This window comes from Cupressus sempervirens, chromosome 8, assembly GCF_028749045.1.
Source record: "Cupressus sempervirens isolate cs-2001-9-10 chromosome 8, ASM2874904v1, whole genome shotgun sequence".
Taxonomy (NCBI): domain Eukaryota; kingdom Viridiplantae; phylum Streptophyta; class Pinopsida; order Cupressales; family Cupressaceae; genus Cupressus; species Cupressus sempervirens.
This window is the reverse complement of record NC_143125.1, coordinates 635,116,194-635,188,282: the sequence shown is the minus strand read 5'-3', so window position 1 is coordinate 635,188,282 and position 72,089 is coordinate 635,116,194. Positions and strand designations below refer to the sequence as shown.

The following is a 72,089-nucleotide window of genomic DNA, read 5'->3' as shown; positions in this document are numbered from 1 at the left end:
GAAGAAGAGGAAGAACAACCTCAACCTCAGCCCTTGAGGAGATCCACGAGAGAAAGAAAGCAACCAAGAAGGTTTGGTTATTCTATGTTAGATTCCAGTTGTGCTTTTGCTTTGATTACTAACATTGATGAGCCTAGATCTGTGCAAGAGGCTTTGGGCATGGAAGATGTAGGTTCTTGGATTGAGGCTATGGATGATGAGATGGCTTCATTAGAGAAAAATAAAACATGGGACCTTGTACCTTTTCCTAAAGGGAGAAAACCTGTTGGCTATAAATGGGTGTTCAAGAAGAAATTATGTTCACATGGTAGTGTTGAAAGGTACAAAGCTAGATTGGTTACAAAGGGGTATTCACAGGTAGAGGGAATAGATTATGGTGAAATATTCTCTCTTGTTGCAAAGTTGACATCCATTAGATTTTTGTTATCTCTTGCTACATCATATGATTTAGAGATAGAACATATGGATGTGAAGACAACTTTCCTTCATGGTGATTTAGAGGAAGAGATTTATATGTCACAACCTAAGCACTACATTGTTAAAGGTAAAGAATCCTTTGTTTGCAGATTGAAGAAATCTCTATATGGTTTGAAACAATCTCCTAGGATGTGGTACCTTAAGTTTGATGCCTTTGTGTTGTCAATTGGATTTGTAAGATTGAAATCAGATCATTGTGTTTATTTCAGAGTTGAAAATGATCGCCTTCTTATTGTTGCATTATATGTTGATGATATGTTGCTGTTCGGGAAGGGTAAGCGTATGATTTCTAATTTTAAATCTTAGTTGTCAGCACAATTTGAGATGAAAGATCTTGGGGCAGCGAGGTACATCTTGGGTATGAAAATTAGTAGAGACAAGTCTAACAGAAAACTTTGGTTAAGTCAAAGCAAGTATGTGAAGTCTGTGTTGGACAGGTTCAATATGGAAGATTGTAGACCACTATGTATTCCTATTCCTGTGGGAACAAAGTTATCTGTAGATGATTGTCCAAAATTTTCTAGTGAGGTGGAGGATATGAGTAGAGTACCTTATGCTAGTGCAGTTGGCAGTCTTATGTATGCTGAAGTAGTGGGAGTCCTAAGTTAGTTTATGGCTAATCCTGGACGGATACATTGGGATTCAGTTAAGCGAGTATTCAGATATTTGAGGGGTACATCAGATTACTCCATATGTTATCATGGTAACTCTTCTAGATCTCCACATTCAGTTTGTATTCATGGGTTTGTGGATTCAGATTAGGCAAGTGACATTGATCGCAAGAGATCCACCAGTGGTTATGTGTTCACTATGTTTGGTGGTGCCATCAGTTGGATGAGTAAGCAACCACTTGTGGTTACTTTATCCACTATAGAAGCTGAGTACATGGTTGCTACTCATGCTTGTAAGGAAGCCATTTGGCTTAAGAGATTGTGTTCTGATGTTGGTGTTAATGCAGAATAGATTACTATTTGGTGTGATAGTTAGAGTGCTATTTGCCTTGCAAAGAATCCAACTTTCCATGCTAGAACGAAGCACATTGATGTGCAGTTTCACTTTGTGAGAGATATGGTGGAAGATGGAAAGGTAAATTTGGAGAAGGTAGATATTCTGAAGAATGTTGCAGATGCATTAATGAAACCAGTGGGCACTGAGAAGTTCAAATGGTGTTTGGAGTCTATGGGCCTTTCGGCCTATAGTGGTTAGTTCCTGTTATGTTCCTAATTCCTCTTACAAGGTGTTCGAAAAGTGGGAGAATGTTAGGAATAAGGTGTCTCAACCTTGTATAATTCCTATTCTTATTATTATTTGTTTTGTAAAATGTATTTTTGCAAATAATATGTAAATGTGAGTGTACATGTCTAGTTGGCATGTTGATCACTTACATGTGTCGGCATCTTGAAGTGTGTGAAGGAGATCATGGCTGAAATGGTTATGACGGATTTCTATGACGCGTAAGAGCTATTTAAGGAATGAGCTATGATAGGTGTAAGAGCATCTTATGACATGAGGCATATTTGGGCGCCCAAGAATGAGTGGTTGGTGTGTGTAAGAGAATATGCCAAAAATAGGTTGGTATGACGGATTCCCTTACACTTCTCTTGTGACCGCTATTTTTAGCGGATTCTAAGACAAGCTGTCATTGCCTATTCAAGGGATGGACGCCCTTTTCTTGGTATTAGATGTACATGTGGCATTGTGCATGTTTCTTGGTGGTTGAGCCATGAAAAATGCCCAACTCCATTATGGGCATTTTGTTGAGTCGTAAGATGTTCATAAAATGGATATTGCATGTTGTAATGCAATAGTGTGATAGATGAAAGTTTGCAGGTACTGAGGTGTTGCTAGAGTCTTCTATTGTTGATGTTGAACTTGCATTGCAAGTGTATTGTAATCTTGTGTTGAAGATAATACATTGTGCAGGTTCTGGAGGGGTGGGGTTGTTTTACCGAAAGGTTTTTCCCCATCAGCAAATCTTTGTGTTATGTGTTATTTCTCTATCTAATTTTTGTATGCATGGTTGGCTACAATAATGTTGTTTACATGATATTGAATCTGTAAGTGTAGAAGATTTTAAAAGGATTTGCACCATACTTTCCTTATGAGATTAGTGTAGGAAGCTGTTTTTGCACCTAAGTTTCTTTACAAAAATAGAATTTTTTAAATCTGAGCAGTAGCTAGCAGACATTTTCACAAAGTTATTAGGCATAAGAACTTTTGTACACCTAAGAGAGTGTCTTGGTGTAGTTGATGTGGATCAGCAATGATCCTTGCTTGTTTGGCTCGGGACAAAGGAGGAGTGTTGTAATATTAATTGCAGTTGACATTTGCCTCTGGAGCCAAACGCCCACCTACCACCTCTAATAGATTGTAGAATAGAGAGAAAACATGAATGCAGTAGGTGAGTTTTTTTAAATTTTGAAAAGAGGGGGAAATTTTTTTGGCAAAGACAAAAAAGAAATGTTCAATTCCATTCGACCTGTAGAAGTAGTTGAAGTTGAAGAGATGAGAAGTTGCAAAGAGAAGAGAAGTGATCAGTAGATCCAATCATCAGAATGCAGAGATAGAAGGAAGTTCATTTTGTGCCTACAGATGCACGTGTTTCTTCTCTGGTCATTCTATAAGTTTATTGTTTGTTGAGTTCGTTCTATTGAAGCAGTGGTTGCTCCAGACATTATTGTATGAAGCCATTAGAGCTGTAAGTTTAAAGTTTTTGAAGTATTCAAGTTGCTTAAACTTTTAGGGTTATTTTAAGTTTTTTTAGTTGTAGCCGATTGCTCCCAAATTTTGTAATAGTTTCAATCAAAGTTGAATAGCAAGCAAGCAGACATGCATGAATCCATTGCTCCTTCTTATTCGTTGCATTTGTGAAGTTTATTTTTGAATATTTTAAACCTTGGGTTCTCTGGTTTTAATGGTAGTAACATTCACTTAGTTTGGTCTTTATTTGAGTTTTAACTTTACAGTTATTACCGAGTTCACTCGGCATCTACTTCTATCGAGCTCCACCCTCCAGTGATGACTAAGCTCACTCGGCACTCTCCTACCACTCAGTTTATTAAGATGCCGAGTAAATCTGACACTCGGCAACAGTTAGTGCCAAGTGAAAATTATTAAAAGTTGTGAATTTATTTTGATATTTCTCACAGATTTGGTCCTAATCTAAAGAATCTCCTTTTGAAATGTTTTTCAGTTGCAATAAATAACACACCAGACACAAGTGTAAGTGTTTTTAAATTACTATATTAAGAATGGATTTTGAAAGATATTCCATTGGTGATTCCAAGAGCTATAGTGCTAACCGAGAAGTGAGAAAAGATAATCCGCCTGATTGATAATTATTATAGGAGGAGACAATTAAAGTTTGACACCCGAATCAAATGATTGCTGCATATGAATAGAACTTCTGACTCCTAAGCAAAGAACAATGCCGTACTATGGAACAAATGAATAACGTTGAGTGAACTGGCAGGAAGAAATGGTTGTTTCAGAGAACTTGGAGAATCATAAGATAGATGTAGCTCATGAATATAAACGATGCTATTTCGACGCGGTTGATTGTAGGGAATTATTAGCTTTAGGTGAAGCTATATCTCATTAGTATGAAGCCTATTGGTATAAGGAACTCAATTTTAGATAAAAAGACTAGGGCACAGAATGTTTTATAAAGAATGTGACAATGTCTTTCTACTGTAGCTTTCACAGTGGAAGATTTAAGGTTACACAATAATAAGCTCACATTTAACTTATCTTGTACATATCTGGTGATGATTAGAGTCTAGGAGAGTACATTTCTTTCAGGCATTCTATCAAACTATTCATAAATAAAAATATAGAAACGTTCGACCACGAAAATTTATAGTCAACATACATGTAGCAATCCAGTTTCTCTAATACTCTTGATTGCATAATAATGGTAATCTCAAGGTCATTGGCAGTGGAATCTATTTCTAATTAGAATAGGTAGAGTTTACAAGAGAAGCTCCGAAAATTCGATCCGATTCAATAGATTATGGACTTGATTTGGAGTTTCAATTGAACAAGCACTGTCAAAACCACTTGCACTGAAATTTTTTAACACTGGCTTGAGAGTGCAAAATAAGTTGGGATTTCGTAGCATCAGAGAATGCAAATTATCGGATTTTATTACAGAATGGACAAAGGACTGAAATGGATTTATCTCAAATCTACCCACAAACTATTCGAACCAACCAAGCTCAAAAACATTTATTCACAAATAAAATGGTGACAGTAAAAAACACACAAGTGAATCTAGAAAAATAACTTGTTTTAATTCTTGTACTATTTTGCATAGTTATAGTTCCATTTTGCAAGTAGGAAATAAAAAATAATAGAAGAATTTAAAAACAACTACAAGATTTTGGAATTCAGCATGGCACCTTTTTAAAGTTTTTTAACAAGCATACATATTTTTTTAATATGTTCAGTTTTTGCCATTTGTTAAATCCAAATCAAACTTTAGATACTGAGTATTTGCCAAATCTAAGATTTTAAAATATGATTTGCACATTTCATTGCCATCCTTTTGGCATTTTCAATGTTTTGTTTCATCTTTCATTCACATTTTGTACATTTTAAATTCATGTTGTTCAGGAATTGGCATCTCAAAACCTTCACAATCTTCGTCAAAGGGTTACCAGATAAGAGAAAGAGCACCCAATTGACTTTCCTCCTCATCAAGTGCACATTTCCCTTAGTTAATATGGGTATGTTTGGTTAGATCTCTACCCGTGTGAGGAATGTGGATTTTTTCAGGTGGGAAAATCAAAATTGACTATAAATTATGTTGGGGATTAATAATTTTAGTAGATACAGATTTCAGGTTATCGCTACTGATAGCTAGGACATATTAAAGAGACTCAACCAGGCCAATGCCTCTACATAGAGCCTACTGGATGATGAAATAGAGGAAATTGAAATAGCTATGCAACGACTTGACATAGCATATCAGGCACTAGAAAAATATTGCCTCGTCAAACAGGAAATAAGATATGACAAACACTTCACCATGAGAAATTCTAGTGCACTCCGGCGTCCATTCCAAATTTTTTTAGAACTTGCATAGTACATCTTTGCATAGATTAACCAAACAGTTGTATAAATTTAAAAACTACAAAATCTTTTTTGTCTCTGCTCTTGTAAAAAAATCAGGCATTATGCACTGCTTAGCACTACTTTCTCCTTATTTAGACATTGAAAGATATTATGTAATCGAATGTTTTTTTTTTTTAAAATGTATTAAATTACCAACTTAGAATATATCTTTTGCTAAAATAAGTGCTTCTACATTTTTGTATATATTTTTGGATTAAACAAAGCCTACTTTGTTTCTATTATTTTCTCTTTGCTATGAATAAATAGAAATGTTCTTGAAACATTCTTATGTCTTTGTTAAGATTATTGCCTATAAAGAATATACATACATGAAAATAAATTATTTACTTAAGCTTCAATAAGTTGTAAATTAAGAACATATTTAATTATAAAATTAGAATAGAGATTGTGACATCAAGAATTGGCATGACTCTTGAACCTCCAAGGTACAAGTGCTAGTTATATAATGTGTATGTTTTTATTTAATAGGCTCAAAGATGAGCCACATGTGAAATCCAAATCCATGTTCAACGATTGCCACCAATCTTTTGAGGGGAGGATACAAAAGTTCATCTATTAAGGGTTAAATGTTTTCTTTAGTTCTATGATATAAGTTATTATACTAAAATGTTTGAATGTAAAAATAATGATATTGTAAGAGACATTAAGTAAGAAAATTGGTTTTCAATTGCAGATATTCCTTTTAAAAGAATTGCTTTTAAAAGAATTATTTTATTCTTTATTACTAGACAAATGTTTCTTATCGAATTATATATCAATAGAAAAATATGAAACATGTGGAAGAAATTTTTACAATAAGAATATAAGATCATTATATGATTCTAAAATGTAAACCTGAGTATTGGTCCTAAGAAAAAGGCATGTAAAAATGTCACAGAAAAAGGATAGGCATGAAGACAATCACAATAGTTTTTAATCCAAACTTTATCAATGAATTTTGGTGTATAAACTGGCCCTCAATTACCACTTCTTTTTCACTAAAGCCCACTTAATCAATGTAGCATCTTCTAACTAATCTAGAAGTTCTAGTTTCATAACTTGTCCAATCATTATTATGAAAAGAACTCAATGTGACCACTCAAAACCTTATACTAAAAATTGTTTCCCTCTTGATGTCAGGCTCATCCCTAGAACCAAATCTAAACATATCCCAATAATGTTTATAGGATTATAGTTAATACATTTGAGTTACAAAGGCCACATTTTTGTCCATTCGATAAGACATTTAATCTCATTTAAGACCACCAAGACAAAATCACTAATAGAATAGTGTACGTCATTATCTAAAGTTCCAACGCATTCATTACCTCAAATATAAATCAATAATGCACTAGTGACTACCTCATATAAACATCATATCATGAGTATAATATTTATCAGCTTATATGCCTATGAATACAAAAATGACCAGCTTAACACACATCACATCATCTCCACAATAAATGATACAAATACATGTCACATGTTTACATAAAGAATATATCCTAAAGTGATAACACATGTCACATTTTGTAAAGACTATCGTTGCAAAAGCCATGCCGCATCAACAATCCCCATAGTATGCAAAAACCAAGTAGAGTCAAAGTCATTTGACTATTGACCAGTCAATATTAGTTGATTAATTCATTAAATTTAATTAAAATGATACATATACATAGATGCTCAAGTCTAACAGAAACCATAATTTTGGTACTAGAATGCAAAGATGAAGTCAATTATGTTGACCATTTGACATAAGATTCAAAATTTATCGAAGAACACAAGGGAAAGACTATTGTAGGAGTTCTTTACCACCCTACCATGGAGCTATTAAGCTTTCTTAGAATCTTTCTTGATATAAAACATACTTAGCTCAGCATTGATGAAGACTAAACAAGAAAAACTAAGAGAAAAGCAATGGAATTGTGTCCACATTTTAATACAATCAAAAAATTTCATTCATAGTTTAGCAAGTAACACAACCATTTGGAGCCAATGAAAGATATCACATTTCTATCAATTACATAAGAAAATAATTTTTGACTCAATAATTTTCTTCTTATGTGTCCATCAGGAAGCATATAATAGGATAAGATAAACTTGTTCCAATATTAGAACTTCATTAGTTAGTTCAATCTTCATTTCATAATAATCAGGTAGTTCATTCACTCTCATAATGACCCACAACTCAATTCAATGTATGTCACAAAATACCTAACTAATGACCACACTATCAATAATCTTTACAAGGCTAAATTTGTGTGCATTATTTCCAATTATCTTATCTTAAAAAAAAGGAACAATGCCGCTATTGGTGCAAACAATAGCATCTATTAATCATAACTACACAATCATGTTCTTATAAATTGGACCTTTACTTAAAAAGTTATACTACAATGTCTCTTGAATGCATATAAAACATACTTTAGGAATAAATCAACTCATAAAACACCACTCTATAAGGTAGTAGGAAAGTTCTTAATTTCTCCATTCCAAATGAACTAATTGAAAGAAAATCACGTACTCATGCACGTGTCACAAAGGTCATATTCCAGCAATTCATTTTCAAGTTAAGTAAGAATAATAACACAAAATGATGAGATTTCAAATAATTCCATGACTCCTAGTGTACTCATTTGAGGAATATTACACAAAGATGTTAAATTTTCAAACACACTCTCTCCCTCTTTAACATAATCATTACTTTGACAACCCTTACAATAACATCTCGCATTACAATGACTAATCAACCCATGTACTCTTAATAAAATACCATTTCACAAATATGCTAAAGCAATTAATTATGGAAAGATTTAGCCCTTATTAGTACCTTTCATTAGGTAGGATACTATAGTTTTTAGTTGCTTTTGTAACATTACTTTGTTTTTGAAATTGTGTAGAATATGCAAAACATTATGTCTTAAACAATATTTCTATTAAATTGAAATTTTCTATAATTAATTTTGATTTCCTCGTTGGCTATTTTAATTTATCCCCATAGTCTTTTTCCTTTTTAATGAAAAAATTGCACATTTAATTCACTGTTCAAAAAAGGCTAACATTTAATGATTTAGAAACAATAAATTCTTATGAGATTTTTAAAGAACCTGGAGAAGTGGCTACATTTATTCAACGTCATCTGTGTTTCCACCTATCTTATGAGTATTTCCACATTATGCATGCATTCCACAGAGCAACACATCATCTAGTAGAAGCAACACATCATCTAGCAAAAGAATGCCTAGATACTTGGCATGTCATATGGTGAAGGCCATCATTGTACATGTCTCATTTTTATTTCCAAATTCATGCATGTTTAATTTTTAAAGCCTAATTTTGTAAGAGCTTAGCATAACTAGTGTGAAACAAACAATGAAGATGGCAAGAAGTAGTAGTGCTCTTTTAAATGCAAAACCTCTTTCAGGCATACAACTTCATCATCCTCTCCTCTCTTTTCTCTCTTCATTTTTATGCCCTACCATCTGGACTTCTATTAGCTTTGGGCAACAAGAATATGAATATAAAGATTTTTTAATTTATTTTTACAACTTTTTTGTTTCCATTATTTTGAATATAGTTGTTTGATTTGTGGATTGTATTTTATATACAATTTATTAGTCCCTTCCCCCTATAGGGGGGACTAATGTTTTCGCCTAAATTTTAGTATTAATCTTTTTGTCTAACTTTTACTATTAAATCCCATCTTGAGAATAGTAAAAATAGGAAAGAAATCCCATAAATATATGATGAGTTCTCATTTCTTATTAAACACTATTTTTATTTATGCCCTCTCATTGGCTCCTTGCCATTTTGCCAGTAGTCTTTATATCTTTTTCACACAAAATTGAGAGGAAATTCATATTTACCAATGGAGTGTGGCAAGAGGTTTCATCAACAAATGGAATTATGCATGAATGCATAATGACAAATAGAGGTGTGTGAGTCATGGAGCATCGCTATGCATGAATGTTGTTTATTACATTGCAGTTTAGTCAGTACTAGCAATTTACTAAGCAAGTGATTCCTCTATTCAACCATTACCTATAGCAAGACAACATCAGTACATAAGAAACAATTTATTAAGTACTAATAACATTGGGCCCAACATCTGATCGAGCAATGGAAGACTTAGCAGAAGCAAGGTTTCTTACTATAGCGTTAGTACCAGATCAATATGCAGTTTTTTGATCCACTTGCATCCTTTGCATGATAAGAAGCTTGCCAACAATGATTAAGTCTATTTACTCTAAGTCAACATATGATCAAGTCATATGAAGATGAAGTATAGTTTTTATTCATCTATCTCAATAATGTTGAGAGAACGGATTGATTTCTATCTGAATCAAGACATTACCCATGCAGCTGGCTTGCTCAGACTACATTTCCATGTCTATTTAAAACAGGTACACTCATTTGACAAATACCCTGGTTACATGTATTTTTAGGTATTTCATGTGTTAATCAACTTTTTTGGGTATGAATTTGATAGGGATGAGACGTTTGAGTGCTACTTAAATTACATCAAATAAGTGGGTGACTCGCCATGAAATGTATCATTACGAGTGATGGCCTTCAAAATTATTAATGACATAAAAGTAAGATTGGAAGAAGCTTTTAGTGGAATCATGTCCTATGCAAACACCTTGGATGGATGTGGTTTCTCGTCAATCAATCAACAAGATCTTGAACTTTTAAACTGCAACCATAGTTTTCATCTTATTGATTAAGTTTTTCATATGTTTTTTTTTTTAAATGGAATTTTAGTGTGTATTTTGAAGGCTAGAGGAACATTCTATCCGTTGTCACTAGGGGGATATTCTTGGCAATTTAGAGAAATCCTTGGCTTCACAAATTTAAGAATTATTCTTGATAATTTACGTGTGCTTAGTTTGAATGTAACTGAACATATGAGCATCTTGTCTCTTGAAAACTTAACATTCATAGATTCAATGGCTCTTTCAAGAAAACATTTATATATTTGTTTATTTGTTACTATTGATCTTATCAATAGGCATTCCCATTTATTTTGTTCCTTGTAGTATTTGATTTTCAGGTCGGTACACAATGAGCAAAGCGAGCTGCTTCTTGTTCGATAATAGACTGCACAACAACACGACCAGTGAACAACGACAAGATCCAACTCATGACTAGACATTTGCTAATCAACTTAACCTCATTTGTCCAACAATTACAATTATAAATAATTAAAAAAGGCTATTCGCAATCCAAATGTGTTGGACAATAAATATTAGGTGGACCTTCTCAATAGACATGAGATGCTTTTCATGTTGAATAGTTCATTTTGAGCATGTTGAAGATGGGTCAGCTAGATATCCTTATGGGTGCTATAGTTGCCTAGGTGGTTTAACCTAAGTGGAAGCAAGAAAGACACAATTGAAGCTAGCTACAAAAGCTAAGCCATAAGCATAGGCAAGACACATGTAGGGAATTTTTATATGTTGATTGGGTTTAAGGTTTTTGTGTTTTAATATTCTCGTAATAAATTTAATTTAATTTTTTACAATTGGATGTAAAGGTTGATTCTCACTGTATGCTCCTAAGAATTTCATAAATAACTTTTTCCTTTTTCAATTTCAACCAATATATCAAAACTTGAGTCTTCCTTACCAAGTTTTCTATAATTGTATTTTAGTTGTACGAGTTTGTAAACTATATGAGTTTTGTGTCAATTCTTAGATTTTCACACATTTATCATAGTCAAATTTTGTGATAAAATTTAATGTAACAATTTCTCTTAAGTTTTTTATTCTTGGTTTGCCAATGCTTAGATCTTTGTACCTTCAAATATTCATTAGAGTAGACATCAGTTTTATATATATTTTAGTGTAAGGACCAGTTATGTGTAACAACATAATGGCTATGGTAGATATGTTAGGTTTCATAGTCTTTATCCATGAGATATTCCATCCTAATGTGTCTTTCTTGTCTTTTTTGTAAAATTAGATGTCTACCTTCCAGAATAAAAGTATTAAAAAGAAAAAGAAACAGTTTCAATGATAGTAGAAATGTCTTAACATTTGCAATGTCCTATCCATTGGTATTAGCATCTATAGAAGTATTAGTTTTAGGGCTTCCCTTTTCCATTAAAATATTTAAAATTTGACCAAAGTACTCCCTTCAACAAAGGAAAGAATACAAAATTGTACAAAACCTTAAGTTGAAAGTTCAAACAAAATGCAAGATGAGAGAATTTGAATGAATTTGATTATAGATTAAAGTGTGGATGCTTCTTGTCCTATCCATGAAATGTTTTCAATGGATTTTGGAATAGATTAAAGCATGGGTGCTTCTTATCCTATCCATCTAATATTTTCAATGAACTTGTTAAGGCTTGAATCATAACTACATTTTGTGGTCTACAGATATTTTCAATGAACTTGTTAAGGCTTGAATCATAACTACATTTTGTGGTCTACAGAGTGTACCAAAGGGATAGGGTCAATCTTTTCTCTACTATTTTTATTTTAGATTTCAGAATTTTTTCTAATATCTACCCATCTTTGCTCCATTTTGTTCTCTTTTGATATTGACTTGCTATTGTTATTTACACAAAGTTTCATTTATTTTTGTTTCTTAAACCATTCTAGTCCTATGCTACATTCATAATTATGAGGATCATTCCAGTTGCTACTATTGCAACATGCTATCACCATTGCCCTACTACCATACCATTTAGCCCCACCACCTTTCAATATCCATGAGGATGTATTATCATTAGGAATCCTACCAATACTGTTGGTATGTCAGCATCACTTTCATAATGTGGAACTAGGTACTAGCAACTCTAGATGGAAATCAAAATAGAATACCATTTGTTTTGATAGCTTGATGGAAGATAAGTTGCATCATTGTCACCCAAAGTTGTATTAGAAAGACTACCATAGATAATTTGTTGGCCACATATATCTAGGTATTTAAATTTTGAAAATTGATTTTCCTCTAGATATTGTCTAGTCTTTCACTTGCTAAAGCCATCTCCAAATACCTTCCTCCTACCCCAGTATAGGCAGGGACTACAGCCACACATAGCCCTTGTTTATATAAGAACATACAAGAAATAAGGGATTTTTTTTTTCCTTAGTATCTATATTTTATCTATTGGTATCTATATTTCGCCTCTTAACAACATGTGTGTATCATAAATGATATTGTAGATATTTTTCTACTATTAACACCCTAGAGTTTCTAGGGTTCTTGTGAATATTAAAGCTTTGTATTTAGTATTAAGGACCGCTCCAAGTGTATTTAAAAGATAACACACAATTACAAGGATATATGGATGAAGTAAGGTAATAGAAGAATATTCTAATCTTAATGTAATTGATAACAAGTTATTCTAATTCTATAAAATAGCAATAATGTAGCTCAAAATATGTACAAGAAACAACCACCATCTTAGGAAAGAATCTAATCCTTCTTCCCACAAATTGAAGACAATTGTTTTGAATAATCTAGCAAGGATTTGTATCAACAAGAATAAGATATCTATAGGTCTTATACACATATATAATAAGACATAATGAATCATATTCAATAAATCTTATAGCTACAGGTCATACATGTTGGCAACTTTCCTCCAACTATCACATGTGGCTATACCATTATCTATATGTGAGGTGTTTCATGATATATATATCACATTGTGCATTGTTCAGATACCTTGATAATGTTCAAAGAATATTATTGATTATAAACATAGGAATTTATATTTAAAGTCTGTTTGAAGTCATTAAATTTTGGTGTCTCAAGCAGTGGAATTCTATCAAATAAGGAAAAAAAATATAGTGATCATGTACTAGAAGCTTAATGGTTTATAAGATAGATGTAGAAAATCTGTCAATCTGTGAGTTCCAGCCAAAAATTGGAAGGAATGGTGCTTGGAAATTTTAGTCTTTCATTCTAGAATCTCTTACATATTTTTCTTTCAATCTATGATGACCATCTAACCATACTAGAATTAGACTAAGAGCTCTATTATAACCAATTGGAGACATGGACATTAACTAGGATAGGAGAGACAAGAAGGCAACAGCTTTGACAAAATTAACACTTTTTTAAGAAGTGATTTTAGAAGTTTGAAATGAAATAAGTTGAGTGCAAGTATGGAAGATATTGAAAAATCTATATCAAAATTCAGATGATGTATGGATTATATCTCTCACCATTGAGTTGTATAATATGAAATTAACAAGCTCACAAGAAATAGTATCTCATCCAAGTAAATTGAAGGAAAAGAAAAATGAGTTGGCTTCACTTGGAAAGAACATAGAAGATAAGGATATTGTTAAATTCATATTACAAAGTCTTTTAGTTTCTTATCAATCTTTTATAAGGGGACCAGATACTGTAGATAAACTAAAAGCTATTAAATTTGATGAGTTGTGTGGTAATTTAATTCAAGAAAAATTTCAAATAAAAGAAAGATAATGTTGTACTATTGAGTGCAAATTTCAAGCATTTGTAATTAAAAGTAAACCATATCATCAAAAGGTAAAAGATAATAAATCAAATGGAAGGAATTGTAAGTATGATGATAAAATTAGTTCATCTAAGAATTGAAATAGAAGCAAGTGGAAATGCCACAATAGTCACTATTGTGGTAAACAAGGACATAAAGCTAATGAATGCTACAAAATAATTAATAATATAGAAAAGAATATGTTTACAAAATAATTTGATTCTAAGAGAAATGCCTTTTTTGTAGAACTTAAAGAAAATAGTTCTTTAAAAGATGAATGGATAATTGATTTTGGTTGCACACAACATATGTCACATAATCAAGAGAAATCTGAGTTACTAAATGAATGAAATGGTGAAGATATATACTTGGGAGATAATAGTCCTTTAGAAGTTAAAGAAAATAGAACTATTGAAGTGAGTAATGGAATCTTTAAGAATGTGAAGCTTGACCCTCAATTATCAACAAATCTTCTCTTTGTATTTCAAATTGCCAATCAAGCATATAAAATAGAATTTTATAATGATAAATGCTTAGTCAAGGATGTAACCAATAATTATAAAGTGGTTGCAATTGGTAGAGTGGAGAATGGATTATATAAATTTTAAGAATTCATTGAAAATAAAGATGTATGTGCTACTGCCAAGTATGATGATGTGAGTAGGTTGTGGCATGACTATATGGGTCACATTAACTATCAAGGCCTCACGCTTATGGAGAAGCTAAATATGGTGCATGGGCTCCCAAAAAGCTCACCTAAGGAAATGGTATGTGAAGGATGTACAATGGGTAAACAACATATAGAAAGATTCCCACAAGGAAGATCGTGGAGGGAAAAAACATATTTACATTTGGTCCATAGTGATGTCATGGGTCCTTTTAAAATACCCTCACATAGAGGTGCAAGGTATATTCATACATTCATAGATGACTACACTAGAAAAATACTATTCCATAAGTTTTAAGAGTTCAATGTTCTAACTGAAAAACAAAGTGGGAAATCTTGAAGAATCATAAGAACAGATAGAGGAATTGAATATATGAATAAAGAATTCTTGGGATTTCATAAACAAAATAACACAACAAAAGAATTTTCTTACTCACCATAAAAAAATGTGGTTGCAGAAAAAAGAAGAAGAAGGAAAGTTATAATGGAAATGGCTAGGTGCATGCTTCATTTTAGAAATATAGAAGTCAATCTTTCAGCTGAAGCAATTCATATTGTAGTTTACATTCTCAATAGAACTCCTACAGAGGTTGTTATGAACACAAAACCTAAAGAGGCTTGGAGTGGAAGAAAGCCTACTATGTCTCATTTCCTTATTTTTAGTTGTACTACTTATGCTCACATTCCTGATGAAAGGTGGAGTAAATTAGAAAGAAAAAGTGAGAAGTACATAATGGAGGGATATAGTGAAGAGTCAAAAGGGTATATGCTATATAATCCCAGTACAAGGGAGATTCATTGTAAAAGAAATGTTTGGTTTGATGAAGATATTGAAAGTAGTAATTTTCCCACATTTTCTCATTTTGGTATTTTTCTTGAAGAGGATAAATCTATTGGCACTAATGATTTAGATCAAAATACGACATCTCTTATGGAGGGAGAAGACATATAGGCTAAAGATTCAAGTAGCAATGATGATGAGGACACAAGGAAAACAAGAAAGACTCAAAGTATTTGAGAATTCTATCAAGACACCCCTAAGAACTTTGCTAACTATTCTTTTATGGTTAAGGTGATGCAAGTTGAGACCCCATGTACATTTAAGGAAGCTAAAGAAAAAGATGAATAGAAAGAAGGTATGAAAGAAGAGTACAACTCCTTGATGAAGAATTACACTTGGAAATTGACAAAACTTCTAGAAGGAAAGAATTTGGTTAGTTGCAAATGGACCTAAAAAAAAAGTTCACATCAAATGGAACCATTAAGAAATATAAGGAAAGGTTAGTGGCTTGTGGTTTCTCACAAGAAGAAGGTATTGACTATATTGAGACATTTACCCTAGTTGCTAAAATGGCTTTAATTTGTACCATTATTTCTTTGGTTGCAAAGTGTGGATGGAAAATGTTTCAAATAAATGTAAAAAGTTTTTTTTTGTATGGTGACTTAAAATAAAAGATTTACATGCAACAACCACCAGGATTTATTAAAGATGGTGAAGAACATCTAGTTTGTAGATTGAGAAAATCACTATATGCTCTTAAATAGGCTCCAAGGGTGTGGTACTCCAAAATAAATGAATTCTTTTGTAAAATATGGATATGAAAGAAGGAAAGCTGACCTAGATGTATATGTAAAGCATCTTGACAATGAAATGGTTATTATTGTCTTGTATGTGGATGATCTAATCATTTAAGGAGATTTAGAACAGCAGCAAACAACTCAAGCAAACTTGTGAGACAATGGATCTAGGATAAATGCACTATTTCTTGGGTATGAAAGTTTAGCAAGGTGAATAAAGGATCATGATTTCTCAAAATAAGTATGCTCTTGATGTAATGAAAAATTTCAATATGAGTGATTATAAATCAGTCATTATTCCATATGAAGTAGGATTAAAATTAAGATCGCATTCTACTCAAAAGAAGGTTGATAAAAAATTGTATAGGTAGCTTGTCAGCAGTCTCTTATATCTTACCATAAATAGATCAGATATTGCATGTGTTGTTGGTGTTGTATCCAGGTACATGACAAATTCAAATTATAATCAGTGGAAAGCTACTAAGAGGAACTCAAGGTACATGAAAGGCACTTCCAAGCTTGGCATTGAGTACAAACATTAAGGAGAACCTACTTTAGTAGGTTATATAGATTCTAATTATTCATGAGATATTGATGATAGAAAATCAACTTTAGGATACATCTTCCATCTTGGATCTGGACCAATTTCTTGGAGCATAAAGAAGCAATCAATAGTATCACTTTCATCAATAGAGGCAGAATATATTGGCACATCAAAGGCATCTCAAGAAGCTCTATGGATCAGAGTACTACTTGAAGACACACATCATCAATAAGCTCATCCAACCACCATATTCTATGACAACCAAAGCACCATCAAGCTTGTGAAAAATCATGTACAACATGTCATGTTCAAACACAATGAAATTCATCATCACTTTATTTGTGACTTAATGGAGAGTGAAGTAGTGGACCTACACTTATGTGGCACTAAAGATAAAATTACAAATATATTTACCAAAACATTATCTATTGTCAAATTTCTCAAGTTTAGAACCTTGCTATATCTCAAAGAGGTTGATGTTTGAATTCATTCTTGTAATAATTTATCCAACTTAAAGATGCATTAGTGGTAGAAATTAAGGGACTGTATTGGAATAATTACACAATTGAAAGAGTAGTTATCATTGTCTGCCACAACTAAACAACAGATTGTTATTGACCTCTTTTAGTCCATCAATCAGTGACAGAGTAAACTTGCAGTTCTGCAATCTTTTACCTCTTCCAAACATGAAGTCAGTTAAGATTTTCTTGGTTTTAGAAAATGCAAATGTCTCTATATAGAGAGAGAGGTAACTGCATTGCAATCTATCAATCAATAAAAATATTTTCTCTTCCAATATGTTTTGCGCTTCTACTCTTTGCTCTTAGTTTTATTTTTATTTTTTCTACACCGTTGTCCATATTAGTATAAAGAGTTGCAGTTCTATAATGAAAATGCATCCATGCACACTTAACTAGAAAAGTAATTAATATACAGAGATGTGAATGAAAGAACCTATGATTATTTTAGTTTCTCTGCAAAAGAACCAACCCACACAAAGTCCTTCAATTCACTCTTGTATCTAATTTCTGAGAAAGTTTGTATGTGTCCAAGAGATGCCTCTCATCGTGGTTTTTTCAATTTTCTAATACCTAAGGGTCTATTTGGCTATAGGAATATAAATATGGGAATATGAATACTTATTCTTGAATTCAAAATGGGGGTACATATTCCTATTCTTATTTGGTTTAGCTAGAAGTTGATGGGGAATTCATAGACTCAAAAATTTACGTTTTCTAAAATAAATAAAATTGAAATAGGAAGATCAGATAAAAGATGTGCTCTCCTAGGGTTTGTATGGCTTCCACCTGAATCCTTGCTGGTTAATGTTTTCTATCAGACCACATTTACTGCAAGACTATTTTTAGTTTTTAATGGCCGCGACCTTCTCTAGCCCAACAATGGATGCTAGTGCTAGAGTTTTTTCTAGTATTGGAGGGAATGGCTCCATTGAACAAACATTCATGCAAGTTTGTTCCACAAGGTAACTCATCTCTTGATATTTTTTTGAATGTGAAGGATTTTGATAGTAAAAATGTCTATTCATCAAAAAATTGAAATAGTAATACATATTCCAATTTCATCTATTTAGGTGGAATAACAAATGGAAAGAGTTCAAACCAAACCATGCAAGAGGAGGCTAGAAGGAATTTGGCTAATGGGAGCCAAAGAACCATTTTGGAGTGCTCCGTTAAAAAGAATGGAAGATAATATCCTACAATATAAGGGGGCTAAATGGAGCCCATAAAATAAAGGTTATAAGAAAATTATTGTTGCGAGTTATAAGAGTGCATGCATAGGAAGCTAAAGAAGAATCATCATGTTGTGAAGGATTAAGACAATTGAGTTATGTAGTGAGGAGTTACTGGAGATCAATAAAAGTGAGATGATTATAATTTAGATATAAATGATATGTTATTAACATATTAGTGCAAACTAAAAGATCAAGGTGTGTTATATTCTAACTAGAGTATCAAGTAAATTTCTTAATAAAGTGGTCCTAACAGTCCTATTGTAAATGTCTTAACAAAGTAACCACTTCAGTGATGTTGAAATCATTTTTACAAGTAGACTTAACAATCACACATGATTTTGGTAGAGTAGGCCCCTCATACGATAGATCATCAAAAGTGATTAAAATTGTAGCTACAATAGACACTTTATTTGTGTTGTACTAAAATTTTTGTGGGTGTCATCTCCATCCCAATTTTACTTTCACCTTGGAGGGTTTCTACATTATCAAATCTTGTGTCATGTTGATTACTTGTTTATGTGATTTTAGATGTTAAATTTTATATTACATTTTATTACATGATGATGCATGACTAAGGTTAAGGTTAATGTGGTGTGTGTACATTTAGTTAAATACGGTTTATATTTGAAGTGGTATAAGTGTTAAAGATCTTGATTCACACCTTTTAGTTTAGCCCACCCTCCCCCCCATCCTGCACCATAAGTAGAAAACCATATGTTATAATATTAATAAAATTTACATTCATAAAATGATATTTAACAATCTATATATAAAATAATAATATTTAAATTATTATTATTTTTCAATTTCTAATTCTAAATTATTATTTTCTATAATTATATATATTTAACACTAATGGTTCTTCCAGAGGGAATCCAGAGCTTGTTGGTATTGGGGGAGTGGCTCATTGCAGTTATGGTGACGTTAAATTCTTTTTCTTAATACATAAGAGTGATTACACTATCAATCTCATAGAGGCTCAGGCTATTTTATATAATGTGGAACAATGTTGCTTGTGGGGATGGAGCAAGATTATTTGTGAGTCTCATCCCAACTGGTGGTGAATTTGTTTTCCTCACAGAAGCTTGAGGATGTTAGTTGGCAGCTGGCCACTATTGTTAATCAAATTATTCCCTTTTGTACCTCTTTTGAGTTCATTAGGTTTACTTATATTCCTCGTGAATGGAACAGAGCTGTTGATTATTTAGCCAAATGGGCTTCTAGTCATGCTACAGGCTCGAATATTATGGATAGGGAACAAATTCCCTTTGAGATAGTGCAAGAATTTGATGAACTTGTTGCTCAAGATAGAGCTCCTTGTTGAGCTCTCCTTCTTGTATTTCTTTCTGTTTTAATAATTTTTTACCCCTCTTTTTCCAAATTATATATATTTAAAAATTATATAATTATATGAATAAAAACATATAATTAAGCCGATAGGCTTCATTTCTTGGAAAACAATGATCAGTTTGTAAGGATTTTCCCAAAAAAATGGAATGATCCCAAGAAATGGTGGAAACTAAGCATCGAAACTCTATTAGTAGTGGATAACTGGCATACTTGGTAGTGATATTTTGGAAGGATTTGTCTGCTTTACACGAAACTAATATAAGACTAATTTATTCGTTCTATTCAGGGTGCTAAATATACACATATCTCAGTTTCTGCACAGCGCATCCAAAATTATTGTGCAAACTATTCCATTTTATTTTGAGGCATTTAATGGAGAATTTAAAGGTAACTTTGATGAAGTGGGAAAAAAGATATTTGTGATAAGAGTCCTAATCATTCACTTTACTTATTGCTAATAGGCTTTCACCTTGGTGATAGCCCACCGGCATTTCCTCACGCAACTACTTCCCTAGGGTTGTCAGGATTTCCTGAACTTCGCCGGTGGCACCGGCTTGCCACTGTCGTGCTCCACGGCTGACTAAACACCAGAGGGGAGCTTAAGATGCTACGCAGTTGCTACGGAGCCAACCAAAAGACCATTAATCAGTTGATGGGATAACCGCTGTAGGGCACCGTTTCTCCAACCACAGCAGTTCGAGTGCCCACGTCTCCTATAAATTCGGTTGCTGAGGGGTTTGTGTAAGGTATGACTCATATGCTACAGATTAAACAGGTATTGTTCCTCTGCTGGTTGCTTTCCATTCTGTTTACATGCTTACTACTTCTCAACAGCCTTGCTTAGATCATTTTCTTTTGCTTCCTATAGGAGCTAGGTATAGAGTATAAGAGGCCGACAACAACGGCTTGGAGTTCTCCTGAACAATTGTGGTAAGATGACGTTATGCAATTCCATGTTTGTGTATTTTCTTGTCTTATTGAAAGCAATTTTAATTGATTCCCTATAAATGGCAACGATGATAACACTGGTATTTCACTTTATGAACTATGAAATAGATTTTGTGATTGTCATGGGTAAATAGCTCGAGACGCGTACACATTTCTTCTGAATTAGTATGAAAGATTTCTACAGTATAAGAGTCGAGATTTCTATATTGCAGGGGAAAGCTACACTGGTATGTGAAACAATAATTCTATTGATATATGTACACAGAGTATAGCAAAAAGTAGAGAAATTGTGCAACAGTTATTTTTTCCGATAAATGATTAGATAAAGTCTAAGTGATCCGGCACAGGTTTCTATGCCGTAAAAGTATACTGTAATCATAGCTTCCTAGAGTAATATATGACTTGGTTTTTTGAGCAAAAGGTGTTTTCTTGAGTATGGCAGCCAAGATGTTTTTCAAACTTGATATTTTCCCTTACTGAAGGCAGAAATTTACCTTATAACAAATGATTTATCAGAGTACTCTCAATAAAAATGTCTGTTCAATAAATCATAACTATATATTAGCATTAATGTTTGGAAGAATGGAGAATTTAAAATATTACTAGATGCCATGTAAGAAATGGCAGTTTGTAAGCCCATTTTTGGCTTGCCAGGCAAGCTGAAAAAGAACATAAAGGCATAGAAATTTGATTACAATGAGGGGATCTAGGAATGGAGACCAGCGTCAAGAGCTTAGACAACTCAAATTGTCATTATTAAATGCCAATTGTAATATCATGCTATCAAATGTACGTAGTTTTGCAACAACTACCATCGTCTATTTATAGTTATATTGATGGAAATATTCAAAAAATTAACCATTGGATACTGCTGCTAACAAAAGTATTAACCATTGGATACTGCTGCTAACAAAAGTATTATTAATATATATAGGTCATTTTAATATAGCTAAGTACTGCCAATGGGGCAGCTCGCATGATATATAATCCAAAAAAAGGAAAAATGCATACTCTATACACCAGCGGTGCAACACAAAAGTAGGACAAAGTTGTGCTGTCAATTTATCCTACTCAACTGGCATTGAAAATAAAGCATTAACAGACAACAGAACCATCAACAACCCTCAAAGGTCAGAGATTTAGATTTAAAATAGGAGAGATTAACTTGTTATAATGTCCATGCCAAAAGACTGAACAAATAGGCTGATTCTGTGGCTTTGATATTATTCAAAAACCCTGTTTTTGGTCCCAGAACCTATGGATAGTAGTGACTTCTTCGATGCTCTGACGTTGATGCTGGAATGATAAGCTAATCTATGAACTGAGCTTGTTTAATTACTGCACTGTGACTGATGGGGTTATAGTCAAATCCTAGTAGCATTTTGTTCGTCATATCTCTATATATGGATTATATGGATTATCAGCTCCAAACCCTAGTGATTCACCCCTTTGATGGAATGATTATTGTTAGCTGATCGGCCACCATGCACCTGCATAAATGAATTCTAATTCATTGACTTATCAATCCAAACACCCTCTTGCCTCCTTCTAAGGTGCCCAGGTTGAGTGATTGAATTCTAACTAAAGATCATTGCTCTATCTTCTACAAGGGGAGTTCATCCACATCAATTTCCACCATCATTTGTCCTAGCTAGTGAGAATGTAAATTATATTGGTTTATTTTCATGCTAGGCTCCAAAAGCGGCACCCAAAAATTGAGTGTCTAGATGAGCCACCAGAAAAACTATTATTATTTTAAAATTAATTAACAATAATACTCTTACACATATATATTATTTTTATTATTATTTGTTAGTTTTTAAAACATCTATGTTTTATAATGAATAATTATTAATTCTATATAAATGATGATGCCATCCAAGAATTGACCAATATTAATAAAAAGATCATTCCATCTCAAGAAATTCAGAGATCAGCCGTCACAAGTTGGACAACGTTCTTTCTCAGCTGAGCAAGTCTGGTTTGAATGATCTCTTGAGCCATTAAAAATCTCAACACATTGCTTGATTCTAAAACCCATTATAGAATATCTGTCGTTTATAGGCATGGTTGCAGAACAGTGCTCTCCATTGGGTGAACAAATTTGTTTTATGCTTTGTATCTCCTAGACGAATTTGGAAGATTGAGTTTGTTCTTTTTAAAACTTAATTCTGCTTCTTGATTCCTTCTGCCTGAATATCATTAGAAGAGGATTTTATCTTCTGGATGTCAGTATTTTCAAGCCTTAGTAAGTGGTAATTGAACCATAACAAGTTAAGGCCAGAGATTTAGATTTAAAATAGGATAGATTAACCTGTTATAATGTCCATGCCAAAAGACTGAACAAATAAATAGGTTGGTTTTGACGCTTTGATATTAATCAAAAACCCTATTTTTGGTCTCAGAATCTATGGATACTAGTGACTTCTTCGATGCTCTGGCGTTGATGTTGGAATGATAAGATAATCTATGAACTGAGCTTGTTTAATTAACTGCACTGTGACTGATGGGGCATAGTCAAATCCCAGTAGCATTTTGTTGGCCATATATCTATATATAGATTATATGGATTATCAGCTCCAAACCATAGTGATTCAGACCTTTGAAGGAATGATCGTTGTTCACTGATTGGCCACCATGCACCTACATAAATGAATTCTAATTCATTGACTTATTAATCCAAAGCGCCCTCTTGCCTCCTTCTAAGGTGCCTAGGTTGAGCAATTGAGTTCTAACTAAAGATCATTGCTCTATCTTCTGCAAGGGGAGTTCATTCGTGATCAGGAATATGCAGATTAGAACTGATTTTGAAAATGATGACCAGGCTTCTGCAATGATTGCCAATGATGGTACAGCCCATAAAAATGATGGGAGTGAAAATATACCTCCTATTGTAGTGGCAAAGAACACAAATGGTAATAGGAATGCCTAGTAAAAATTTACACTTTAAATTACACATATTGTTACATGATTGTGACATTTTAGTTTCTATTGGAAACTTAAATTCATTTTTTAAATACTCTGGTGGATTTTAGCACAACTGGTGGGGCATATATTTTATGAACATTTTGCATTACTTAGTATGAAAAGAAAAAAACCTCATTTGTGGTATGGGCACAGCTACATTCATGAGACCAAGGGATGAAAGGGAATTCATGTTTGCCATGTTGATGTTTTGAATGTTCAACAGTGAAACAATAAGTAATTACAATGATAAACATCATCTGTTGCACAACCTGACTACTTGTTGAAGTTATGCCAAAAGAGTCTAGTCAAGGCCATCATTATGGGTGCCAAGAAAAATATTGAAGGAAGCTCAGTAACATATAATATCCAATATTCCACGTGCCTATGTAGAGGACTAAAATGAACAGAGAGCAAAGTACTCTTAACAGCTGTGAGGAATATAAGTGAATACTAAAAGGTGAATTTTACTATTGAGCCTACTGGTACATATCAAAACTAAGCTCAAATAAGTTTGCAAAAGTATTCGTGGTCAATAGATAGTTAAAATGCTAAAAAGTGATCTTTCCCGCCTAACAACTAAGAAATATGATTGTAAGCCAAACAGAGGAGATGTAAAGCATCCCAATGTGTAGAAGAGAATTCAAAAGATCAGATGTAAAGCATCTCAATGTGTAGAAGAGGATTCAAAAGATCGAATGTTGTCCCATTTGCCATCACTCAATCAAGTTAATCTTTAGCAGTTCACTAATTTAATGGAACAAAATGTTCGTATCCTGAAAAATGACAAGAAACAGAAATAAGCAATTTTTGTTGCCTATAAACAATTGGCAATGAACTTTTCCTAAGGAGTGCTTCCAATTCTAATTTGCTCGCTTTTCTTGCTGATAGATAGTTTTTCAAACTGTTCAAACAATTTCAACATGGTTTTTTTGCTTGTTTGTCTCGTTCTCCATGTTTGCTCAAGAAAATGGTACATAGTTGCTTTGGGTATGAGTATTGTAAATTCTGGGATGGATATTTATGATTTTATCTACGAGATCAATAAAAACTATCATAACTTCATCTTTGTGCGCACATAGGTATTCTGCAATCAACAGAAGACTACAAACTATCATAAATTCAGGTTTGTCCACACTTAGGTATTCTGCAAACAGAAAATGACCAAATTTTTGGCATACGTGATTATCAATCATTTGGATCTTTGTTTATCATGTCATTGCTTATGAGAATATATGTTATGTAAGATGTCAGTATTTTGCTTGCTTTTCCTCTTTGACTATCCTATCTCCATCCTTGCTTGAAAGACATGCCTCTTGGGCATAAAAGATCTCAACAAATATGCTTTTCTCAAACATCCAACTACATTCAGTAGTCTAATCTACTTTTGTACGTTCAACGATCTAGCCATGCAGTGGCATCAGAAGATGCAGATTGATGTCATTACCATCTCCAACACCAGTCCAGAGAGTGACAACAAGGCACATGGAAACAATAACGATGCAGAATCGAAGGTGGGCTCTGCACCCGTACACCAATATGCACAGGGCAACGATGAAATCGATGAAGTTTGTTGCAACATTGTGCGATATTCTGAAGACATTGTGTGGGACATCAGGTGCGTGTCTAGCATAATGGAGACCGCTAGCACCATTACCATCGAAAGAATGCAACATGCTATTGTGCAATGTGGCAGATGCCTTCCAGAAGTCATCGCGTCAAATTGTACATGGAAAGTTCTATGACATGGACATGTTGGGCATATGGAAACAAGCATTTAACTGTTATTTAAATAGAAAATGGCCACCTAAATGATGGCTAGGATAGTATACCCCAAAATGCTGCACCCCCAGATTTGAGTGCCTATAAACATAATTGTCGATAAATGCAAGGATAATTGTACAAATGTAGTCAAGACCAACCCTGCAAATCTCCAAGAAATGTAAAAACAATATTGTCTCATCTTGTACGACTGAATTCTTGAAACAGTGATACCACATCCACGCAAATATGTAAAGCGGTAGCAAGTGTAAGCTAAATATCCATATGACATACCGACAAGTATGTAAATACATAGTAACGTTAGTAAGATGTACAAATAGTAATGTACAACTCTGTTATATATATCAGCTTCTTCTGTCTGTAAATGGTTCTGAAATGATTTTTCTTTGCAAAATGACTCTGTACTAAATTAAGATAAGCTGATTCATAATGATGGTTCTAACTTAATCTCATGGCGAGTACTGCAGACATTTTTTCAACTATCATGCACCAAGAAGATAGAGGATGCAAATGGCTTAGTAAATATGTATTCAAAATGTAGAAGCATAAATAGGGCAGTCAAATAGTGGGTTCAATTTCAATATGAAGCAACTTGAGAGCCACGTAGGGACTTGATATTGTTGCATTTTTTACATTACATGTCTGTACTATGTGAATAGTACAATATGAATGCAAATGAGCATGTCATTTTCTTTTATAGTGATGTCTATTGTGACGGTAGAGCTTGGTGCCATATGGGCTTTAGTTTTGGATGTTATGAGCAGCCTGCTATGTAGGACTGAGCCATGATTTTTTCTTCTTGTATTTCTTGTTGATAAGCTCACTGTTTTTCTGAGTGATGAATTCACTCAGCCTTGTTCTTTCACTTATATTTCTTGGTGAGAAGTATCCCCTACACTGCTTATTTGGGAGTACTCTAAATGAGTTCAACTCTTCTTGTCATAGGACTTGATTGTTTTCAGATGTCCTATTTGTAGTCTTCTTTACTAATAATAAATAATCCTCTCCATGTGACAGAATTTAACCAATTTTCACAACTAAGATTCTAGAAATAATCTCCAGGTAGATAAAATAAGAGCTTCTTCTATTTACCTAAATGTCATGGTATATTTATGTAAAAAATGTAACTTTGCTTCTATTCTGGTCTGCATTTTACACAAAAATGATCAAGCTAACCTTCAAATTTTAGGCAGCCATAAATTATATTATTGGTTACAATAATAAATATTTTGAAATATCCCTCTCCGTGCTTGAATGACAAAAATGTGAAAGTGATCCATCACTGCCTAAACACAAGGTCTGTCCTATAGTCCATTACCGAATCAAGAGTTTTTTCTAAAGAATAAAGGTCTTGAGAAATCATCACCAGGCAGCTTGTTGAGTATAGTATATCAGAGTGAAGAAGAAAGGTCTTAAGAAATCATTACTAGGCAACCTATTGAGTATAGGATAAAGGTCCATGTTTGTATAGTCTAGCTGGTAAACAATGTTAACCTTCAGGGGCCAGTGTTGCATCAGTTCTCCAAACTATTCCTTATATACTAACAAATGCATAAGTTGAACATTATCTTTGGGCCTATAATTCACATAAAATCATATTTAAATGGCATTGATCTATGCGCAATCTAAAGCAGAGTTTTGAGTTAAAAAAACTCATATAGCCCTAGACTACCTCGGTGAGAGCAATGTTCAATTTACAATGGGCAGTGCCAAACAATACAATAACTGATTTCCCTTCCCTTATATTATGCTATCTTGACCATATTTTTACCTCTACTACAAATTTAGAAATATCTACTATACCCTAAAACCAATGTTTTCAAGCTTGATCCTTTTACATTTACAGTGTATGCTAGGAATGCGAAATAAAAGCAATACATACGGTAAATTCCAAATTTTAGATTATCTAACAAAACCCATGATAGACCTCATATAGATCCTTGGCATTGTAGCAGAGATGAACAATTTCCATTCCTCTTATAGGAAGTCTATGGCTTTTAGCTCTCAGTTTTTTAGTTTTAAAGTATGTTATATAACTCTGTGTTTGACATAGTTCCTTTTTTATCTGAACATATGATCTGTCTGTGATCATTCAGTGAGAGTGATTCATTTCAGTTGTGTTAGCATGTGCGATATACAAAGGATTCTGTATGCAAAACATGTGTTGTTCAATTCCTCAAGTTACAACTTTCAATATAGGGTTGAATTCTTCTTGTAGCTGGGTAACATCCCACTACTACATCAGAGACTTCTCACGATTTCTCCAGCATATCTATGCATTTATATCAACATGTAGAATTCTATGTCTAAGACAGTTCCTTTTTTGCTAAACATATAAACTATGTGTGATAATTCAATGAGAGTGATTCATTTCATTTGTGTTAGTATCTGCGATATATGAAGGATTCTGCATGAAAAACATGTGTCGTTCAATTCCTCAAGTTTCAACTCTCAATAGAGTGTTGAATTTTGCTATGTTTCCAAAACATATAATTCAATATTTCATAATTAGAGTGGTTTCTATCATAAGTGTGACTACTTGCTGATATCCACTCCACATTTCAGAACAACCGGGCCAACCAAAGAACAAGGCATTATGGACATGCTGACACCAAATGCCATAGGTTAGCTGAGTGCTGGACACAAAATTGTGTCACCTACCGTGCAAATATTTTCAACCAATAAACTTCAAGAAGACCTAATCGAAATGGAATGCCATATGTTAGACATTTCAAATGGTACACGTGCACCAAGCTTCACTGCCTACAAAGTACAATGAGAAAATTACTCTTGGAGAAATCACAATTGGCTCAATCATACAACTATCAAAATACACCTTGTCAGCAACAAATACATCCCAGTAAGATAAGAAATCATACAAATGGTATTCTTGCCTCCCATACTTAGCTCAATGCAAAATATAATGTTGTTATTCTCATATTGTGTCAATGTGAAGGTGGATAATTATTCTTGCATTGGAAGTGGTACATCGAACTCATGATATAATTGGATCACCATTAAAGCTCCCACTGCAAAAAACAAACAGAAAAGTACAATTGAAGAGCAGCTAGCTACCCATGAACAACGAAAATGTCGCTTTAGCCTCACGCTGCCACGACCACTCGAAGACATGTCAGATGCAATTATACTGATATAGAATATAAATCCATACCAACCATGGTGGAACATCAAGGTCCGTGTAACTATGAAGAAGGAAATGCATCACTACAAGACACAAAGAGGAGCAGGCCAAATGTTCAACGTCGATGTAATAGATAGCGATGGCACCAAAACTCATGTGTGTTGCGTTAACAATTTAGCAAACAACTATTACGAGAAAGTACAAGTTGGTTGCACGTATGTCCCTATCTAGAGGTACAATAAAACCTACAAATAAATTGTACAACGAATTGAAATATGGATTGGAAGTGATACTACAAGAAAACTAAAAACTAATACCATGTGAAGATGACCGCACCATCCCAAGCCATCAATTCTGCTTCAAACCACTTGACCTCATTTCAAGCATGCCCGACAACTCTGTGGTTGATGTCATGGGGAATGTTATATGTGTACAACCAACCTATAAAATAAGAAGAGCTAATGAAATAGAAGTTTCACAACATACTATATAGTTACTTGATATGACTCGTACACCAATTAATGTAACACTCTAGGGACTAGCAGTTGAACGAGTGGGTGGTGAAATGCAAAAAAAGTACTATTTACAGGAAACCACAATTCTAGTAGTCAAAGGTGGTCATGTTACAGAATTCAATGGCAAACTAATCAGCACTACAAGCTATACGCATCTAATGCTCAATGTTCAGACACCATAAATGGAGCAATTAAAATTATGGTTCGATGAAAATGTGAATGATGATGGTCAAACATCAGTCAGATACATGTTAGTACCTCCTCCAGTAATGAAGATGAAAATTAGTGACATACATGAACAGACCAAGAAAACACCTCATGCTATAAGATGCATTTTAAGAGCAACTACTCTAGAGATCAATACAATCAAGCTCTCCTACCCAACTTGCCCCAACCAAGCAAGAGGAAAGCAATGCAAAAAAAATTGACTGAAAATCAGGGCGATGAATGGTACTGTGGGAAATGCGATAAATACTTCACAGAATGCAATTACAGCTACATGGCCCATATACAATTAAAATACCATACTAGAGAGCTATGGGTAACAACATTCAACAAAGGAACAACACAACTGATAGGAATGGCTACAAATGAATTGCTAGAACTGGAAGACTTAGACGTGGAAGATAGACCACAACAAGTTATCAAGGGCATATTAAATAAGTAGTTCATATTTATTGTAACATGTCAGATGCAAACATATGACAACAAAGAACGACTGAAGGCTTGCATCGTTCAAGTAGAGTCCCTAGACTTTGCAGGTAAGAGTAATAGAATCATAGAAGAAATCTGTGAAATCAGTGCCGAACTATGAACTATCCCACTAGCATGAAGAATATCAACTAGATGCCAAAAAAAAGAAAAAAGAAAAGTCCAACTACACTTTGTTCTGATATTCTATGTATAGTGTATAGCATGTCACAACGTTGCAATTGAATCAAGCATTTTGATGAGATTGAATTCACCATCATTACATAGAACTTGAAATATTGCAACTCGTTATATAAATCTTCATGTTGTAATTGAGTTTGTGCTTATGATTGTACATCCTAGAAAAATAAAATAGTGGAATATTCTATTCTATTTTGCAATTACAACCAATATGCTGCAGAAAATTGAAAGTGCTATATGTATAGTTTTTAGAACAGCATAATGAGTTGTAATAAACTACTAAATTCATAATAAAATGTAAATCTTTGTGATCTGTGGTATTATTCCATTAATAAAATGTACAACTTTGAGATTTACAATGTAGAGTACAATAGTTAAAAGAACCAAGGTTGTTGGACCATCTTGTGAAGTTGTTCATTTTCCACGGCCTCTATTGGAGTCAAATGATGCTAGATATAAAACATGATCTCATTAACTCTTCATAAATATGCATTGAACATAGATATACTGATTTATATTAAACTATTCAGGTATTCAGACATTATCATTTGCAAGAGTCTGTTAATAGGAACTGCTTCACCTTTTCTTAAGTGACTATAAGGTTTAATGGAGTTATAATTAAATTTAAACTAATTTTTGGTGTCATGTACATAAGATACATACCCTAGTGAAGAGTTTTTAAATGTAGTGGTCCAACATGGTGTAAATAGACACCCCATACAAACTTCAAGAGGATATATATTTCATAGTTAAAGACAATATCAGAGATATGGTTCCATTGAAAATGTGCTACAGAAAAATACTAGTAAGTTTGTATAAATGGATAATCTTATTTATGATTCAAATGGAATACTTCAGGATGACAACCCTTTTCCACAATCCGTCAATAAATGAACTTGTAACAATTCAATATTTTAAAGCTAGAAATCAATAGTTACCCAATTTTAAAAATTATAGAACTACAGTAAAACCTCCACACAGTCATTAAGAATTCTTTTGAACTCATATTGAACAAGGTAACCTATCACCTTGTACCTACATGTTGCTAATAGCCTCTACAGGCAAAACCCTTGAGCTGAAACTTTCTCTTATATCTGATCAAGCAATCAGCTTTCATACGTTGACATAAACAAGAACATCTAATACCAGTCCTCATTCATCTCATGTCAATAACACAAGCAGAGAAACCCTCAAGGGCTGCGAACGATATGGAAGAATAATCCTTCATTTCAGAGAGGGGTAATGATAATACACATTTTTCCATTTGTAGATTTCTTCCAAACAAACTGTTATCATTGAGGTAATGAACATATTTAATTATAAACAACAATATTAGAAAAAAGAGTTTAATCAAACTCAAAACTACAAATTTGTAAATTTTAAATTGCATTCTCCTATAGATGAAATCCCCATAGGAGTTTGGGCTTCAACAAAATACCTCTGTTTGAATCTAGCCCTTATTGAAAAAGTGAAAAATCCCTAAAAACAAATAAAAGGAAGAAGAGAATTTGTTTTTTTTTCTTGACAAGTTCTTGAAAAATGTTGTTGAAGAAAAGCTCCACACACACCATAGGCTTTAAGATATTAGAAAAATTATATTGTCCAGACAAGCCCCTGGTCTTCTAGGAAATCTGTAATCCTACAAAGGTGCTACACTAATGGATCCTGTTATCTATAAATTAAATTTATGTTTGCTGCTTTCTATGTTTAGAAGTTTGGCCAGTCCTTGAAAATTAGCTTCACTACTTCCACAAAATAAGTTCAATTATATTTTAAGACTATTCATTGGCTTATTGTTCATTGCAAAAAGTGATTACATAAGCTTACTGTATGTGTACATAATATCAAATAAAATGATATTGCTGACCTTGTGCCCAGAAATGTTGCGACGCAGGGCTAATGTGACAATTGAAGTCATTGAACACATAGGTCCATACAGTACTTATAGTGAACAGCAATACATCTCTATACTCGGACAACAAGCATTGGCACAAAGACAATTGATCACATATCAACAGCCATTGCAATGCAATTTAGACCATATATTTACAGACCCGAGTATTTGAGAATTGCTGACTTGTAGTACCTGCAATCTAATGAACATGCATTATGTTCCAACTAAGATATGGTTCGAATCAACATCCATAGAAAATGAATTAGAGCATGGTTACTTACAAGCTAGAATGAAATGTGGATAGAACAAATGTTGTAGAGATCCCAAACAATACTTTAGGATTAGGTAGTTTGCACTACCATGGTGAGATATTTAGGCTACAATTTGCCTTTAGTTTGAACACAATGTGGAATCAATAGCTAGTACAAAGGTGGGGTCCAGAAGGAGTCTACTTGACCCTACCAATAGAAGAGAGGATACAAACAATCACCATTAAGAAAATACCAACATGGACACATATAGATTGTCTCTTTTCCCAAAAATTGCATTCTAATTTGGGCATCTTGGGACTTCAATGTTGTAGATTTGAGCATGTATATTGGTTTGATGAAATATACCCAATGTCAAAAGAATTTGTACAACCCCAAGTTGTGTATGATGCCAACTACCTTGACCCTGTGTTGTAGACTAGTCAACTAACTATGTCCTAGCCAGAAATTATCTTACATATACTACTTTTTTGCCATCTACAATGTAATGTTTGTAATTATTCCACTACCTTAGTCTTGTCGTAGGATAATGCTTACACAGCTACTTTCATGTAACTATATAATCACTCTGCTGTAATAACCTAACTATTGTACTACTCTATCATAAGCTAATGTCTATACAAGTGAGAGCTAAGCTACTGATGATACATTAATACATGTTGTTGTTAAAGAGACTACTGTACAAGTAGTCCATTGAAACAGAACAAAAGAAAATTAAGGAAATAGATGTAACATATGTTACTAACATTGTCGGTGTCATAGTAATAGGTAGTCTTGAAGCTACAGTTAGAGCATATACAACTTTTGATATTTTCACACTCTCACTATTGAATGGGTAATACAATATACGAGTCAAATAGACCTACTATTTTCAAATAGTCAATTTTATACTACTTCATATCATTATGCCTGTTTATAATCATGTATGTCAAAATTAAACAGTATTATTATGCTTGCTTAGAATTATGTATGTTGAAATTAAACAGTACTAATACTGCTACAGTAATAATGCTTCAAGCCAAATTTTGTGTGCAATTGATAGAATGGATCCAAAAGACAATGTTGAGCTCAAGTGACAACAATGCCATGTATGAAGTAGAGCATACTACGCATGACATAAAGAAGACATATGTCCATGTAAAAAGATCAAGCAAAAACAAAGGACCGCATAGCAATATGGACCCCAAACTATACAAAGCCCATCAAACATCTTCACCAACAATCCTAAGTTTAAAGAGGCACTACAAAAATTCTGAAGTAGAATAGATGCCTTGGGCACATTAAAAACATGCACCATCTACAAAGAATCATACCCAGGGATGGCTTACTAGTCTAAAAACTCAATAGTCACATCCAAAAGATGCCAAAGCGAGTGTGCTACACACCAGTTTACATAGCTAAATAACATGTATCCAGGAGAGCAACCAACTATTCTAGCAAGGTTGACTCAAGTAGAATAAATTCTTATTGCTAGGGTCAGCCCAATCTTGTAGGTTACACATGCTATGGGAGGGCAATATAAGTATTGTAGCCATACAATAAGTTTTCCCCTAGATATTAGCAACATAGCAAAATAGCTTCCCCATAAAATTCAATATTTAGATGTCCTCATAGTCTACAGGTCTAATGAAAAAGGGCACTCCTATGAGTGTTATGTAAGTAGGAATCATGTCTGAGAAGAATTGGAATATTAAATTAAAAATGATCCACTATATCGATATGTATATATCAACGCTGACCACCTAGCACAACTTCCAGAGAGAAGAACTGACATCTCAGACACCCTTCATACCATCAGAACAACCGATAACTTAACAAATAATCAAACAGAAGTAGAAAGTGAAGAAGAATCCACAAATAATGCCACAACAAATACATCATCCTTTATTTCAACACTACAGAATAAGTAGTGAGAGCTAGATGTTATCAAAGAAACATTAGATCTCACAAAAAAAATGTTGACACAGTTGATTGGCCTGCCATAGCATCCTCACCGATCAATGAATATGACACAACAAGACTACTCGATATGGTATTCCTAACATTGTTCCCAAATGGTGTTGTGCTCCAAATACAACCACGACTAAAAGAAGTCAAAATACATGAATATATTGTACACCTACTCTAATTTCATGACCAAAAATTTGGAAGACATCCAAGGTTTTGTTACTTTGTCTTAAATCTAATGATGAGACATTGTAGCAAAAACTTAACCTCAATATTTATAAAGAAAAATGCCGAAGAAAATATGCCAACAAACATGTTTGACCTACGAGCCCATATGAACATGCTTCTTGACAACCAATTAGCTTAAGAGCTTATGCACTACAGTGTTACCATGAGGGGCACATGACCATATGGAACACAAGATGTAAAGAACTCTCCAACATGATCCACTAGCTGGGCCCACCTACTCTATTCTTCATACTCAGTACCACTGATACAAAATGGCCAGACCTACAAAAGATTCTCTCAAGTGACAACAGACTGCATCAACAATTGGGGTGACAATGCTTAGAGAATGTGATCAACAACCCCCACCTAACATCATTGTACCTACACTAGTGCTTTACAATATTCCATGAGAAAGTAATTGAAAAATTGTTTCAGTTAAAAGAATACTAGCACAGATATGAATGGCAAGGCCGAGGCACAACACATATTTATGGGTTTATTTGGCTAAGCAATGCCCCAGATATGATAAATATTGACTGGAATAATAATGTTGCCATGTAGAGGAAACACGAAAATTCTTTGATGTATACATCACCACATGGAACCCACGTGAAGCAACAAAAAGGAGTAATACAATACACTGGTCTCCTAATGATGATCCTTGTCTCCTGGACAACACCAACATACTTACAACAAATGGCTTTACAGATTACATAGAAATTCTTAATCAAGTACAAAGACACACTAAATGTAGGGAGGGGACATGCTTATAGAAAAAGGGTCAAACAACTGAGTGCCAATAAAAAGCACCTTGGATAGAACAAGCCTACTCAATGTTGACGCATGATGAAGTAGGTAAAACAAAATATGAACTTGCAAGAAATGATGAGATACTCAATGTACATAACCCTAAAATGCTTTCCATATGGAAGGAAAACATTGATTGCCAAGTAGTAACATCACAAGACCAAGTACTCAAGTATATAGCAAAATATGCAGCAAAAGCAAAAAAAAATCAGAGACCTGCAAAGAAATGTTAACCAGAATATCCACCAACAATCAACTAGTAGAAACAACCATCAAAGCGTATTAGAAATTTATGATGGAACTTGTACTAGAATGGAATATAAGTGCTCAAGAAACTTGTCATATGCTACAAAAATTTCCCTTGGTCATATGCAACAGGACGTTTATGAACCTAAATGTAGGCAGAAAGATGCTACATTGGTTCACACAAGAAGCAAATAGTACACACATACAAAGTAATTACTTACAAACATATATGAGCCAACCTCCAAGAATGGAAGCAATAACATTAATCGAATCAGCTAGGACATTCTCATATGCAACACAATGACATGGTGACAAATGGCAGATAGAAAAAGATACATCTATCATTAATGTATACCCCAAACTCTATAGTATTCTAGATAGAGATTCTCAACATTTTGAAATGTTTTGTTGGAGTGATTTGCTACTATATAAGCACTTTTGCAACATTGAAAATGATATTGGACTTACATCAAATGCAATTATTGTAAACTGGTACCAACTAAATTCAAACGACTACACTATTTGGCATGTACCCCGCAACATAGAACCCACCTCTGCAACATATGACCATGATGACAATGAGAATGAGATAACGTCATTAGACAACATAGAGATGCAAGAATGTGAAGTACTATTGTGAATGGGTCATACAAATTATAATAATCTCAATGATAGCCAAATGCTCGAAAGACGTGACTTTGACAATAATCACTATTGGGTAGAGCATACTATACCACACAATTTAGATGATTCTGCATCAAACTTTGTACTGACCAACAAAGATTGTGAGGCTATATCTATACCAATAGAGCACAATGCACCCAATCATACATTATCAAGTGACCAAGAGAAGGCCCTCAACATTATTATAGAGCATTGTAAAGGTGACTTGCCCCGCCCACTATGCATGGTAATCCAAGGTCCAGTTGGAACTAGAAAATCACACCTAACTAAATGCATTTTCCATTCACTAAATGATAGCATTCAAACGCAATGCCCCTAAATCCTAATACTTGCGCCGATAGGAGTAGCTGCATTTAACATAAATGCAACAATGGTACATTCAACACTCAAAATTTTGATCAAAGACATGCATCCACTTAATGGATAGGCACTAACAACATTTCAAGAAGGCATAAGTATATCAAGTACATCCTTATTGATGAGATGAGCTTCATATGCCCTAAGCTACTTCTAAAGATTGATACAAGGCTATGCAAAGTATTTCCCACTGAATAATCCACTCACTTTGGAGGAAGATCCATCATCCTAACGGGAGACCTTGTACAACTACCTCCAGTAATGGACAAACCCCTATATGCAACACACTCAGACACTCTTGCAATTTGGAGAGAATTCACAACAGTTGTTACGTTGCGCACCATATTTCACCAACAAGGTGAAGTGCCAATAGAATTTCACTTCAAACAAGCACTAAGTAATATACGTAATGCTGAACCCATGTAGCAAGACTGGGATCTACTAATGATGCAATGCAAACATCGCATATCGCATGAAGAAAGCAAATAATTGAACAATTCAATCCATATTCTTGCCACAAATGATACTGCAACTGCACAAAATAGAATAATGTTAAAACAACTCAACAACCAATTGCCATGAGCATCGCAATCAATATCTGCAACAATAAAAAAGGCCGTACTGATGAAGAACAACTTGTGAAAAATGTGCTCTTGCATAAGAGTCAATGCATAATTCTCATAGTCAACATATGGACACAAGCAGGCCTTGTTAATGAAGCACTTGGAAACATCATTGAAATTGTGTACAGTCCTAACTGCAAACCGCTAGACATTCCTATGTACAGTATAGCAAGGGTTGACAACTATACTTGGTCCAGTGTGGAATCCACAAGATCCAAAATGTGTTTCGATAACACCAATTACACTAGGCAACTGAAGGCAAATACTAATCACCATGGTGTGGGCTATCACAATTCACAAATCGCAAGGCCTCACACTCCACAAAGAAACAATTGATATTGGAAAAATAGAACGTTAGGGTCTAACATTCACAGCCATGTCACGAATCAAATCAATAAAAGGACTGCACATTGACCCACCTTTCTCTTTCGATAGATACAAAAAGATGCACAGTAAACCATTTACAAATATTAGAAAGAATGAAACAAATTGCCTCCAACAACTTTGTTGCACAAGTCACTGCAACACATCTTCATAGTGTATCATCGAGCCAAGCAAAGAGAAGTAAATTACATAGGTATTACATACTAATCCTCCTATTTCTAAAACTATGAAACACATATTAGTATTGACTCCATATATTCATGTCTGCAAGTGTAGGTACTTCTGCACATACACAAATTGCATCTCCAATTTTGATCTCAGGGACTTCCATGACTCACTAGAACTTGATGGTAAGCCTGGGTATCCTACTGTGTGTTCAACCGCATTAATGTGAGCTATTGTACTCCAAAAGCATTCAATAAATACTTAGCCACTATTAATTCATGATGAATTTATTGCACTTTCAGGTTACTGTTTCTGATTATTCTATTCCACCCCCAGTTAATACATACTTGCACATCATACTGTAAATACGCTTGCAAATGTAATATGGTCTCTTTCTCAACCTTCTTGGTCCACCTAGGTAAGAGCCACATGGAAGAGAGTTCAACATCCTAGTCCCAATTTATCAAAACTTATATGCTACTTCAATGTCTAATATCATTTAATCATGCAACTTCAATTTGTTTGTGTGATGGTAGTTCAATGATTTTCCAAACACGATTTTCAATTCAGCACCAACAATTGCACTAATAATTGCAGTATTCCTAGACAATACACTACAAGTCTAAAAGCATTCAATAAATACCAAGCCGATGAATTTATTATGCTTTCAGGTTACTGTTTCTGATTATTGTATTCCAGCCCTAGTTAATACATACTTGCACATCATACTGTAAATATTCTTCCTCAACCTTCTTGGTTCACGAAGTTAAGAGCCAGATGGGTGAGTTTAACATCCTAGTCCCAATTCATCAAAACTTGTATGACACTTCAATGTCTGATTTCATTTAATCATGCAACTTGAATTTGTTTGTGTGATGGCAGTTCAACGATTTTCCAAACACAGTTTCCAATTCAGCACCAACAATTGCACTAATAATTGCAGTATTCCTAGACAATACACTACAAGTTCACAAAGCAAAGAAGGATAAGGGAATGCCTTGGTGGTTTAAATTTGGAACATTCAAAGAGGATAGTTGTAGAGGAGTTCTACACACTTTCATTCAATCTCAATATTTCTTCCCTCCTACATGTGAAAATATTTTGTAACCTTTTATATATTTGAGTGTACAGAGTAAACTGGAATGATTTCATCTCAAACATGAGAGTAAATATGAGGTTGATATGAATTCTGGTAGCTCATTGATCACTGCTTGTGCTGTTGGCAATTAAAATGTATCTTTCCTCAATTGCACTTATGAGATGGGCTTAAATTTCCTGTTGATTGTTTTGTTCATCAAACTTACATCCACTTTTAATCAAAATGAGTATCTCATTCAAGCATGGCAAACTTTCTTGGCATGCTTGCTTCACTAATCTACTAAAATGATGAATAGTTTGAAATTTAAATTTGACGATTTAGATTCTTAAGATCACTGTCTAATTTTTAAGTTCCAAAAGATTTCACTCATAGGAAATTGTTGTGTTCTCAGAATTTCTTCATTTGCCTCAAAGGTTTTAGAAGAATTCATCTTCCTCAAGTCTAAGGACCAAGTTGTGTTTCCCAGTCCTTCCCTATTTTATTTCGTTAGCAAAGTGAAATGAGTATACTGTTACACAAGTTGGAGGAGTTCTTTAGTAGGTCTAGGATGAAAATGGTTTCCAATTCTGAGTATGTAGAAGGGGATAGTTTACGTGAATGTGGGATTTTCGCAGTTCAGAAGAACTATGCATTATTTTTAAGGAATCTGCTCTCTGCCAAATCTATAATTTCTCCTACAATGGATGAGAAAATAGTGTTCTCAGAATTTCTTCATTTACCTCATAATGCTTTTGTAGAATTCAATGCCTTCTAAAGAGTAGGGATTGGAGACATGGAATTGAAATTAAGTACTAACCCAAAGGTAAGGAAAATCTTGTGTTTCTCAGTCTTTTCCTTTTATTTTCAAGCATAAGTGAAATGAATATTACTCTCCTCTCTTACACAAGTAGGAAGGGGTGTTTAGAAGGTCCAGGATGAAGTTGGTTGCCAATTCTTATTATGTAGGAGAGGGATAGTGTACATGACTTTGATGTTAACATAGTTCACAAGAATTATCTATTGTCTTTAAGGAATAATTACTACTAAATCTAGATTTTGTTCTACAGTTTATGGGATTTTTTTCTAGTGTATGAACAATAAGGAAAAAATCCCACCTCTAAAGAAGAAATCTTTATCCCTTCTGAAAAAGGAATTGCTTATGCAGACATCAAAAGGGCTCATAAAAAAATAGTTTTTACAGTTATCAATTAGATTAAAAACCAGACTACAACTGTATTCTGATCTTGTTAAATCTTGCTGCTCTTTTCTATGCATATTGATGGAACTAACATGAGTGGAGGAATTACATTAATCTTTGTTTGGCGTTAGATTGTGCACACTGCTTGCATACTGCAGAGGAGAATTATAAGCTTGTGCAAAGTAAATCAAGCAATTATCTTGCGTCCTTAGTTCCTCTCGAAGTCATTTTACTCAATTAAACACAGTGCTTGCCACTCAGAATTTATTGAAACCATCCAGCCAAAATGCAAGAGTGGGTGTATGATTAGATCGTGGGGGTCGAGTTGTTACTGGTTAATAAATGTTCAATAGTTGTGAAAAAATGTCTCAATCCCCCATATAGAGAGAGGGGGGTCAAGGCCGAGGATATGTTTATTACAAGAACTCGAACAACAGGGTTGTTGATGTGCTGACAGAGATGGAGGAGTGCTCCAGCTGATTTCTACAAAACAAAATTGCCTCAAAGTTGCTACAATATATTTTTTCCCTTTTGCCAATTTTCAATTCTATGTTGCAATTCATCTTGATTTAGATGCTAGATATGGACACCTATCGACTGTACTCTTGGACCGTCTTGGGGTACAAGTGCTAGTGTAGTTGCTCGTAGGTGACAAATACAACCTTTCTCTTCAAATTTTTATCATGATTAGAAATAATAGGTGTTCAGTCTTTATGTATATTTATTTACACTTATAATTTTAATAACTGATAACTTTAGATGATTGTTGGAAAAAAAAAAAAAAAAAAAAGAGGGGTAAAAATTTATTAAGACAGAAAGGAATACAACAAGGAGAGCTCAACAAGGAGCTTGATCCTAAGCAACAAGATCATCAAATTCTTGCACCATTTCAAAGGACAATTGCCTCCTATCCCTAATATTCCAACCCGAATCATGACTAGAAGCCCATTTAGCTAAACAATCAGCAGTTCTGTTCCATTCACGAGGAATATACGTGAACTTAATGAACTAAAAAGAGGTAGAGAAGAGAATAATCTGCTTAACAACAGTGGACAGCTACCAACTAACATCCTCAAGCTCTTGCGAAGAAAGCATGTTCACCACCACCTCGAAATCAGACTCACAGATAATCTTATTCCATCCCCGCAAGCAACACTGTTTCACAGCATATAAAAATAGCTTGAGCTTCCATGATATTGTTAGTATAATCACCCTTATGAACTGAGAAAAAAAATTTAACATCCCCAGAACTACAACGAGCCACTCCGCCAATACCAGCAGGGCCAGGATTCCCACGGGAAGAACCATCAATGTTAATTTTCAGAACTCCACAGGGAGGAGGAGTCCAGTGCCCATCCCAGTTAACCTGACCCTTCCTCTGATGGTGAAGCTTCTTGGACATAGAAGGAAACGTATGAGCAACAGCCCCATCTTGAAAATGAAAATTGAGGCGATTACAGATAGCAAGATCAACCAGATCCATACTCCCATCAAGTTCACAGTTCACAAGAATAGTTTCCTGAAGAGAATGTGATATTTTCCACCAAAGATGCAAAACACCAAGCCGAATATCTTGGAATATGCGATGATTCCTCTCCAACCAGATATGTCAAAGCATGAAAGATGGGCCAGCAATCCAAGCAGCATGGAGAGAAGAAGACTTGGAGGGAGCACTACCCAAGCGAGCCCAAAACTCTGGCAAAGAGGAAGCATGCCGACAAGAGCAACCCCAAGCGCTCCACCAAAGGTGCCATATCTGAATAGAATAGGAGCAATGGAAGAATAGATGGGAGACAGACTCCTCTCCATGACCACACAAAACACAATAAGAGGGGCCCTGAAATCAACGTTTAGAAAGATTATCCCAGGTAAGACAACGGTTGTGAGCCACTAGCCACATGAAAAAATTGCACTTGGAGCAAGAAACTTTATTCCAAACTTGCTTCCACCAAGGGACCTCAGCATCCCCAAATAATTGTCTAGTTATCTCCTGATACCCAGCAGAGACATGATATTTACCAGACAAGGTACCGCCCCAAGCCAAAACATCTGGACCAAGCAAAGAAGAACACTCTCTAGAGGCCAAAATTTGAGAAAGCTCCTAACGATCCATGTCTGTACCACCAGGAGGCCAATCAGAAGAATGCTTCCATCTGTAACCAACAACAGGTCCCAATTGATAAGGAGTCTTGTAGTGAGCCACTTTATCCCATCCAGCGGTCAGAAAAGAGTCGCAGAGAGGCTGAAGATGAGGGTATATGGATAAAATGGAAGGGAATCCATCCCAAGCATCAGACCAAAACAAAGCCTGAGAACCTCCTTTACATATCCAGAATAGACCCCTCTTCACCAACATCGCACCTGTCTTCAAAGTATGCCAAACCATTTAGGCACGACCTTCAAGAGGAAGTGTAGAAACAGAGCAAGGATCAACAACATGAAAATATTTATGAGTGATAATATGAGCCCAAAGTTGATGTTGTCCAAAGCACCATCGCCAATAAAGTTTAGCAGCCAAAGCTTGACTACTCAAGAGAGCAGATTGAAGACCAAGACCACCCTCCTTTTTAGGCCTACAAACAGTTGCCCAATTAACCAAGCTCCATTTAGTACTACAAAAATTACCACTCCAAAAGAATTGTCGAGAAAGAGAATCAAACTCCTTGAGAAAGTGAATAGGTGCAGCCTGAACCATGCTTCTATAAGTAGGAAGAGCTTGGATAATAGCTTGAAGAAGAGTAACCCGGGCGGCAGTAGAAAGCTATCTATGAGTCCAATGATTTACCTTATTCTGAAGCTTGGTAATCAAATTTTGCCAGAAGAGACGTGGCTGCCTAGAAAAAACAATAGGAATGCCAAGATAAGTCAAAGGAAGTGACCCAATCTGAAACCGTAAGATACCAACAATCCTGTGCTGGATAGAATCAGGAGTGTTAAAAAAGTAAATGGAAGATTTGTCCTCATTAACTTTCTGGCCTGAAGCTATCAAATAAACGTCCAAAGAATGTCGAAAGGCTTTAGCTTCCTTGATCCTAGCAAGACTGGCAAGAGCAGAATCATCAACAAATTGAAGATGGGAAAGAGAAGATAAGCCATTACCCCACTACCAGCCTTGAATAGAATTCTGGGACACCTGATGCTTAATGAATCTGCCCAAGCCTTCAACCATGATGATGAATAGATATGGGGAGAGAGGGTCACCCTAGTAGAGGCCTCTAGAAGCACCAAATAGTTGAGAAGGTTGACCGTTAATAAGAACAGAAAAAGAGGCAAAAGTAACACAACTCATAGTCCAACTCACCCAGTCAAAGCTAAATCTAAAAGAAAGAAGAATACTCCTTAGGAAGCTCCATTTAACTCTATCATAGGCCTTAGCCATATCTAGCTTAACAAACATGGCTCTCTCCCTTGAAGTAGCCATAGAGTGAATAGCCTCAGTAGCAATAACCACCCCATCCAAAATTTGTCTGCCAACAACAAAACCACCTTGTTCTTCTGAGATAATAATGGGAAGCCACCATTTCATTCTCTTAGCAATCAACTTAGTAATAACTTTGTAAACCACATTACATAAGGCAATTGGTCTAAAAAACTCCAATTGATTAGCACCCTCTCTCTTAGGAATAAGAGTCAAGAATGTAGAGTTCAAAGCTCGAAGCATCTGCTTGCTAGCATAGGATTCCTTAACCACCTCCAACAAATTATGATTAATGATGTCCCTAAATTCTTGAAAGAATTCAACTGGAAAGCCATCAGGACCAGGAGCCTTCCCCTTAGGCATGCCAAAGACCACCTCCTCCAGCTCTTCCAAAGGGATTGGACGCATGAGATAATCATTCATTTCCTGAGCGATAAGAGAAGGAATACAGGACAAAATAATATTTTCTTCATTATAAGTAGGAGGAGAGTCCTCAAAGAAGAGGGTAGAGAAGTACCAAATAGCCTCCTGGAACAAAGTTGGCAAGGAATTTAGTTGGATACCTTGAGAATTAACCAAAGAAGAGATAGTGCTCTGATTCCGGCGAGATTGCACTGTTTTATGGAAAAAGGCAGTGTTTCGATCACCTTCTTGGAGCCAATCAACTCTAGCCTTTTGCTTCCAAAAAATTTCCTCTCGAAGTTCCCATTCTTCTAGAGCTCTAGAAGCAAGGGATTCAGCCTTGCCAAGATCCTCTGAAAAACCTTGATCTCTAATCTCCCTTGTGATGACATCAAGATCTTCTTGAGCAAGCCTCTTCATAAAGTGAAGGTTCCCAAAGCATTGCCTATTCCATATCTTGAGCTGCCTTTTAACATATTGAAGCCTTTTAGAAAATAAGAACATTGTAGTACCATATGCAGGAGCACCATCTTTCCACCAACAAAAAACAAAATCACGAAGAGAGGAGTCACGAAGCCACATCAACTGGAACTTAAAAGGAGGATGCTTCAGAACACAAGCCCCTATAGCAGAAAATTTTATTGGCCAATGATCTAAACCCCTCCAATCAAGGATTTCTGAAGAGATAGTAAGGGTGCCACTAACCCAGAAGCAATAAACAAGAAATCTATCCAGACGTTCTGAGATAACATCAACACCAGTCCTACAATTATTTCAAGTATAGAGACCATTAGAAGGCTTAACATCAGAGAGATGCAAAAGAGATATGTGTTGCCGAAGAAGAGTAGAAGAAGGCCCCAATCTAGCCAAACCACCATGGATCTCCAAACTTAAAACTGAATTGAAGTCCCCTGCTAACACCCAAGGATGATAAGGATGACAATTTCTAACATATTGAATATGTTCCCAAAGTTCCTCCTTTCCCGCAAGATCAATAGGTGTATACACATTAGTAACCATGATTACCTCTCTTGAGTCTAGAGCAGAAGCTACCATAGATAGAGTTGAGCAAGAAGACATCTAGCCAAGGGGAGAAATTTTTTGAGGATCCCAATATATAGCTAAACCAGCAGCACTTCCTGTTTCCCCAACACACTGGCATTAGCCACGATACCAAATACTAGAGGCATGTTGGACCATAGACTCCATAAAGAGCTTAGTCTCTTGGATACAAAAAACATTAGGACTATGATCAACCACCAAGTTATGAATAGCCTTTTGTCTAGGGATGCTATTCAACCCCCTTACATCCCATGAGAGAATAATCATCATTGGGTAGAATTGGGAAAATGAGAATCCAAAGGTTTCACTGAACCAGACTCAATCAATATATCTCCTGTGAGTTTAATCTTCTCTTGGTCTATTTTGTGCCCACTCCTTAGAGGGGGAGTAAAAGAAACCCGCTTAAAGGGTTGAGGCATCAACCCCAAGGGGAGAGGAGATCCCTTACCCTTACCTGATGGTAGCACATCCTTAACCAACTCAGCCAAAACAACATCATTATCCTCCAACACTGCAGGAGTCACCAGAGCCTCTGTCACAGGAGCTACAGGGACCTCACAGTTCTGGTATACTATAACTTGGGATGCCCCACAAGCATCATTAGGAACAGATCTCTCATCTAGGAAAACTAGATCAGAAGAGATAGGAGGAGGAATACACTCCTCTAGAACCATACTATCTAGCACCTCAAAGCGGTTAAAACTTGAATCAGATAATCTTTCTTTCAAAGGCCTCTTTTGACCACATCCCTTAGCTCGAGGGCGAATAGGGGTAAATCCATCCTTATCCTGCATTTGAGGCTTACCCTTACCTGTAGCATCTTGCAAACTCATCCCCTTGGTAGTATTAGCCATCTGAGATTGTCCTTTCCCTGTAGTATCTACCAAACCACCAGCATTGCCAGCTATAGAACCATCCACTCTTTTGAAACTCGAGTTACGAGGGCATTGATGCTGTAAATGACCATACTCATGACAAATCCGATAGCGGAAAGAGAGGGATTCATAATCTAACTGCCGCACCCAAGAAGAATCCCCCAAAAAAATTTCCAAAGAATCTGGTAATGGGTTATTCAAATTAATTTCAACACAAATTCTAGCATAAGAAATAACCTTTTTATCGAGGGATTGATGTGCGACCGCAGCCGGCTTCCCCAACAAAGCAGCAATTTTTCGAAGGATGTCTTCACGCCAAAATTCCAAGGGAAGACGAGGCAAGCGAACCCAAACTGGCACTGTTGAAGGGAGATCCTCAGCAAAATTAAAACCTGAATGCCAGGGTTTGACAAATAACCCCACATGGTTGTAGAAATAAGGACCTCCTTCAAAAAAATGATCATGATTAGACATGCAAGAGAATACAACAAAAAAATAACTATTCCCTGCCAACATAAGCTCCATATCGCCTTCCACCTGCCATGAATGGCGGATCCATGCCTCAAGAGCAGATAGGGAAATTTAGATTCCAAGAAATTTGCATATCAAAGCATGCTTGGTCCAATAATCAATGTCCTCCATTATAGCTATTGGAGGAATAACCAGAATAGGGTGATCATGGCTACGCAGAAAATAACCATTAACTTTTTTCAGCTTGGAGCTCTCCCCTAAATAAAATGATTCAGATCGCATTGCATGCATAGTTGGAGAAGAACCATCTGTTCTCACCAACGCAGAAGAAATCCCAGGCCTTTCCATGCAAACAATAAAACCCCAATCCGAAATTGACTGCAGAAGATTTCCAAAAACACCCACGCAAATTATGTCCAGATGATTGTTGAAAGAACATTTTGGTGAGAATAAATTTTAATCCAGAAGAATTTGTAGGAAATATATGTGCCAGAATCTATTCAACCTCTAGCAAGTATTGGGAATTTTGATTGTATTTCAACTTCTATCAAGTATTGTGATATTTCGATTGTATTTTATATAGACTTTGGATGCGGAGCATTAGTTAATGTTTAAATTTTATGTATTGTTATTCAAAAACAAGTTAATTAGTATATGCATTTGATGCATCTAGTTGAGCATGAAGAAACAATGGATTGGTCTATTCTTCTCTTACATATATGCAGGTGATGACTGCGACGAGGACAAAATAAGAATGAAAAATCATATTTTGATTTACTCAGATCGAAGAAGATGGTCATCATTAATATAGAGGCTTTGATTCCAAACAATTCAAACTGTCCCAAGAAAGTGTTTCGGTGCTGGAAAGACGTCGTTTTCATATAAAATGCCACTAATTTTTTCACTTACTCTCGGACAATGTTGAATGGAAACAAATGTGCAACACGTGAGCATCAAATTAACTTTAAAAGAAATTCTCCTTCTATGAACTAGAGTGGAATAGAAATTTTCCATAATTCGTATAAGAAAATGACCATAGACTTCAAATAGATAAGTTGAATACAAATATTTATTTCATGACAATAAGATACAACAATGCGCAGGCCAAAAATACATGATAGTAAAATTATTTCTGAGAACACTTTTATCACTGCATCTAGTGAACTTAAAATTTGCCCATGTGAAAGCCTAAATAAGTATTTATCTAGGCGCACTCTCTGCAGGAGAAAAACTGTGAACTCTTATGCCTAATGATCCAAATATAGTACTAAGTTGTATCAAAGCTAATGAAATTAAATATAAAATTAATTTGTGTAAATTAATTTTCATAAATGACAATTTCTTTTAACAATATATAGGGTCAATTAAATGAAAAATAATATTTCTCATTCTTAAGTATATATTAATTTTTAAAATCTAATTTAATTTTAATCTAATTTTTTTAATATAAATTGTAAGGAAACTTGGCAACAAATAATATAACTATTCCGACATAACTCATAGATCTTAAATAAACATGGAATTAAAATTCACATGCAAGAGAATAGACAACATACTTACAAAATTGTGATGCAAGATATATCCTAGGAAACTCTCATTGAGAGAAAAACCCAGCCTCCAAAAGCATCCATCACCATGTATTATTTAGCAAAAATATCATTGCAATAAAACCATGAAAGCCTTCAAAGCCATAATCACTACTGAGCAATCTATATGAACAAACATGAATCCACACATCTCATGCCATGCTTCCAATCTTTACAAAGTCTCACTTGGCTAATCTGTCAAGCCTTGTCCCGCTTGACTTTTGCCTTTTGTCTTCTCACTCTCTACAACAACTACCCTTGTGGTTGCTTATATAGTAGCAAGTCCCACAAAACCACCAAGTGGTATTACATAAACCATGTGCTACCTAACCCACTAACCCCACATTTAATATTAGGCATTTAATTATTTTTTCCAATATTAAATAATTAGATAAAATATTATCACAATGTTAGAATGCAACTCATCAAGAATATCTCATGAGAATCTTTACATGTTGCAAATCCATCTAGGTACAACATTACATAATAAAATAAAATAATAAAATATAACAATATTATGCAATGTGTGCAACACTCATTATCTCAATAATCTTCCACTTGTTTTATACATTGCATAGGGGCAATCCGTAGCCACATAAATGAACAATGGAACAATCCCTCCTAAAACATCCACTATCATGGATCAAAGTACACAAAGTGCTCTATCCTAGTACTTGCAACAAAATCAAAGTATCCAGCATCTCAAACATGAATGATCTCACCTCCTCTTATGTTATTGCCACTAGACATACATAGAAGCCATCCAAAGAAAAAGCCACCCAACTTGTCACATCAAAAGATCATAAAATCCTATACCAGCTGAAATGCCAAGCACAAAAAAAACCTGATCCAAAGGTAATTACATGTATCCGTAGTTGTCAAAATATCCATAGCTGAAATAGTACCCATAGCAAGTGCCAAACCCATCCAACTATCCATACCTCCAAAAGTATAACAAGTGAATCTTACATCATCAACATATCCAATCTGTAACCTGCAATCACAAGCCTCAATAGAAATACCTACCACATATATACCAAGAAGCTCCCATTGCAAAAGATAATGTCAAAGCTATAACCAATCCATTCACAACATCTGAAAGGAGTGAATCCATGTAGTCTCAAGGACATCCACAATACATAAACTAATACTCTGCAAGAACAAGTCTCAAAACAAGTCTCCAACACTTTCCTAAGTTCTCCACAACCAACAGAGGAAAGAGATAAATGAATAACAATGTCATCTCTCACATGACATATATGAGCACAAACTAGTGATCACAATCTCTAACCAATCTCAAATCCAATGTAAGTGAAATTGAACATCTAGAAAGATAACCAAGACCAAAGAGAGAAACTATGCAAATCATAACCTATATCATGTCCTTCTACACACACCTCTAGATGTAAATTGTGAAAGTATGATATCCTCCATTAAACCCCAATCAAGAAGCCTCAACAACACCCAAACCATACCATATAACTACTCAAGGATGTAAGCCTCTCACAAGAAGATCAAACTCATAAACCATTCCTAAACCAAGGAGTAACCATTTTTAATACAAGGAATATGCCTAATATAAAACTATCTCTCAAACTCAACTAACATAAAAAACATATGCAAATGGAGATAACCAATGCTTTACCATCTCTCAAATGAACCTTCTAGAACTAACTCATGTATCATAACTCAAGATCCATATCCATGAAAGACAATCATAAATATAATGCAACTGAGAAAAATAATGGGCTATACCTCTCAAATAGTAAACCACTGAGTAGACCAAGAGTCGAGGATGTGAATGCTCATCAAGATACCAAAGTCTCCAACCAAGACTCATCTAAGAACAATCTCTTCTCAAGTCCATATCAGGTGATTGCTCCTTGAACTTCCTACTAAAACCATCAACTGTCCCAACAAATACTTCTCTAATCCAAGAGAAATCAGCATCACCACCATCTCTAAGTATCCATGAGCACCTATAACCAATCAATCCATGCCAACTCCAAATGCAACATTACAATATCATGAAGTATCTGGCTTATGATCAATGTACTCAATACCAATAAACTAAACTACGATCAATGTCAAAGTTCCAACCATGGCCTCATGAATATAAATATGACAATATGATCTAACCATCTCAACCAAAGAGATAACATGCTCCAAATGAACATACCAATAAATGTCACAACTCTAAACACATATCAAGAGTATACTATGACAATAATGAAACCATCCTCATACCAAGGATAACATGCCAAATAAAAATATCAACCACACCTTTACCAAGAACCCTGTGAGTCCTTAAGATGCAACCATCTTCACACACTACATAGAAAACTATCTCCACATACCATGAAGAACCAAGTGCACCATGCAAATGTCAAAGATGCTTCTATAGAAACAAGATCTAAGACAAACCTCCAACATTTGCAAACACTCAATAAATATATCAATGCCAAGAAAACTCCCACTCAATCGTGGTATTGAGTCACCCATGGCATCATAAAATCCATCTTCTACATGAAGATCCAAACCAAACCAGAAACTAATCCTGCATTGTCACCTCATCACTATCACACGCTCCCACTAAATTGTGTATCCAAGCTATCCATAACATCATGATGAAAATATCCTCTTCTAACCATGAGAATCAACCAAGGCATCAAATTATCAAAGAACTCAAAGTGCACATCATGAGCTCCTCAAAAGAAACCAAATAACCATGATCCTCAACCAAGAAGATATATAACCATAACAAAATCAGAAATTCAAATCAATGAACATCAAGGATGTACCTATATATCCAATCATGTCATACCAAAATCTATGTCACTATGATCACATCCATGAACCAAGTATCTGGCTCTCAATATGTCCAACCTGTCAATATAAAATAGTCAACCACAATCTTCCACCATGATTATACTTGGTAACAACATCTCATCCCTTCTACATGAAGAAAACAAATCATGTGACTTAGGGCATAAACAATCCAAATCCAAGCCACCAATCTGAATATGCATCAATAATGAAAGATTAATGGGCAAAGAAAACTCGTAACCAAGCCCTAAATGCTAACTATAAGTATAGACCACTTACAGTACTACACAACTTGTAGATCCAACAAGTCATCATACATATTCAAACGAAATACTCATAATCATATCATTATGAGACCAATCTGAAATATGAACTAAGTATAAAATGATATCAAAACTTAAATCTCCAATGCCATAAACTCACAATGTTACCATAGTCAAAAAATATATAAACTATTTATATTAATATATCACCAAATAAACTATGCCAAATCTACACCAAATCTAAAGCAATAGGTAGAGCTCTTTAAGAGCTTTTCGTTGACTATGTGAAGTCTAAACTCTGACTCCATATGCCCAAGTTATGCCCTAACTCATGCTAAAAATAAACATCATCTAACTTTAGGGCTCTTAAAAAATAAAAAAAGTCAAAATCATAGAACCAAACCTATACCAAGTTGTTGTGCTCTAAATTAGCTTTCCAATGCCTATAAGAACTCTGAAATCCGATATCCTAAGAGAAAGTTATGGCCATTTTACTAAGATAGTCTTATTACCATTTTCACTGCAATTTTTTACCTTTTTTTTAATGATGAAAAATTCCGCTGGGATTAACTTTGATGGCCATCATGAGCTGAAACCAAAAAAACTATTTCATTTCTTCTAAACATGGCCAAACTAGGGCATATTATATATCAAAATTTATGAAAATGTCAACCCGAATCCAATGGTGAGGTATGTTTTTACTCAGGAGGTCATTTCTACAAGCTACCTCATAAAACTCTCATTTAAATGAAATAGCCAAAAAAATCCTTTTGTCCAACAATTTCACATGCCCAAATATTTTAACTTTCCATCATAACAACAAATCCAAAAACTCTTAGATCTGCAATAAACAACTCATATATCTTGCTCTTTCTTTTATCCTCTCATGCATTCCCATGGATTCAATCTAGGGTTACAATAATAAAACCATAGCTCTGATACCACTTGTAAGGAAACTTGACATTAAATAATATAACTATTTCCATATAACCCATAATAGATCTAAAATAAATAAGGAATTAAAATCCACATGCAAGAGAATAGACAACATACCCACAAAATTGTGACACAAGATATACCCTGGAAAACCTTCATTGAGGGAAAAACCTGACCTCTAAAAGTATCCATCACCATGAATTATTCAGCAAAAATACTATTGCAATACAACCATGGAAGCCTTCAAAGCCATAGCCACTATCGAGCAATCTATGTGAACAAGCATGAATCCACACATCCCATGCCATACTTCCAACCTTCACAAATGCTCCCTTAGCTAACCTGTCAAGCCTTGTCTAGCTTGATTCTTGCCTTTTATTTTCTCACTCTCTACAACAACTACCCTTGTGGCTACTTATATAGTAGCAAGTCTCACAAAACCACCAAGTGGTATTATATAAACCATGTGCTACCTAACCCACTGACCCCATATTTAATATTGGGCATTTAATTCTTTTCCCCAATATTAAATAATTAGATGAAATATTGTCACAATGTTACAATGCAACTCATTAAAAATATCCCATGGGAATCTTTACATGTTGCATGTCCATCTAGGTACAACATTATAGAATAAAATAATAAAATATAACAATATTATGCAATGTGTGCAACACCCATTATCTCAACATAAATTTAATATTGAGAATTTATGTTTTAATAATTAAAAATAATGTACTATAATATTTTCATCTTAATATTCTAATTTTTTATTGATGTTTGGGAATTTTACAAAACAGGAGCAGTGAACTTGGCAAATTTTGCAAATTTTAGCAGAGTTTTTGTTTTGTCCTTTTTTGGCTCTGGTTTTCTCTAGATTCTCTTAGCCGACAAAGGTGGCTTCGGCAGGGGGGGAATGGGATTAGCGACGGTGGATAGTTGGATGTCCCCATATGAAAGATGTCTACAGGTGATATTTCTAACCTAAACTCATTTATATCGCAGATCTCTACAAATTCTCCGTTGGGTAATTTGGTGCCTCCCATACCTCTGTCCTCAGCACCTGGCTTTAATGGCGACCCTATGGTTTTTGATCTTGTCATTTCGAATGTTTCCCGCAAAGCTAAATCCTTCTTTGAGTTGGTTACTCATTCAGCCACAAGTATTGATGCAAATACAAGATTTGTTATTGATGATTTTTGTCGCAATGAGGTCGCCATCAAGGGTAACTAACTTCCTCGGTGTTATTTTCTTTAACTCCTAATTTAAAGATGATTGCCAAAATAGTTAAAGAAAAGAATAGACTCAAAGATACTGCTATTTACTTTGTGACTGTTGAAATTGATAAATGTCCTCCTTGAAAGTTTTTGGATGACTGGTTTCATAATTACTGGAATATTAAATTAGAGTATCATATATCCTTTTGCAGACAAATCCAAAGAGGTTTATTTGTTGTATTTTTTGCTAATCAAGATGCTCAAAAAGAAGTTCTTCGAAGACAATATTGGACAGTTGGTTCAACCTCCTTTTGCACCCTAGAATGGACCCTTGAGGCCTTTCATGATGAAGTCTTAGTTTTATCCACCCCTAGGTGGATTCTTGTTAAGAATATCCTGCCATTTCTTTGGTGTTTTTTACCATAGCTACTGGAAACCCTAGGCAAGACTATTTGGATGGATGATACTATTAGACTTGTTCCTCATATGGATGCTAGGGTGCTCATCTCGCTACTTCCTAGTAGAGAAATTCCCTCTAAAATCTCTATTAATGTTCTTAATGAAAGTTTTGTGTGCCCTATCAAAGTTTTAGCAAGTTTAAATGTGTGTTTCCTTTGTAGGAAAGAGGGTCATCATAGAAGAGCTTGTCCCATTATCAACAAATCTTCCTCTAAACCCTCCAGTAACCCGAATCACCCTCCTAACCCACCTGTTGATCCTTCACCAGTAGGTCTTTCTGATAAGAAGGTTCTTAATAGTGTCCAAAATGATCCTTTGCTTAATCATCCTCCAAAGAAGGTGTCAGAACTTGATCTTGATGATGGTTTTACGATTGTGAGAAACAAGAAGAAGAGGAAGGGGAATGCCTCCTCTAATCCTAAACCCATAAACCTAAGTGACAAACCCCTCTCTCCTTAATCTATAGTTCACTCCCAAGGCTTTAATTCTATTGAGACCCCTATCCCCACTACTAAAATTGTTAAACCAGACTTGAACCCTCCAAATTTGCTGCCAAAAGTCTTTAAGGAAATTGATGATGATTACATTTTTTAGATTATTCCTACTTCAGAATTGACTCAATAGGGAAATAATATGGATATGGACTCTACTGACATAGATATCAATACCTTAAAAAGATCTGGTAGACCACCCAGGTCCACCTTAAAAATGGGAATAAGAAATCTGGGGATAACCCCAATTGCCCTAGTGCATCTATTGAAGATGCGTGCAAAAATTTCTTTATCTCAATGAATTGTTTATCTTGGAATGTTAGGAGGCTCAAGTCTCCGGATAGGAAATTTTTTGTTAAGCATTTTTTAAAGTTGTTTCACTCTATTGATTTGTTTATGATGCAAGAGATTAAGGCTACTAGTTTCATTCTTGAAACTAATCTTAATTTTATATGGAAAGATGCTATTAAATTTTGTACTAGTCACGATAGGGGTAAAGGTGGTATTACTATCCTTGTTAATCCATTTGGGGGAATCTCATTTCTGATAATGGTGTCTCTCCCTACCAAAGGGTTGTCTGGTTTATTATGAACATTAATAATTGCCCTGTTGGTTTTTTCTCTATATATGCCCCTAATGATGTTAATAATAGAATCTCGTTGTGGAACTGGTTATCCGTGCTTCCTGATATTCCATGATTTTTTGGAGGGGATTTTAACATGGTTGAATCCCAAGTTGATAAAATGGGGGGAAATCCTTTCAAATGGAAAGACCTTGAGAATTTGCATTGGTCTAAATTTATTAATACTAAGAATTTGTTTGATCATCTTGCTAACAATAAGGATGCTCATTCTGGTATATTGCACACCTGGTGCAATTTTCAGGAAGGGCATTCTAGGATCTACTCAAGATTAGACCATTTTTATACCAACAAGGATTTCTTTTCTTTTCTCCCTGACAATAATGGAAATTTGGTCTTGGTCACCGCTACCACTCTGTTTGATCACCATCCTATCCTTTCCCGTATTAATATTAACTCTGTGCATGTCCGACAGAAGCCTACCTCTTCCAAATTCTTGTTAAATACTAAGCTTCTTCAGAATGATGACATTTTATGTGCCATTCAAATCATTAGAAATGTCAATTTTTTTAATCTCAAAGAGTTTTCTATGGTTGATAAATGGAATACTAATTTGCTGGCCTGGAAAAAATTTCTTCGAACTATAGGACATAAGAATGCTAAAGATTATAGATTCACTAAAAAATGTCTCCAAACTATTCTTCAAACCGCTAAGAATGAGGTACAAAATGATCCCTCCAACCCTATTCTTCTAAATTAGGTGTTTGCAATCAAAGATGCCCTGAGTAAGCACCAACAAACCAAAATTCAAGGAGCCAAAATTAGATCTAGAGTTAATTGGTTCCAGCAAGGGGATCATGGGTCTAAGTTTTTCTTTAACATTCTTAAACATATGCAAATCAAAGAGTCTATTGATAAACTTGTGGTTAACAATCAAGAAGTTTCTGATCCTGTTAGCATTGCGGTGGCGTTTGCTGATTATTATAATAAAAAAATTTCCTCTGAGGATTCTATGGAGGCAGATGCTCTAAGATCTAAATGCAGATCTCTTATCCCTATTAAGTTGGAGTTTAATGATATTACTGCTCTCACTAAACCTATTTCTATTGATGAGATCAAAGATGCTATTAGAGCTCTTAAAGATGACAAGGCTCTTGATAAAGGGCCACACCATCTTACCAACTCACAATCAAGAATGTAAGATCTGATATCAAATCATGACTCTTTACTCATAAAATAACTATTACATGCAATGTGTCAGGTTGTAAGGCCTTCGTGATTACGACCAAATACAATACAAATTACAATAATAGTTCTTCAAGATCCCTCAAGATCCAATCCAAACACTAGCTAGTCTAGATCCACACTCTAGTAGAAACCTCCAAGGTCTCAACTTGTGCTTGCAAGCCACCAAGCAAATTTCTTGTTTCTAAATTGCAGCCACTATCTCTTCTCCAACTTTATCCAAGATGTAAGTGTAAACTGTCTCACATTCGACACTTTGTCCACACACTCACAACTCCATTACAATCGTGCTAAAAACTACCTCACATTCAATGCTCTATCCACAGACTCAAGAAAACTCACCCATTAGCTTCCTCCTTCTCCCCAAGCTTCTACTAAGAAGAGATCACACATTGAATCTTCCACACCTTGAAGCCTTCACTCCTTCCAGCTTGATTAGAAATGCTCATATGCCTTACTTAAATAGGTACTTACCACCCAATGCATGATTTATCCACACCCTTCTAGAATTCCTACACAATGTCCACAACCTTCTAGGATTCCACCTACACAATATCCACAACCTTCTAGAATTCCACCTACACACCTCGATAAATGGAATGACAACCAGTTTTATTTTATTTTTCTATTTATGTAACCTATGCATCTCAAAAATAGAAATTCACTTTTTTTTTCTTTTCTCCTTTTTTCCTTATATTATTTTTAAAAAAATTTCCTTCTAATTTTCTTTCTATTTTCCTCACTTTCTCTCTCCTCCATAATTTTAAAAAAAAAAAATTCCCATGCAAGATGCTCATGCATCAGACTCCCCCAGTAGATAGAAAAGTGTGTCCCGCACTTTGATGCCAAAAAGAAAGACCTACATGTTTCCACCTCAACAGGGACAAGAAAACCAACATGCAAATCTTCCACATCTTCATCACTCTGTCAAACACCAAAATCTCAACCATCGAATCAACATGTTCACTCCCAAGAACAAATTGAACATAATGTTTCATTAGCAAACCCTCATCCACATCAACAACTAGTGAATCCACACCAACAACAACAAACTCCACATCATAGGAACAAACTCTACATCAATAGCAATATGTAGATTTCCATCAACACAAGCCAAACTACCAATCTCATTGCTCACAACAAGATGCCCTGCAACATACAAATCATCACCAACAACAACTAGATCATCCTCGACCGAGTGCTCTACAATCTCTATGTCAAACTCAACCAACTGATCATGAAAATCAATCTTCATCTCAACATCAACAAGGTTGGGAATATCCTTAGCAAGAGCCTCTATTTTCTCTATAGGTTCTATATTAAGCTCCACAAATTGATCAACAAAATCAACTTCTTCCACCTCAACCTTGTGATGCCATCTTCTCTCTCGAACAATTCTCTTAATCAACCAAACAACTCTCTGCTAGATTGGTAGACTCCAGCTCCACAAACATTCACAAAATTCCTTCCTCACCTCGTTCTTAACTCTATCAACCAAGCTAGCTTCAAGCTAAGAAGTCATCTTAGAAAACCTCCTCTCCACCACATCATGGAGATTTGCAATCATCTTAGGGTCCAATCCTCTTGGAGTCATCTACCAATATCTTTGTAAACCCTTTGCAACAAATCCTTCCCATGCTCCTTGTGACAACCTCAAATTGTTTTCAAGTTAGATCACAACAAGCCACCTTGCATCAACAATCAAGAACCACATCACAATTCTAGGACCATGGATCTTTAATCCAAGAGCTCTCTACAATTATGCCTCAACAAGATCAGTCTTCCATCTTTGCATCCATCCATCAATCTGCATGTCCTCCCAAGGTCCTAGTGCAAACTACCTCAGCTTCGACAATCTATCTACATGCTTAGGAACTCCCACTCTGATACCACTTGATGAAGAGCCACACCACCCTACCAACTCACAACCAAGAATGCAAGATCTAATATCAAATCACAACTCTTTATTCATAAAATAACTGTTACATGCAATGTGCTAGGTTTTAAGGCCTTCCTGGTTACAGCCAAATACAATATCGATTACAATAATAGTTCTTCAAGATCCCTCAAGATCAAATCCAAACAATAGCTAGTCCAGATCCACATTCTGGTAAAAACCTCCAAGGTCTCAACTTGTGCTCACAAGCCACCAAGCAACCTCCTTGTTTCTAAACCGCAACCACTGCGTCTTCTCCAACTTTGTCCAAGATCCAAGTGTAAATTGCCTCACATTCATCGCTCTGTCCACACACTCACAACTCCATCACAATCCTGCTGTAAACTACCTCACATTCATTGCTCTGTCCATAGACTTAGGAAAACTCACCCATTAGCTTGCTCCTTCTCCCCAAGCTTCTACTAAGAAGAGATCACACCTTGAAGTCTTCACTCCTTCCAACTTGATTAGAAATGCTCATATGCCTTTCTTAAATAGGCACTTACTACCCAATGCATGATTTATCCACAACCTTCTAGAATTCCTCCTACATAATATCCACAACCTTCTAGGATTCCACTTACACAATATCCACATCCTTCTAGAATTCCACCTACACACCTCGAAAAATGGAACGACAACCATTTTTATTTTATTTTTCTATTTACGTCACCTATGCACTTCGAAAATAGAAATTCACTTTTCTTTCTTTTCTCCTTTTTTCCTTATATTATTTTTAAAATTATTTTTCCTTCTAATTTTCTTTCTATTTTCGTCACTTTCTCTCTCCTCTAGAATTTTTTTTTTTTTTTTTGTTTTTTTGTTAAATTTTCCCATGGAAGATGTTCCTACATTAGCTCCTAGGCTTGATGGGTTTCCTATCGAATTTTATAAAGTTAACATAAACTGGATCAATAAAGATTTGTATGATATGTATAATGAGGCCGTTGGTGCTAGCTCCCTCAGTCCTGATATTAATAAGGGTATTAGTAAACTCCTTCCCAAAAAAGGGGATAGATCTCTTATCAAAAATTGGAGACCTCTAACTCTCCTCAATGTTTCTTATAAAATTTTAGCAAAAGTCTTAGCCATTAGATTGATTCAGATTCTCCCTAAGCTTAGTAGTAATTCTCAAACCAATTTTATTAAAGGTAGATATATCCTCAAGAATCTGATTATAGCTTGGGAGGCCATGGATTGCTCCAAGTGTTCTAATCAAAACTCTACTCTGCTCCTCCTAGACTTTGAGAAAGCTTATGATAGAATTGAATGGAAATTTATCATTATGGTGCTACAATCTTTTGGCTTTCCTCCCTATTTCTATAATACTATTCAAACTTTGCTTCAAAATGCCTATGCTCAAATTGAGATCAATGGCTCTCTCTCTGATCCTTTCCCCATCGGTCGCATCATCAAATAGGGTTGTCCCCTGGCTCATGCTCTATTTTTCACTGTTGCTGAAGCTTTATACTACATTCTTAGAGATAACACCCTTTCTCGAGAAGTTAGAGGTTTATACCTTCCTAATAAAGATGAGCTTATTAATAGTCATTTTGTTGATGATACCGTGCTATTTTTTGAGCTCTCTAACAATAATTTTAGGCATCTTCAAATCAAGTTGAATCTATTTTGTACTATATCTAGTGCTCATATCTCTCAGTCCAAATCTATTTGCCTGGGTTGGGATGATCAGCCACCTGATTGGTTCTCTCAATATCAATATCAATGGGGAGTCCCTAATAAAGTTGTCAAGTATCTTGGTATTCCCTACTTTTTTTACCCCTCTCTTAAGGACATGTGGACCTGGGTTAAGGCTAAGATTGTGAACAAGCTTAAAAAATGGCACAATAGATCTTTATCTCTCATTGGGAGAATTCAAGTTTGTCAAAAACTTTTTTCTTCTTATAGTATTTATTACACCTTTTCTTGGATGTTCAGTAATTATCAAATTTTTGAAATTCAAAAAGCTATCAGAATGTTTCTATGGTCTAATGGAAAGGGTAAAAGAAAATTTCATACAGTTAAATGGAACTGGTGTCATGCTGATAAGACCCTAGGAGGGCTAGGATTAATTGATCTTAGGTTACAAGGTATAGCTCTTTCCACCAAACAGATCTTTCAATCCATGGTGGGTGATAGTCCTTGGAAAGTTCTCGTTAGACACAACATTGGGAGAGGTTTTCCCAAGAAGGCTAGGTCTTGGAAAAATCTCCCTTTATGTGACCTTAATGTTGGTAAGTTCCTGGTTGTGGTCCAAGGGTCGCCCATTTTCAGATCCACGTAGTGAGCCTAGGAGCATGTTCAAAAATTTATCACCAATAAGGAATTTTATAATGATAGTCACCTTCATGGAGAGAGATCCATCTGGTGGAATCTAAGCATGAATAACAAACCCCTAGCCCTCTACTAGGGGTGTTCTGCCAAGTCTTGGGCTAAAGCTAGTATTACCCAATTTGATAATATCTTTGAACATGATTTTCTTATTCCTTGAGAAGATCTCAAGAACAAGTTTAATTTACCTCAGTCTTAGAAGAAAACTTATAATTTAATTTCTCAAGCTACTATGGATATTCCATCTCTTTACCATGTGGACTCTTATAGATACACTAAATGCAAATGGCCAGATGCAATTGACTTAGATAAGCTTAAAGCTAAGAATATTTACAAGGTTATTGCTCATAATGAAGATATTATTATCCATATTAATAAAATATGGTATTGTTCTTTTGATGTCAAAGTTTGGAATAAGTTGTTGAACTATATCTGGAAAGGTCCTTTTGAACCAAAAGTTCAATGTTTTAAATGGCTGTTGTTAATTGATAGACTTCCTGTTGAAGAGATATTTAGCATGTTGATTTGTGTAATATCTGTAGGTTACCTAAAACAGGCAGACATATATATTTTTATTTCCTTTTTGCTAAAGAAATTTGGAATTTATTTGGTATTTACTAACCCATTAGTGTTAGCATCATTGATATTGTTACTAGTCACATTAATGGGCTTGGTAAGAATGCTAATTTTTTCTAGAATATGATGTCCTCTAACATTCTTTGGTAGATTTGGAAATGCAGGAATGTGGAAAAGTACCAAGGTAAGCAAAGGGTTCTTACTGAGTTTCTTCAAAAACTCACAAATTTTAAAATCTTCTTGCAGGTGCAAACCACAATGATAATTGAAAAGGACAAATTAAGAAGATTCCTTAAAGATGGGCAGGCTACTTTCTTTATTCACAAACTTAAATATGGCTATTAGTGGTGAAGGACTATGGATAATCTATGATTATTTGAGCACACATGTTGGAAGCTGAACCAAGCTATTAAGAAGAACCATAATGCCAGGAAGGAGGAAATTTTTATGCTATCCCAGATTCAAAAGTGTAAGAGTATTGTTTGGATGGAAGGCCCACTTGGTTGGACCACTTAGGTAGATCTGTCCTATGATATCTTGTACTAGCCTTGTGCTATTTGGTCTTAGTTGTATTTGATGGTTTTTAGCTGTTCTTTTGCTACTATGGTTCTAGTTTGAGGCTATGCCTCTTTGTGATACTTGGAGAACTGAGTAATTATTTTTTGATCTCTCTATATCTAATAGATTTTAATTTTTTTTAATACATTCTCTTGCATCATTTAATAATTAAAATATTTATTTATTTTTAAAGAGTAAAAATATATTTTAATAGTGAAATCTACTTCAATTTTAATTTTGAAATATAAAGACAAAAATAGGAAAAGTGAAACTTATTTTTAATGCTCCTGGTAAACATACATCTAGAAGATTTTGTAATAAATTTGTCATTCTTTGATCTAACATCTATAACATCTATAATATTTATTATAAGAAAATTTGCTCTTCAATTAACTTTTTGAGAACTATAATAAATAGATTCTACTAAACTAAAGTTAAAAGGACCAAGTTGTCACGAATCTACTTAAGGCCAAGAATGTATATAGAATCCTTGATTGTAATACTGATATTATTAATCATGTCAATTCTATTTGGTACTCTTCTTATGATGCTGATGTTTGGAAAAAAATACTTTGATATCTTGTGGAAGAATTCTATTGAGCCTAAAATTAGATGCTTTAGATGGTTAGTCATGTTGGACAAGCTGGATATTAAGAGAGATTTATCTAATTTTGATGTTTGTAATTTATGCAAAGTTCTTGAAATTGGTAGACATATTCTTTTAGATTGTACTTTTGCTAAATAAATATGGAGAATGTTTGGTATTGTTTATCCTATTGATGTTAATATTCTTGATATTATCACTAGCCATATTAATGGTCTTCCTAAAGATACCAATTTATTTTGGAATATATTGTTGTCTACCTTTCTCTAGTAGATCTAGAAGTGTAGGAACGAGGAAAGGTACCAAGGTAAGCTGAGGGATCTTACTAAATTTTTTTGAAAACTCACTTATTTTAAAATTTCTTTGAAGGTGCAGGCTACTATGCTGATTGAGTAGGACAAGATGTGAAGGTTCCTTCATGATGGGCATGCTACTTTTTTCTTCTATGAGTTGAAGCATGGAACTAATGGCATAGAACCCTGGATGATCTACAAGCTTTTGAGAAAGCTTGCAATAGGCTGAACAAAGAAATAAAAAAGAAAGTGAATGCTAAAAAATTATAATTATTCAAGCTAATGCAGATTCAAGAACATAAAAGTATAATTTGGATGGAGGGTCTGTTAGGTTAGACTACTTGGGTGGTCAATTACTATGATGTTCTTAGTTAGATAGTCCTTCTTCTCCTCTTTTTGTTATGTTTTACAACTTATACTATTCTTCCGTGGTGAGGCTTGGCCTCCTTATTGATATTTGTGGTGGTGCTTTGGTTGCCTTTTATTTTCTAAAACTCTTATATCTAATAGAAAAAAAATTCAAAGAACCTTGTAAAAGCCAAAGGTGTATATATTATGAAAATGATAAATAATATAAGATGCAACAAAATGTCTCTTTGTACAAAAAATTATCAAAATAGTTTTAAAAAGCTTATTTTCCTATATAATTAAAACAATGGAGTATATTAAGCAAAAAGTATTTATTTTTCATTTCTTTAATTTTGTTTGATGTGTTAAAAGATTTATTTTAAATCCTCCATAAAAGGAAAGGATATAGGTGGGAACTTTGTTCCCATATAATTACATTTTTCACCAAAAAATTATCAGCCTTTGATAGTAAATTGTCAGCCCTTGTTGTTAATAATTTTCTCATCGATTTTTATTTCACTCCACTTTTAACTTTTTTTTCTAATTATTTAATTTAATTAGTTACCATCTACACTATTAAATTTTTTTATTATTTATTTAACTTAAAAATTACAACTATAAAATAATAAGATATTTGATACATTATTTAAATATTTCTATTTATTTAACTTAATTAGCTATTATCTTTACTATTAACTCTTATTTTTTAACTTATTATTTAACTTCATTAGTTATTATTGGTTGTTTATTTTTTCTAAAAAAATATGTTATTTTAATTAGAAATTGTTTATAAATTAATTTATTGAGATGAGATTTTATTTAGTTTTTAATTTTTAATTTATCTCTAATGTTAACTTTCTTGTTTTTGTGTTTACTTAGAAACTTATTTACTTGTTATCTCCACTTTTAAATCACATTTTTCTTCCTTTTATTTAACTTGATTTTTAAAATTGATTGAAGTTTTAATTTCTACATTAATTTATTTTATTTTTGAACTTAATTAGCTATTATCTTTACTATTAACTCTTATTTTTTAATTTATTATTTAACTTCATTAGTTATTATTGGTTGTTTATTTTTTCTAAAAAAATATGTTATTTTAATTAGAAATTGTTTATAAATTAATTTATTGAGATGAGATTTTATTTAGTTTTTAATTTTTAATTTATCTCTAATGTTAACTTTCTTGTTTTTGTGTTTACTTAGAAACTTATTTACTTGTTATCTCCACTTTTAAATCACGTTTTTCTTCCTTTTATTTAACTTGATTTTTAAAATTGATTGAAGTTTTAATTTCTACATTAATTTATTTTATTTTTGAAATTAGTTTAGCTAATAGGATATTTGTGGGAGAAGTTGCATTTTTTTAATACCTTTTTATATTTAATAATTATTTTGATGGAGATTTTTTAATTGATTATTAATTTATATACTAAATCCAACATACTTTAAATTAGTTCAGTTCTTAGGTTTTATAATTATTTTAGTTTATTTTCTACTATTCACTTTATACATGTTATTTTTTAGATTATAATTTATTAATATATGGGAAATTAAATTAAATAAATAATATTTATTTAGTTTATTAAAAAAATATTTTACTTAAATTTTAAAAAATGTTAATTTAATTTATATTAAAAACATTATTAAACACATATTTGCAAGCACAAAATCTTGAAACTACTAGTTTATATATATTTGAAGTTTTGATGTGATGTCATATTTTAAAAAGAAATAGAACTCCCTTTTTACCATAATTTCTACCCAAATTTTAATAGGGTCAAATTTAAAGAAAAACAAGTTTTTATTTTTTAAATAATGCAATAAGTCTTTGTATATGTTGTTAAGTACAATTATGTATTTTATTTAGATAACTACATACTTTTATTTCTTCAACTATATACGTTGATAAAATAAATAGTTTTTGTCATGTTATCAATAACCACAAATTTATATAGTGGTATTAAGTTATACTTAGAAGGCTCGTTTTAGTGAGAAGCATGGTTTGATTTTAAATTTTTTATATGGTTTGATATTTTGGTAAAGTACCTTTATAAAAATGAAGATTATTATGATCAATAATGTTGAATGTAGATTTATTTGACTATGTCTCAAAAGATGTAGAATGTAATTGTTGATAGAAAAACTCAAAAACAGTCAAATACAAGAGAAATAGATGATATTCTATAGAGAAATTGGTTAAGTCAATGTTATGTTCAAAGAATTTCTCAAGCCATTTTACAATATGATGATTGTTTGAAGAGTGATATTTTTTTTAAATAATCAGGTCCAAAAGCAATATCAAAAAGTGAGATTGAATATATTTTTGGTCATAAAAATATTCCTCTAAAGAATTTGGAGTAATGCAATGCTAGATTGGTGTAGGACCACCCACATAAAGATCTTTTCTTGGGACATGCCCAGACCATTGTGGTGTCGGTTTTCCTATTTGTAATAACCTAGAACATTCTGTAAGCTATTTTGGCAAGATCTACTTCATTCTATAAGCTACTTTGGCAAGAGATCTCTTTGGGATAGTTTTCCAATTTTGTAATAATCTAGAATGTTCTGTAGACTGTCTTAGCCATTATGGGGTAAGTTTTCCTATTATGTAATAACCTAGAACATTCTGTAAGTCGTTTTGGCAAGATCTAGAACATTCTATAAGCTGTTTTGGCAAGAGATATCTTTGGGTTAGTTTTCCTATTTTTTAATAATCTAAAATGTTTTGTAGACCATCCTAGCAAGTATAAATAGAGTTTTTAGGTTTAGGTTTAGATCAAGTTTTTGGATATGAAATTATAGGAAGAAGAAATCTGTAGGAGAGCAAGTGTATATACTATTCATTTGATGAATTAATTAGAAGAATATTATTATCTATCTATTTCTGGTGCTGTTTCTTTTTTGTTTTTGCTACTATTGAGTTTATCTCTGCATCATTTTTGGTATCAAAGGTTAGCAAAAGGTTTGGACAAAGGTGAATTGTGAGTTTGAGTTTGTTGTGACAGTTTGGGAGGAGAACATGTAGAGTCACCAAAAAGACTAGGTTGAGTGGAGAGAACCTGGAGAGGAGAAAAATGGTCACAAGAAGGGATTTATCTCATTATAAGAAGATACTTTTAGATGCATGAGGTTCATATTGTGATTGTCAGAAAAATAAAATTTAAAATTTTAAAAAAAGAGAGAGAAGAGGAAGCTAGAATGAATCAAGAGATAGAAGAGAAAATGGGAGTCCTAATGAGGGAACTTTAAAAAGGGGAAGAAAATTTAGTGAGACAAAAAGAGGAGTTGAAAAAAAATATGGAAAAAGAAAATAGTGATTTGGAGAAACAATCCATTGAGATTACAGAAGCTTGTGAAGATGGAATAGAGAAAATGGTTTCCAATGAAGAGAAGACTTGTCCATTGGAAGGATAAAATGAAGAAATTGACGCTGATATAAAAAATTTGCAGCAAATAGTTGTTGATGAACCTTATGATAAAAAGGTTCTTGAAGATAGGAAATAGGTTGAAGTGGTAATTGTTGATGAGCCTTGTGATGAAAAGGTTCATAAAGATGGAAAAAAGGTGGATGTGCTAGTTCTTGATGGAACTAGGAGAGGACATTTTAAGTTAAGAAAGAAAGTGGTATGGCCTATCAAAAGGATAATAGTTGCAACAAGGAAGAAGACTTGTGATGAAGCTAAGAGGATAGATAAGGACCAAATAGTGATGAAGTTGTCTCCAAGCATGGACATATTGCAGCATAAAGACATTGTAAAAATAGATGCAAAGGTTCCTAGAATGAACCAAATTGATGAATTCATATATTATGAGGTCCCATTTTCTTTTTCTAATCCATTTATTGCACGTTTGCAAGAGTTCTACTTGACTTCTTATGTGGAAGAGTTTTATGAAAATATGAAAGTTGACTTGGGTACTTGGCAATAGTACAAATAACAAATGCCAAGGAATTGGAAGACAAGAAAGAGGAAGGACAATCCAAAGGACTTGGATTCTATTGTCCCTAGGTGTATGGTGTAGGAGTACCCACATAAAGATCTTTTCTTGGGATGTGCATAGACCATTCTGGGATCAACATTCCTATTATGAAATAACCTAGAACATTCTGTAAGTCATTTTTGTAAGATCAAGAACATTTTGTTTGTTGTTTTGGGAAGAGATATCTTTGGTGGTTTTCCTATTTTGTAATAATCTAGAATGTTTCATAAACCATCCTAGCCATTGTGGGGTTAGTTTTCCTATTCTGAAATAACGTAGAACATTCTATAAGCCATTTTGGCAAGATCTAGAACATTTTGTAAGCCATTTTGGCAAGAGATCTCTTTGGGTCAGTTTTCCTATTGTGTAATTATCTAGAATGTTCTCTAGACCATCCTAACAAGTATAAATAGATTTTTTAGGTTTAGGTTTAGGTCATGTTTTTGGATATGAAATTATAAGGAGAAGAAATCTATAGGAGAGAAAGTGTATATACTATTCATTTGATGAATTAACTAGAAGAATATAATTATCTATCTTTGTTTGGTGCTGGTTCCTTTTGTTTTTGCTTCCATTGAGTTTATCTCTACATCATGGACCATCCCTTAGCCAAAAAAATAAGAATAAGAAGAAGGGGAAGAAGGAGAAGAAGAGGAAGTAGAGGAGAAAGGTGAGGAAAATGAGAAGAAGAAGTATATAAGATAGAGAAGGAGAACACCAAGAGGAAAAGTATTAGGAGGAGAATAAGGGGAAGGATAAGGAATCCAAATACTCACTAAGGTCTAAATTTAATGTTTCTCCTTAATACATACATTATCTAAAGATGGTGCAATAGATAAATTTTCATAGATGGTAGACTAGATCAAATAAGCAATCAAACAAAATTTGAGAAAGAAATGTCTTTAATAATGTACCTAAATGCCAAGACATTTTCTTACAAAAAGAGGATATAGAGGACATGATTTATTAGTGTTCATTTAGTCAAGGAGAAGTTGAAAGTGAAGGTGAAGGTGAAGGAGGATAGACAGAACAAGATGAAGGAGGAGATCAAGAAGAAGGATAAGATAGGAGAACAATCAAAGGAAGGTGAAGGGGGAAAAAAGAAGGAGAAGGATGATAAATAGGAGAAGGGGGTGAGGAAAATATGAAAACTGAGTAGGAGGAGAAGATAGAGGTGAATAAAATGAAGAAGAAAGTGATGAAGATGATAAGAAACAAAATTCTAGTAGGCAAAGAAGAACAAGAATGAGAAGAAAGAGGAAAATGAGGAGGAGGAGGAGGAGGAGGAAGAGAAGAAGAAAAAGGAGAAGGAAAATACATCCACTTTTTTCCCCTAACATTTTTGTTACTAGAAGATTTTTTGTATGTGTTTGTGTGTGTGTGTGTGTGTGTGTGTGAGAGAGAGAGAGAGAGAGAGAGAGAGAGAGAGAGAGACTGGGTAAAAGCACAAACTTGTGTCACCCTTTTGGAAAAGAAAAGGATAACAAAAGTATAGCTATTCACCTTCAATGACATAAAATTGGTAATATTATTTTGAATTTGAAAATGAAGTAAACTAATGAAATGTGTAGAAATGGATGAAGTTTTGGATTATAAATTTTAATAATTATTTTGAAAAATAATTGATATATTTTCCTAATTTTTATAGATAATTTTTTAGTTGTTGAGAAACAATAAAAATTAGGGGTCTAGTTCCCACTACAAAATTAAGTGGAAATAATGTTATTTTCCTTTGATCTCAGACTATGTTATAGATAACATATATATCTAGATCAATCAAAAATAAAAATCAGCTTTAGACCTATATTTTCTCGTTTATAATGATTCAAATTTCAACTCACCTAAAATCGATAGTTTTCACCTCCCACCACATTTTTCAAAACAAATCTATTCTAACTAGGAAAAAAATTATACATTCTAAAAGAGAACTCTCTCCCCTAAAACATCGTATAATTTTTAAAAAAATTTATATGATTTGATTTTTTTTCATTCTCAAATTGACATCTTTTTTAGTGTTAAAATATGTATTTATAAAAAATTTTAATTGCAATATGCTATATCTAATTAAAACACTATAAAATTGACATGAGAATATTCTTTACTCTGAGCTCTATAAAATGGTGTTTATAGGTTATTAAGAAAATATCATAAAAATAGTAAGAGTTATTGAAATACCAATTTTTTGAAATAATTTTATTTCTTTAGTAATTGGATACAAACAAGTATAAAACATACATTTAATAGATATTTCCAATTGGAAAAGTGTGAGACCATATATAACTTAGCTAGAATGAATTTATTTAGATCGTATGTTTGGACAATATTGATTTTTAAATAGAAAAACTCAAATTTACTCATTCTGATAAGTCGGTCTAAAAGGTGACACAACTTTGTACTTTTACCCCTATATAAAGAGAGAAGTTGAGGAGTTATATAGGAATAGAGAGAGACAAATAAATAAGGAGATGGAGAAACAGGTATAATTGGAAGAATAAATATGGATAACTAGACATCGAGGTGCAAATAGATATATGAATATAAGTATAATGAGAGAGAGAGAGAGAGAGAGAGAGAGAGAGAGAGAGAGAGAGAGAGATTTGAATTATTCATTTTCAAAGGTTTGATTGTTTGTTTCATATAGGAAATGATAGTTAGAGAGATAAGAACATATGATGAGAGATAACACGATAGTGGGGAGAAATTGAGTAAGGGGCATAATATAAAGAGAGGAGATCGAAATAGAAGTTGTAATATTAATAGAGACTAAAATAGTTAAAGATAAAATAGGGAAAGAGTGTGTCTATGAGTAAAATAGATGTGGAGGAAGATATAAAGAGGAAAGGGGTGAGAGGGAGAGAAAAAGGAAGAGGAGAGAGCGCAAGTGTGAGATTGGGCGGTGGATCAATAAATATAAATGAGGTGGTGGATAGATAATAGATATAGAGATAGATAAATGGATCAATTGTTAGTATAAAAATGCACGATTTATACCGTTATCATTACCTTTTTCACCTCCCTCTTCGAATCTAATATAAGAATGCACATAGCTAAATTGGTAAGTTAAGAAAAATAAAATAGCAACATATTCATATATGTGATAGTATTTTTATACATAATTTTTTTCCTCTAAATATCAAATTAGCTTCAATTCTATAGGACCCTATAAAATACTAGGGCATAGTGAATTGTTCAATAGATTTAACTATGTAAAATAGAGATTAAAGCACAAATAGATAAACACATACAAGTCTAGAATAGTGAGAGAAATGGAGGATAGAAAGGAATAGAAATTCATAAATATATCAAAATATTGATTATTTGATATATATTTTAGTTTGAACTTAACCCTAGCACCCCTCAATGGTGCAAGTGCTAGTTTATATCTCTTTAAAAAGTTTATATATATGACCTTTTTTTAATAAATTACATATCATTAATTGTCACATTGAAATAAAACTATTTTATATAATTTTAATAATAGAAAAAATACACATGATCTTTTTTATATGTCAAATGTCATTAATTGTCATGCTCAAGTTAAACTACTTAAATTATTCACGGCAAAATAAATTCGCATAATCAAGCCTAATCTCCATACAATCTATTTAATATTTTTCACATCTTTAAAACTTAAGACAATGAAAAGACGTAGATTTTTAATGGGCATTTGAAGCGGTGCATGTAGAGACTATGGTTACATTAAATTTATGATATAGCAACCGAGCGCGGCATAACAATTGAGAATTCAAACATGGACGCCTACTATTTTTTATCCACGGCCTCAGCATTAATGAAATAATTTATTGCTTTGTCCCTCAATTTTTCAAAAGAATTCCTCGGGCTGCAAAGATTCTCTTAGATGTCAATTGCAATGGTGACTGCAATTCTCTCGGGCACAGTCTCAATTATTTGATTAATAGTTGCAAATTCTCAATTGTAATAGTGACTGCAATTCTATCGGGCAGAGTCTCAAATATTTATTTGATTAATTGTTGTAATTTCTATTTCTCCTCGTCAATATTGGAAACTTCGAATTTTCTACTTGGAATGTTCAATAATTGCTACAAGATTCAGATTTTCTTTATTTTTAATACAAATCTCGATGTTAAATGAGTAGAGTTTCTCCTTTCCAAATTCGGACATGTGAATTTTGAATTCATTTTTCCAAAGTATTCCTGGGGTACAAGTAATATTTTAATATATGGCTGATGTTCCCTCACATCATCAACAACAAGAGTTATTGAACAATATCCCAACTCTAGTTACAGCTCAGGATAATTGCATGTTGATGGCCCCATTCATTATAGTGGAACTCCATACAGTCGTGTTTTCCATTTCTCCGGATAAATTCCCAGGACCTGATGGGTTCTCAGCCCTTTTTTTTCAAAGATGTTGGGTTTTTATTTGTTGGGACCTCTTGGCAGCACTGGAGGAATCAAGGAAGAGTAAAGCCATGCTTTGTAATTTTAATACCACTAAAATTGCCCTTATTCCTAAGGTCAAAGACCCTAAGACGTTTGCTGATTTTAGACCCATTTCATTGTGCAACGTGATCTACAAAATCTTTACTAAAGCTATTTACCTCAAATTGAAGAAATTAATTCCTAATCTTATTTCTCGAAAGCAAGTGGGTTTTGTGCCAGGAAGAGAAGCTTTGGAAGGTGCCCTGGTGGCACATGAAGCTCTACATTCCATTAAGACTCACCAGACTCAAAATTTTGTTATTAAGTTAGATATGATGAAAGCTTATGATAGACTTCGTTGGAACTTTTTATTCAAAGTTTTGGACAAGTTTAGTTTCTCTGTTGCGTGGCGTAATTGGGTAAAAGCATGTATACTTGGAGCATGGTTCTCAATCATTATTAATGGTTCTCCAACTGATTTTTTCTCTTCCTCACAAGGTATCAGACAAGGTGATCCACTATCTCCGATTCTATTTATCTTGATGGCAGAAGCGTTTAGTGGGTTAATTAAGTCCCAACAGGTGCAAGGAGTATAAAGTGCTCTAATTGCAAGCACTAATGAGTCTATTAAACGTTCTCTTTTTGCGGATGATACACTACTTTTTGGTTATGCCTCCATTCAAGAAGCAAGACAGATAAAGAGAACCCTCCAAGCTTACACACTAGCCTCAGGTCAGAAAGTTAATCAGCTCAAATCAAAAATTTATTTTTTCAACACAAAGTCTGTTTTTGCTTGCAAAATCCAAAATATTTTACAATTTCCAGTGGGTAAACTTCCATCAACGTATTTGGGAATTCCTTTTTTTGTGGGAGCAAACAAAGTTGTCTACTGGAACAACATCATTGAGAGGATAAAACATAGACTTGCATCTTGGAAAGCAAGATGGCTATCACTATCAGGTAGAATCCTATTAGTCAAAACAGTGTTAACAACAATTCCAAATTATTTTTTTGCTGTCTTGAATGCTCCTGCCTCTGTTATTAGCCAGATTGAGAAATTGATTAGAAGTTTTCTTTGGTCAGATAATATGTCTGGGGATAAGAAGATTCCCCTAATATCTTTAAAAGAGATGTCTCATTCTA

At 34.0% G+C, this 72,089-nt stretch overlaps 1 long non-coding RNA gene across 5 annotated transcripts; it reads left to right on the top strand.

Moving 5' to 3' along the window:
- The first annotated feature begins 20,439 nt into the window (after nucleotides 1–20,439).
- On the top strand, nucleotides 20,440–39,181 carry LOC149544031 (uncharacterized). Of its 5 annotated transcripts, XR_016355261.1 has the most exons (5): nucleotides 20,461–20,709; nucleotides 20,832–20,893; nucleotides 21,020–21,138; nucleotides 24,958–25,001; nucleotides 25,283–26,019. It is a non-coding gene; the product is annotated as an uncharacterized LOC149544031 (long non-coding RNA). The 5 variants fall into 5 exon arrangements; XR_016355262.1 differs by lacking the exon at nucleotides 21,020–21,138 and having other exon boundaries at nucleotides 20,442–20,709; XR_016355264.1 differs by lacking the exons at nucleotides 21,020–21,138; nucleotides 24,958–25,001; nucleotides 25,283–26,019 and adding an exon at nucleotides 38,692–39,010 and having other exon boundaries at nucleotides 20,440–20,709.
- The last annotated feature ends 32,908 nt before the right edge of the window (nucleotides 39,182–72,089 follow it).